This window comes from Carya illinoinensis, chromosome 4 (genome assembly GCF_018687715.1).
Source record: "Carya illinoinensis cultivar Pawnee chromosome 4, C.illinoinensisPawnee_v1, whole genome shotgun sequence".
NCBI lineage: Eukaryota > Viridiplantae > Streptophyta > Magnoliopsida > Fagales > Juglandaceae > Carya > Carya illinoinensis.
In genome coordinates, this window is record NC_056755.1 from 12475156 (window position 1) to 12547244 (window position 72089).

A 72089-nucleotide genomic window follows, 5' to 3' on the forward strand; every position below is an offset into this window, starting at 1 on the left:
TGTACATGAGTCTGAAGTACCTCCTGTTAGTTGCATAATATCGGATGGGGTTATGGGTTTTGCAAGTAAAGCTGCTGAACAATTAGGCATCCCGGAGGTACAATTCTGGACTGCCTCGGCTTGTGGCTTCCAGGGATGTCTGTCCTTCACTGAACTCACCAAAAGAGGCTTTGTTCCTTTCAAAGGTACTTGGATTATTTTTGTTTTCAAAGCTTCTTGCATGGTGCTAGAGGCTGTCATAAGATTATTAATATTAAAAATAAGTCATATTTATTAGCACCTTTGGCTAGAATCATAACTGAAGGAAAGAGAAGCCTCCATTAAGAAGTGACTGAATTGTAATCAATTAATTAGTTTTAACGACTTATTTTATATCGAGATCTCTTTCACGTATTGCAGACAAAAGCTTCATGCATGATGGAAAGCTTGACACACCAATCGACTGGATCCCAGGCATGAAAGACATCAGGCTCAAGGACCTCCCTAGCTTTATGAGAGTTACCGACGCAAAGGATATCATGTTCGACTTTGTGGGGTCAGAAGCGCAAAATTGCTTGAATTCTTCAGCGATTATCTTCAACACATTTGATGAGTTTGAATATGAAGTACTCGAGGAAATTTCGGCCAGATTCCCTCGCAATATATACAACATAGGCCCGCTTTCCCTGCTAAGTCGGCATATCCCTGATAGCCAACTAAAGTCACTGAGTACAAGCTTATGGAAAGAAGACTTGAAATGCCTCCAATGGCTGGACAAAAGAGAGCCCAATTCAGTTGTTTACGTGAATTATGGCAGTGTGACTGTTATGACCGAACAACATCTGAAGGAGTTTGCATGGGGGCTTGCAAATAGTAAGCACTCATTTTTGTGGATTGTTAGGCCTGATGTAGTGATGGGAGACTCGGTAATTTTGCCTGAAGAATTCTTTGAGGACATAAAGGACAGGGGATTGATAGCAAACTGGTGCCCCCAAGGCCAAGTTCTGGCACACCCATCTGTGGGCGTTTTCCTAACACACTGCGGGTGGAATTCCATTTTGGAAAGTGTCTGTGGTGGTGTGCCTATTATTTGCTGGCCATTTTTTGCAGAGCAGCAAACCAATTGTCGATACGCTTGCACTAGTTGGGGGATTGGCATGGAAGTCAACAATGATGTTAAACGTGATGAGATCGAAGCACTCGTTAAGGAAATGATGGCTGGGGATAAGGGAAAGGCGATGAGGCAAAAGGCAGTAGAATGGAAGAAGAAAGCGGAGGAAGCTACTGATATCGGAGGCTTATCTTACGAGAATTTTGAAAGGTTGATTAAGGAGGCTCTCCATTAGTCAATGATAAGTGTAGGGTAAAACAATAAAAGTAGAGCTATTGTCATAGAGATCCATCTGGTCGAGTGGGAGGGATGGGCTCGCGAACTGGTTTCTACATTATTTGTTGCTGTTATTGTGTTGTTTATGGATATCGTTAGATAATAAATAAATATTGTAGAACTTACTCCGTAAGTCAACTATTTTTCTCCTACTTGATATAGGTGTGGAAGTTTATCACTCTGGACCGAAAAACCTGATCGGATCGAATTGGATTGATAAGTATATCGGTCTAGTCTAATTTATATAACCTTAGAATTTCGATTTTCGGAACCGTCTCCATGTGTGGTTATTTTGTTATTGACTTAACCGAGCAAAGGATATATATTGTTTTTTTTTTCAATTATATATATATATATTACTTTATATAAGTTAATTACGTAATTTTCATCTAACCTATTAGTATCGATCATATGTATTTGAATTTTAGATGATATTATATTTTTCAATTTTATTTTGTCTAATATTCGTTTTTAACTTTATTATAATGATTACTGATTCTCGTGGATAGATATGAATAATTTTGTTATTTTTTCTAACTTTTTTAGACTATTTTTAAGTATAAAATATGCAAATAATGATAAATAGTTGATATTTAAAAATGTAAATATTTTAGGCTAAATGGATCAAAAATACACATTAGAAATGATTTTAGATTTTTTAGATGTTTGATCCATTTTATACTAGCCTGATCGAATTGGACTGAAAATGCTTTTTATAGGTGGTGGTGTGTGGTATAGATATGATGATAGATGACGAGTAGAAGGGTTCAAAACTTAATACAAAATTTTCAAACTATAAAATAAAAATAAAAATAAAATTTTTAATTTTATAATATTTTTATTCGTTTTTTTAAAATCTTATAAGATATTTTATTTTAAATTATTTTATTCTAAAAGAGATAAAATAAAATCAAGTTTTGAATTCCGTTAATGATCTATTGCTAACGTAATCATGTTGGCCTTTAAATTCCCTTATTTATCCGACCTTTATAGACGATGACAGGAATATCTTCTCAATCAATTTTCTTGGTGAAAAATGCTGTAAACCCAACATAAATGAAGCTCCCGAATTTAGAACCCAAAAATTGTACCGAAACCCCCTTTTTTTTTCTTTTTTACTTAGTACTGCTTAAGTAAATTTTTTTTTTTAATAATGTTATGAATTCTTATGCTTATTATGTATATGACACATTTGATAAGGAAAATAATAAAAACAAAAAATCATGTACATGTGTGGTGTAATAGTGCATAAGAGTCCGTGCAAGTGTAGAAGAATATGAAAGTATCAAAGTGTCTCACTAATTGTCAGTGATCATGTTGTTATCAAAGATCTAATCTTTATCAAGTCCTATAGTTCTTATCATGACTCGTCTTATAGCCCTATACTTATCTTCTTCTTCTTCTTCTTCTTCTTCTTCTTCTTTTTTCTTTTCTTTTTATTTATTTTTTATTTTTAGGATTATCCTCCTTTAGTTTTAGTACTTATCTGTATCTCAGATTGTATATGTATCCTGTAAATATATTCATGATTATATATATATATATATATATATATATATATATATATATATATATATATATATATATATATGTATAATCATATTCACTCCAATTCATTTTTCTTTCTCAAGCATCATATTTTGTTGTTTCTAAACCGATATACAATGGGATTTCATAGGGATCCAAAATGGGGTTATAGAATAATTATACTAATTAATCATCATCTTCACACATCACACATATTTATTTTATTTTATTTTTATTATAACAAGTTTATGGTATATGGATGATAAGTAAATAACTCAATTAGCTTAACAAGAATAAACTAAAATAATAAATAATAAAAATAATAAATAATTTTAAAATATGTAAAATGTATGACATGAGATGATGAGTAGTATCTCTCTTAGTTATAAGATGGATGAAGTTTAAATACTTCCTGAAATTCTATAATACCTTATGAGTTTTCTAGGAGACTTGGATCCTAATACTGCATGCATGCTATGTTCATAAGCTAATTAATTATTCTTAGCTGATAGTTGTAGAAAATAAAATATAATAGAAAAACAGATTGAGAAAAGATAAATGAGAGAAATACTACATTTTTAGTATTTATCAATTGTTATTGAATTACATAATATATATCTCTATTTATAAACTGATTGAGCTGAAATATTGCATATTTTTTATACATTTAGAACCAATATATTTTAATTCTTTCATTACATTATTATTGGTTTTAGATAGAAAAATGATTAAGATGCATAAATCTAAGTTGTGATTTAAATTGATTAATAGCATGAATTTATGCTTAATTTTATAACTTGTGATTTAAATTGGACAATATTTCTTTACATGCATAACATATTTTTGATATTCTATTCTTTATTTTTATTTTATTTTATTTTATTTTTAATTTTTATTTTTAATTTTTTTATATAGGCTAATAAATGAAAATGAGGCTTTAACTTGGTCTTCATGGAGTTGGAAAGAGATTCATTGAGTGCCACATGTCAATTAGTAGTGGTTTTGATGAACTTTTTCTATGGGACTTCAATTCTTACACGGCAACTTTTGAATTGAAACTTTGAAGACATATTTCCACTTTGAAAAGTCAAGTTGCATGGGTAAAAGAGCAAAATACATTATTTTGACCTCAACCTGGGAAGCCGTATACAATTTAATTCCTTGGGCATTTGATTCATGCACGGCAACAACTTTATGTAATGGGGGTACAAGCGCACCGCATGAAATAGGAATTGAATGCTGGATGGACTTTTGACCTGCATATATATTTCTTTTCATTGAGCGCCGTGAGAGAGATTTTTTTTTTTTTTTTTTGGTTTAGTAAAATAGAACGCCGCACACTTATTTTTTTTGCTCTAGAGAGATAGCAGACCTCACACTTAATTTCTTTCAAGGAGCATATTTCAAGCCACACAAGGATCTTTCCTCTCTAGTATTCATTCACGCCGCAACTTGAAGAGCTTCTTGAGAGTCTAACTATCGCTACAGTTCAGCTCCTTTCAGTGCTTTCAATCTCCATCTTCATTTGATTGGCTTGATCTTTTTCACTCCCTACTTTTTATTTAATTTCAGTTTTAAGTTTATGGAATATTTTTGATATTTTTGATTTAGAAGTTTGAGCAATTTATTTGCTGTTTATTTACTTCATGTTATTTATTTTTCTCACTTCTTTAAGTTTCATTTAATAGTGATTATAATTGCTATGGATTAATTTTGAGAATTTGTGATTTGAATACAATGATAAACTTTAGAATCTTGATTTTGGGACTTCTCAATTTTCAGTTCGTATTTTATCAATTATTTTTTAATCTATTTTAATTCTTAACTTAATTTTATTAATCTCCTAGTTTCATTGCATATTAGATTGACTAAAGTTTAATTAGGACTTAAATAATTTCAGTTTTATTGTTTAATTTTCATATTAATTAAGATTGTTCAGTTTAGTTGATTATTTGATTGTTAATTTCATTTTATTAATCTTTTAGATTTCATTTCGATACTCAAAAATCTAAAAATATAAATCTAGTCCATGACTAGTGCCTTTTTTTTTTTTCATTCTTGTTATACTCTTCCATCCATTGTACATACCATCATTTTTATTTTCTCTTTGTGAATATGTTCACCATTTTCAATGAGTTTGATTTTAAGTAACTTTCCATGAGGAGACAATTTAGAAATTTATTCTTAATTATTATGCGACATCCTCCTGCACTTGGGATAGCCTTTGTGCTACTCATTTTTGAGTGAGTCAAGTTCTTGGCACCGTTGCCGGAGAAAGTTGTCTAACTTAAAGTTAAACTTGTTATTTTTTTTTATTTTTTTTTATTTTTTCGTTATGTTATCTCTGGTTACACATTTCATTTGCATCTACCACTCAGTTGCTTGAACCTTATATATGCTATTTAGACTGATGTTTCATATCATGGGTGAAAGACAGTCCAAATAGGTTGCTTAAAGTCACATCGAGTGTTGAGAATAGTATACATAGCTCAGAGATAGATAGTTCTTCTTTCTCTTCTATGAGCGAGGATATTGAATTGAATAAACTATGGCTGCACCTGCACCACGCACTCTTAAGGATTATTTACAACCCACTTGCACCACTACACCTTCATGTATTATTTTACCTGATGATGCACCTAATTTTTCTATTAAGTATGGCATGATGTCAGTGATACCTCAGTTTCACAGGATGGATTTTGATAGTCCTTACCAACACTTGACAGATTTTGAGTTGACTTGTACTACTTTTATTACTAGGGCCATCACTGATGAATTTATTCGACTTCGTTTATTTCCTTTCTCTTTAAAGGATAAAGCGAAGATTTGGTTTAATTTTTTGAAGCCTAACTTTATTTCTAGTTGGTCTGATATGCATCGTGAATTCTTACAAATTATTTTTCCTTTTCAGAGAACTCAATTTTTGCAAGAGCAAATTAGCCAATTTAATCAGAAACCTAATGAGACTTTTCAGGCTAGTTGGAAAAAATTTAAAGATTTAGTAAATATGTGTCCACATCATGGTTTCGAATCTTGGAGGTTGGTGAGCTATTTTTACACTGGTTTCACTTCAAAATACAAGCAGTTTGTTCAGACGATGTGCAATGGGGAATTCTTTAGTAAGGAACTTGATGAATCACTATCATTTTTTGACTATCTTACTGAGAGCGCACAACAGTGGAACACTTGTACTGATCAAGTACTGTTAACAACATAGCTACTAAGGGATATTTCTGGAGGGGGCAGATATGAGCTTAAGGAGGACACTGATGTTCAAGCCTGAATAGCTGCATTAACTAGAAGACTGAATGTCATGGAAATGGAAAAAGTGAAGGCTGTGAAAGTAGTAGAGACATGTTCTATATGTGCTGATTCAAACCATAAGACCCAAGACTGCTCGATTATACCAGTATTTCAAGAAAGTGAGTTTGAGTAGATACAATCATTTAACTGGGTTAACAGAGTACAGAATCAGCTTTTTTCCAACACATATAATAAGGGTGGAGGATTCACCCAAATTTCTTATGGAGAAATGATCAGCCTGGCCGGTCTCCACCATCTTAGCATCAATCATTTCATCAGGCTGCTCCTCAGCACCAGTATCAGCCATATCAGAGTTCTCAGAGCTATCCTTGTGTAGCTCTTCCTGGATTTCAGCCTCATGTAGCTGCACAAAATTCTCAGCTTCCATTATTTGCAAAGAAATCTCTAGATGACAGTATGGCATAGATGGCTAATACATTTCAGCAATTCATGCAGATTCAGGCCACCACAAACAATCAGAACACTCAGGCCATAAATGAGTTGCATAAGACCATTAATAAGATGAGCACAACATTGAACACCCTAGAGAATGGGAAATTTCCAGTACAGTCTCAACCTAATCCTCAAATATATAGGCAATAACAACAACAAGTGCATAATGTCTCAGGAGACGTTATTGAGACAGCGAAGGCCGTTCTTACTTTGAGAAGTGGGAAAGAAGTTCCTCTACCTGAGATGACCATGGATAGACAGGTAGTTAGTTCGTCATCTCAGGTAGTTAGTTCTAAACTTAAAGATGTAACAGAGACTGATGAAGCTGAAAAAGAATTAGAGGTAGTGAGACCATAGATGAAGAAGCCTGTAAGTGTAGATGCTGAAACTAGTAGGGGGTACCAACCTACGGTTCCCTATCCTCCGAAATTGGCCGCTGGCCAAAAGAACAAATATCACACTGAGATTTAAGAGATTTTCAAGCAAGTAAAGATTAATATTTCACTCTTGGATGCCATACAACAAGTGCCTTCATATGCAAAATTTTTGAAAGACTTGTGCATAGTGAAGAGGAAGCTGAATGTAAAGAAGAAAAGCTTTCCTAACAGAGCAAGTCAGTGCATTGATATTGAGCAAGACTCCTCAGAAGTTTGGAGATCTCGGCTCTCCCAACATTTCTATTATGATCGGTGAGTCACGCATTGGGAGAGTTTTACTTGATTTGGAGAGTAGTGTGAACTTGTTATCATTCTTAGCGTATGAGCAGTTGGGATTGGGTGAGCTGAAAAATACCTCCATCATGCTAGAGTTGGCTGACAGATCACTTAAGGAGCCGAGAGGTATTGTAGAGGATATGCTAATTCAGGTGGACAAATTTTACTACCTAGTGTATTTTGTAGTTCTTGATATGCAGCAGCCAGCCAGCCTCCACTAGGTCATCCTTAGAAGTTTTACCAAGCTCCTGTCATCCTTAGAAGTCCATTTCTAGGTACATCAAATGCTTTAATTAATTGCAGAAGTGGAGTTCTGAAACTTACTTTTGGGAACATGGCACTTGAGTTGAACGTTTTCAATGCTTGCAAAATACCAGAACATTTTGATGATACAAGTGATTTGAATGCTGTGGAGAGTTTGACACCAACATAATTTATTTGCTCAACTTTTCATTTCTCTGATAATGATTCTATTTTTCAGACACCTGAATTTTTATTTGATGAAAAAACTGACCATGTTGAATTTTTGGACTGCTTTGCAGATTCTTTTTTACCATTTGAAGTACAATTTACAGGCGCAAGATGGAAACCCCAGTTTGAAACTCTACCACCACCAGGCATACTTAAATCTTCAGAGGAAGAAGTTCCCCAGTTGGAACTGAAACCACTTCCTCAAAATTTAAAGTATGTGTTTCTTAGTCTTGAAGAAGACATTTTTCTTCTGGTGATTTCCTCAAAGTTAAATCAGAAGGATGAAGCCCAGTTGATTGAAATCTTAAAAAAGCATTGAGATGCAATTGGTTGGACAATAGCAGACATCAAATGTATTGATGCTGCTGTTTGTACCCACAGAATCCATCTTGAAGATGATGCTAGACCGGTTCGTGATGCTCAACGTAGTTTCAATCCTACCATGAAGGAAGTTGTTAAAGAGGAAGTGCTTAAGCTACTTGCTGTGGGTATCATTTACCCATCTCAAACAGTAAGTGCGTAAGTCCAACTCAAGTGGTACCAAAAAAATCTAGTTTAACTGTTGTCCAAAATGATAAAAATGAGTTGATTCCAACTAGAATGTTTACTGGTTGGAAAATGTGCATTGATTATAGAAAACTTAATTCAGCCAGTAGGAATGATCATTTTTCTTTACCATTCTTGGATCAAATTTTAGAAAGAGTGGCTGGTAATGCTTTTTATTGCTTCTTGGATGGATACTCTGGTTATTATCAAATTGCTGTAGCGCCTGATGACCAGGAGAAAACCACTTTCACCTGTTTTTTTGGCACATTTGCTTTTACCAGAAGGCCTTTTGGTTTGTATAATGCTCCAGCTACTTTTTAGAGATGCATGATGAGTATTTTTTCTGACATGATTGATGATATTTGTGAAATATTCATGGATAACTTCTCTGTTTTTGAGAAATTTTTTGATAGTTGTTTGCATAATTTGGCACGTATTCTCCAGAGATGTGAGGAAAAAAATCTTTTAATTAATTGGGAGAAATGCCAATTTATGGTTACTCAGGGCATTGTCTCGGGACATTGTTTCTTCTGAAGGTTTAAAGGTCGACAAGGCAAAAATTGAATTAATATCTAAACTTTCTATCCCTAGGATGGTTAAAGATATTCGTTTTTTTCTTGGTCACACTAGCTTTTATAGGCAGTTATTCAAGGGTTCAGTTCTATTGCAAAATTTTTGTGCATTTTTTTATAAAATGATATTGAATTTATTTGAATTGATGAGTGCCAAAAAGCTTTTGATACCCTTAAAAAATCGCTTACCACTGCCCCTATTATGCAACCCCCGTAGTAGACCTTCTATTTGAAGTCATGACAAATGCAAGTGATTATGCCATAGGAGCTGTTTTGGGGCAGTGTGTGGATAATAGACATTTTGTGATTTATTATGCTAGTAGAACCTTGAATGATGCTCAGAAAAATTATACCACTACTGAAAAAGAATTGCGTGCAGTGGTTTTTGCACTTGATAAATTTCAGACTTACATTCTTGGTTCTCCTGTTACTATTTTCACTGACCACTCTACTCTTAAATATTTGTTGGCTAAGAAAGATGCAAAACCACACTTGATTTGTTGGATTCTACTACTTCAAGAGTTCAACATCAACATTAAGGACAAGAAAGGAGTTGAAAACGTGGTAGCTGACTACCTTTCTAGATTGCCATCCTCCTCCTCTTCAAATGTCAGCCTTCCTCTTGATGATAGTTTCTCGGATGAACAGTTGTTTGTGATTAATAGAGCTCCCTGGTATGTTGACATAGTCAATTATCTGGTGACTTAGCGAATGCCTTTTGAATGGTCCACCCAAGATAAGCGTCGATTTCTCTCTGAGCAACGACACTTTTATTTTGATGATCCATACCTTTTCAAATATTGTTCGGACCAATTGATTCGAAGATGTATTCCTGATGATGAGTTTTCTTCGATGTTGAGATTTTGTCATATGGGTGCATGTGGTGGTTATTTTTTAGCAAAAAAAAAAAACAGTCGTTAAAATTTTACAAAGTGATTTTTACTGGCCTTTCATGTTTAAATATGCTTATAATTTTTGTAAGACTTGTGAGTCTTGTCAAAAATTGAGATCCATTAGCAAAAGAGACATGATGCCTCTTTCCCCTATTCTTACCTTAGAAAGTTTTGATTGTTGGGGAATAGACTTCATGTGACCTTTTCCAGTTTTCTTTAGAAACACATATATTTTATTAGCTGTAGATTATGTTTCAAAATAGGTGGAGTCTGTCGCTTGCAAAATAAATGATTATCGTGTTGTTCTAAAATTTTTGCAATCTCTATTTACTCGTTTTGGCATGCCCAAAGTTATTATAAGTGATGTGGGTTCTCATTTTTGCAACAAACCATTTTCTACACTCATGAAGAAATATGGTATCACATACCGAGTTTCTACCCCTTATCATTCTCAAACAAATGGGCAAGCAGAATTGAAAAACAGAGAGATAAAAATCATTTTAGAGAAAATCAACAATCCTAATAAGAAAGATTGGTCAGTTAAGCTTCTTGATGTTTTGTGGGCTTATAGGACAGCTTTTAAAACAAATCTAGGGATGTTTCCTTATCGATTAGTTTATGGTAAAGTTTGTCATTTACCTGTTGATATTCAGTATCGAGCTCTTTGGGCTATAAAACATGTTAACATGTTACTTGATGAAGTTTCAGGATTGAGAAAATTGCAGATCAATGTATTGGATGAAGCTCATCGGAATGCTTATGACAACACTCAGCTGGTGAAGAACGGATGAAAATTTTACATAATCAGAAAATTCATCCAAAGCATTTTACAATTGGCCAAAATGTTATTCTTTGCAACTCCCGCTTACATATTTTTTCTGGTAAATTGAAATCTCGATGGAGTGGGCCGTACATTGTAAAGAAGGTTCATCCTCACGGCGCGGTAGACATTGTCAATCCGAAAAATGAAAATTGCTTCATTGTCAACGAATAACGTCTAAAGTCATTTCTAAAGGTATTTGATCCACATGAAGAGATCTTGCTTGTGCAAGATTTCATGGAAGTGTTTTGATTTTTTTTCCCTCTTTACAGTTTTCTTTACTTGCATTATTTTATTATTATTATTATTTGTTATTTTGCTTTGATTTTATATTTTATGTTGATTTTTTTTTTGCTTGCTTATTTCTGTGCACTTTATTTTCTTTCATTCGATTCATTGAGGATCATGTCTCTCACTAGTTGGGGGTAGCGTGTGTGCACGAAAAAAAAAAATATATGGTGTGCATTGATATATATATGATTAAGTAGTTGAGCGGAATCATTTTGTGAATATTTATTTTCAAGTTTAAGCATAGAACATGATTTTTGATGCATCATATTTTCTTGATGTGTGACTTAAAATACCGAGATGCTATACTTATTGAGATGAGACTTGATAAGATTTTGTAGAACAAAAGACAAATTTTGAAGGACATTTTGCAAATGCTTACGATTGTAGTGTTCCTTATTTACTATTCACTGATTTAACACAGGAGAAGTAAACTGCGGGACTACCGAGCCATGCCTAAAAAAAAAAAACAAGAAAAAGAAGAAGAAGAAGAAAAAGAAAAAAAAAAAGAAAAAAAAAGAGATTTGAAAAAATTAAAAAAAAAAGAATAAAGGTGACTTAGTGAACTTTCCTAAATAAAATAGCTAGAAACAGTTACCCAAAATTTTGGGAGTTGAGTGTTCAACCTTTAAAAACAGAGCTGGTGTGAAAACTGCTAGTCCCTTGGGCTTTGAGGTAGTTAGAATCAGTAATGATTAATCTTATGGTTGAAAAATCTTATGACAAATCATGACTAGTAATGAGGAATACACAACCAGTTTAGCTCCACACACACATTTGAATTCTGAGACATTTGCCTCAATTCTATGCGAAAGATTGTTGAGATAGTCTTGGTGAGTATAGCCCTTAGGAGTTGAGTATTAACGTGTCACTTTTGTGAAAATTCAGAATTATGTTTGATTATTTCTGTTTGAATTTCGATCTTTATGTAATATTCATTTCAATTAATTTTCATTATTTTGCTCAAGAATTAGCAAAATGCTAGTTGGGGGGTATGATTGAGCTGAAATATTGCATATTTTTTTTATCCATTTAGAATTAATATATTTTAATTCTTTCATTACATTATTATTGATTTTAAATAGAAAAATGATTAAGATGCATAAATTCAAGTTGTGATTTAAATTGATTAATAGTATAAATTTATGCTTAATTTTATAATTTGTGATTTAAATTGGACCATGTTTCTTTACATGCATAACATATTTTTGATATTCTATTCTTTATTTTTATTTTATTTTATTTTATTTTATTTCTAATTTTTATTTTTAATTTTTTTATATAGGGTAATAAATAAAAATGAGGCTTTGACTTGGTCTTCATGGAGTTGGAAAGAGATTCATTGAGTGTCATATGTTAATTAGTAGTGGTTTTGATGAACTTTTTCTATGGGACTTCAATTCTTACACGGCAACTTTTGACTTGAAACTTTGAAGACATATTTCCAGTTTGAAAAGTCAAGTTGCATGGGTAAAAAGGCAAAACACATTATTTTGACCTCAACCTGGGAAGCTGTATACAATTTAATTCCTTGGGCATTTGATTCATGCACGGCAACAATTTTATGTAATGGGGGTACAAGCACACCGCACGGAATAGGAATTGAATGCTGGATGGACTCTTGACCTGCATATATATTTCTTTTCATTGAGCACCGCGGGAGAGATTTTTTTTCATTTTTTGGTTTAGTAAAATAGAACGCCACACACTTAATTTTTCTGCTCTAAAGAGATAGCAGGCGGCACAATTATTTTTTCTGCTCTAGAGAGATAGGAGGCCGCACACTTAATTTCTTCCAAGGAGCATATTTCAAGCCGCACAAGGATCTTTCCTCTCTAGAATTCATTCACGCCACAACATGTTGAAGAGTTCCTTAAGGGATCTAATTGTTGCTACAGTCTAGCCTTTTCTACTACTTTTAATCTCAATCTTCATTCGATTGGTTTGATCTTTTTCACTCCCAACTTTTTATTTGATTTCAGTTTTAAGTTTATGGAATATTTATGAGATTTTTGGCTTAGTTTGGACAGTTTATTTGCTGTTTATTTACTTCATGTTATTTATTTTTCTCACTTCTTTAAGTTTCATTTAATAGTGATTATAATTGCTATGGATTAATTTTGAGAATTTGTGATTTGAATACAATGATAAACTCTATAATCTTGATTTTGGGGCTTTTCAATTTTCAGTTTGTATTTTGTCAATTATTTTTTAATCTATTTTAATTCGTAGCTTAATTTTATTAATCTTTTAGTTTCATTGCATATTAGATTGATTAAAGTTTAATTAGGACTTAAATAATTTCAATTTTATTGTTTAATTTTCAGATTAATTAAGATTGTTCAGTTTAGTTGATTCTTTGATTATTAATTTCATTTTGTTAATCTTTTACATTTCATTTCGAACTCAAAACTCTAAAAATATGAATCTAGTCCATGACTGGTGTTTTTTTTTTTTTTTTTCATTCTTGTTGTACTCTTCCATCCATTGCACATACCATCATTTTTATTTTCTCTTTGTGAATATGTTTACCATATTCAATGAGTTTGATTTTAAGTAACTTTCTCTGAGGAGACGATCTAGGAATTTATTTCTAATTATTACGCGACATCCTCCTGCACTTGGAATAGCCTTTGTGCTACTTATTTTTGAGTGAGTCATAAATTAGACGACAGCAATCGACTCCATTAAAATTTTGAAAGAGAAAAAATCAAATAATTTCATCTTACACATTTTCTAGGATCTATTTGTAGCAATCAAGAAAATTTCTTATAGATTTCAGTACATATATATACACACTAAGTTGGAGTAACGTGTAAAGCACATTTACCTAATTAGGTAAGACAATAGTTTACACATAAAATATAATAAACTATTCAACTTTTTCAATTTTTAAAACAAAAATAATATTAAAAAATAGTATTATAATAATATTTTATTTAATTTTTAACAAAACATCTCATTTTATCCTATCTCATCTAAATTGCATAATCAAACCAGACATAAAGTTTGTAGTAATTTAAATTTTTTTAAAAGATAGTTTAATAATCTAGTTTATTACCATCACATCACATAAACCATTTAAGATGGTTTTTTATTTTTTATTTTTATAAAGCATTTGTTAAATAATACCTTAAAAAAAAGTAAATTTATATATATATATATATATATATATATATTTGAAGGAGTGGACTTTCAAACTCCAACTTCTATTTTAAAAGAGAAATGATATTTACGGTCGTTATTGTGCAAGTACCGTGTAGTCTCTTTGAAAAAATAAATTAATACGAGACCCATATGAAAAAAATTAACTTTTTAATCGTAGACCCTACTATTTTTCAAAACGAATCAAAATGATTACGTGGCGTTTGCACATTTCACGACTGTATGTAGTATTACTAATTTTAAAAACTGTAAGTTATGCCAATCAAAATAAAAATTGAGATTAACTTTTTATATAAGATTTTTTGTTTTTATTAAATAAAAACTTTTTATTAGATCACCCTATTATATTTGTACATATTTTCATTCCTTTTAATTTTTTAAGCAGTCGTAACAATTACAACATGTCTATCCATTTGGGTATTTAAAAAATAAAAATAAAACCATTGTCCGAAGGAGCCGAAAAAAGAAATAGCATATCTTCGGTTTTATTCAACATTTAATAACCTGCTAAAAATAGAGAGAAGGATACTAATGAAAGAAGTGCAAAAGAAATTTCCCCTTATCTCTCTCCCTCTGCAATTCAGTCGTATTTGACTCTCTTTCTTCAAAATTATAGGGTTAGGTTTCATGAGCCTCGTCATTTGGCTTTTTTTCAAAATAACCAGCAACACCCAAATGCACGGATGTAAGGACGGAAGGCAAGAAAAGAAGCGCACGCTGGAAGGCTTACAAGAAAGGAAAAGAATGGTGCAGGGGTGTTCTTCATTTGTCCTCTTGGGTTTTATTTTCAGGATGAAGATAAGCGTATCTTGAGCTAATCTTCTTTATTTCTCTCTCCCTGCCTAGAAACTAAAACCCCAAAATCGGAAAGTGAACTGAAAAAATGTTGAATAGCACCCTATTTTCTCCGCTTCCTCACACACATCGCCAACCACTGTCTACCAAACCAGAGATTTCCAGCGACACCCAAATTCACGAACGCGAGGATGAAAAGAAAGAAAAGAAATACATGCTGGAGGGCATATAAGAAAGGAGAAAAATGGCTCTTGGGTTTTATTTTCGGTACGAAGAGAAGAGATCAGAAGAATTAAAGAAGAGAGAAAATGAAGAGACAGAGAAGGAAATGAGTTTGGTTTTGGAGAGAGAAACGAATGAGAATATGCAGAAAAACATCGAAGACGTAAATGTGAAAGAAATTAAAGAGAATAATTGACATCGAAATTTACGATACAAACGACTTTAAGTATAATAATAAAGTAAACGAAAAAATAACAAAATCTGTTAAAACAACAAAAATTCGTTTCATAGCCACTTTTTATAGATAAAAATGAATGAGAGTAGAGAGAGAATAAAATACAATAAATCAATAATATTAATTGATATTAACTAATTTATACAAGAAATTAAATATGATAGAGAATAAATCATATTATCATTAATATTAAAATATTAGAAATATATTCTATAATAATTATGAATAGTAACTTTTGTCTCATGTTATACAAAGTAAGTCGATTCATTTGCTTTTGGTGTTGAATACTCCGAAACATGTCATTAATAAACTAAATTCCTTAATGAGCACCTTTTTTTGGGGTAACATTGATGGCAAGCCAGAGAGGAAATGTTATGCATGAAGGGAGATGTGTAAACCAATAACTGAAGGAAGCTTGGGCATCAAGAATTTATATGAAGTTCAATAGTCACTTCACATGAAATTGGCCTGGAATTTGCTTTCTCAATCATCTCTTTGGGAAAATTTTTTCCCAAAAAAATATGTAGTTGGTATACATATAGTAGAGATTGATGCGAGAAAAGGAACAAATTTTTGGAGAGTGATTGTGAGATGTATTCCTTTGGTAATTGAAAATTCAAGATGGAAGGTAAGAGATGGAAAGATCTCATTTTGGAGGGACAACTGGTCTGGTTTGGGTCATCTGTTTTCTATTCAATCTATTTCTCAATTGCCGGATTTGCAGTTAGAGGCATGTAAGGATGAAAAAGGATGGAATAAAGAATTGTTTTCCAAGTTGTTGGGTAATGAGCAAGCTGTCGAGATTATTGACGGGCTTGGTAGACTAAAACTGGGTGTTGATACCCTCATTTGGCTTCCAAACAATAATGGTAAATTTTCAACTAGTAGTGCATTGGAGTGTATTCATACTCAGGTTCCAGTGTTTGCATGGGCAAAGTGGATTTGGCATCTAGCATTACCAAAGAAAATTTCAGTGACAATGAGGAGAGCTTGGCATAACTGCTTACCAATAAATGCAAAATTGCATATTTTGGAGGTTGTTTTTGCCATCCAAGAAAGATTCCCATATTGGATTATGTATTTTTTAACCAAAATAATAATAAATTAATTTTTTTTCCTACAATTATTATTATTGATATATTTTGTAATTAAAACCCCTTACATAAGATCTAAAAATATACACCAATTGTGCTATCTTAAAATTAAACATCAACAAATATACACCAATTTCATAAACTTAAAATCATCCCTAAAAGCAGAAAATTGAAACCCTAAATTCATCTCTAAAATCATCTCGGACATCAAAACCCTAATCTAGATTAAGCAAAGCTTCCAAACAATGATTACAACAAACTGAAATCTATGCAGTAAAAATCTCTAAGAAGAACAGAGAATAATTTTTTACCCTAGTTTTCGATAAAGAACATCAATCAAGCAATTTTTTTGAAAGGGGTGATGAACAACGATGTCGATGGAGGAAGTGCAGCATCCTTGGGGGAGATCGAAAACCTAAAAATCATAACAGAGGGTTAGAGTTTTGGGAGGGAGAGATAGAAAACTTCACTTGGCCAAAGAGAGAGAGAATGAAGAAATAGAGAATAGAGGGAGAAAATCATACCTGGATCATCGCGAGATCCATTGAGTTTGTGTGAAGGTTCCATCATTTGCTGTCGAGAGAGAGAGTTGCAAGCGTTTGTCTATCAAGAGAAGGGTCTGTCGAATGTGAAGAGAAAAGGAAAAATTGAGAGAAAAGAAAAATAAAATAAAAATAAAGGATGAACAATAAATAGTAGATATGAAAATATGTAAAAATACTGTTCATAATAAACAAAAAATTTGTGTCTAGCAAATTCAATATAGTAAAAAAAGTAAAATGATTAACTAAATATGTATTTATATTTACATTTAGCTACAACAAAGCCTGCGGACATGTTGGGGACCTCGGTCTAGTCCCCAAACATTAGGGGTCCACGGGTCTCGTGTCGCCTTATGGTGACCGAATGTTCCTCGTCGTCTTGCTTGGTCTCGGCTAGGATATGGCAATGAAGGGTTCCTAGGTTAATGAATGTATGATGTTTAGTGATGGATTGGATGATGATAATGAGTTCAGGTGATCTAAGTGGTGAGTTTGTGTGTTTGGTGCAATGTGGAATGACTTGATGGTTGCACTTGATGTTGGTGCCACTTGGATGATGCTTAGGGTTGGTATGGTGAAGTGTACCTAGGGTTTTGGGTGGTGGCTAAAGGGGAATACGAAATTAGGAAGTGATGTAGTAGGGTTGGAGTTTAGGATGGGTTGCTAGGGTTTGGAAGGTGTTTGAAAGAGTCTAGGGTTGTTTCTTGACTTTAGGGATTGTCTATGGTAAGATGAAGAATGTAGGATTTGAATATGGTAAGAGGATGAAGTTGGATGGTGTTTGAATAAGTCTCGGGTTGTTCCTAGAGTTTAGGGATTTGGAGATGGAATATAGTGTTTGTATGATGGGTAAGGTGGCTAGGGTTTGATCTAAAATGATAAGAGCGATGAGAGTTGTTTAGAACTTGGAGTTTGATTAAGACAATGGATGTATTTCGAATTTGGATAGATTGGAAGATGGAAGATGAGTTCCTGAAAGGTAGGAAATGATTTAGGGATTAGGGTAGTTCGGCTAAGGCAAGAGTGGAGTGAGGGATTTAAAGTTTGAGTGATTCTAGGGTAGTTCCTAGAATGAAGGGATTTGATATGGCAAGCAGATGAGGGTCTTTGGTAGGATTTGAAAAGATGGAGATGATTGAGTGAGTTTAGGGATTAGATTTCCTAAAATGTTGGGATTGAAATTTGAGTTTGAATTTAGGAAAGTGGTTAGCCGAAGATGGAGATGAAGGGATATGATGGGATTTGAAAAATGAGATGATGATTCCTAAAATGTAGGAATTACCTTGTGGGAATCTAGGTGGTTTCAGCTAGGGTTTGTGAGAATGGAAGGATGGCACTTTGGAAAGTGTTGGCCGAATATGGACAATGGAAACAAGGTAGTAGGCATGTGGTGTTTGGAAAATGGATTAAAGCTAGAGAAATGATGAACACGATGGAAGGATACGAAAAACACGCATGAACAATATGAACACAAAGGATAAAAACTCAACAAGGGAAGATGAAGACTCTCTTTTTGGTATATATGAATATTTTGAGAAATCAAAGAATAAGAATAATAATGTTTAGGATATGTTTGATGTGCAAGGAAACATAAGAACAAATAGGAAAATATATGAACAAAGATATATGGAAGAACAAAGATGGATAGATAAATATTCAACACTTATTCACAAATTGCAAGGTGATGAAACAAAGATAGATAAATGGATAACACCTATTCACGAATTGCACCCAAAAGAGCCCAACTGCAAAAGTACTGAAAGTGTTCAAAAGAATACACCAAACCGTTCCATAAAGGAAAATATGACAAATGATCAAAGATGCAAAATGAAATGCCTAAGGGTCTTATTTATAGAGCTTACAAGTTGAAAACTCCCAAAAGGCCCCTAGCACAATAAATTAAAGAAATAAATAAACTAAAAGTAATAATATAGTGATGGACGGGCCATGGTGGCCTATGGCATGTCATGGCCCATGGATGGGCCATGGTGGCTCATGATGTGCACGGCATGGTGCCGTGTATGGCTTGATGGGTGGCACAGCTTGGGGCCATGCATGGCTTGTTGCTAGGCTGCTGTGTGGCATGGCTGCATGGCATGGCATGGCATGGCATGGCATGGGCCATGCGTTGGTCTATTGGTGGGCACGGCATGACGTTGTGCATGGCCTGCTGATGTGAAGCCTAGTCCAATAGCTTGGGCGGAGATCCTACATGGCCCAAGCTGACGGTTTGGGCGCTGGGGTTGCAAGGCATAGGCTGGAGCCGTGCATTGGATGGCATGCCTGGTGAGCATGCCACTAGTTTTGCCTGCAAGGCATGGGCTTAAGTCATGCGCTGGATGGCGTGCCTGTGAGGGCACGCCACTATCCTTGCTAAGTGGTGCTAGGGCGTGCATGCATGCGTGCAGGTGTACACTCAAGGGAATGCGTAGGCCTACATGCACGGTCTGCACGCTGCCAGTAGCCTTCATGGGCACCTACTGCGTGTCAAGGCATGAGTTAAGGCATGCAAGCAAGCTAGCCATGTGACCGTCTTGGGCGTGCCATGGCATGCTAGCTGGGATGTCCTGGGTGTGCCATGGTAGGAGCCATGGCATGCCCACGGCATGTCTGTGCGGCTGATAAGAGTGTGCCATGACATACTAGCGATGCTGTCAAGTGCGTGCCATGGCGGGGGCCATGGCCTGTCTATGGGGGTGTCATGGGCATGCTAAGGCTGGGGCCATGGCATGCCTGTGGGCATGCTGATGGGTTGCTGGACATGCTGATGGTGCTGGGCATGCTGGTGGCCCATGGGGTTGTCAAGGCAGGTCAGTGATAGTGTCAAGGCAAGGCCTGTGGGGCTATCAGGGCATGCCAACAGGAGTGTCAATGGGCTATCAGAGCTAAGTCATGGCTTAGTCAAATGGAAAGATGTGAGCCATCTTCCAATTGACCCGTGTCATTCTTGCAATCTCCTTAGGGTTTGCACTAGACCCCTAGAAAAGTCCTCCAAATCTAGGCTCGACCTTATATGTGACCCAATCTCGGATGTCCATGCATGTCTAGGACCTTGTCCTAGAACGATTTTTGTTAGGGTCTCGATAGGACGAGACTCATGCCAGTTAGTGCTTACTATTTAATCATGCTAGAACTTTTCTTAATTAAAGATCTTCGAACAAAGAGTGATGGGTTAGTCGTAATAATTCATGTATTTCCATTACAAAGTTGAGCGATTCGTATTTAATGGTCTTTGACAGTCATTAAATCCATTAAAAGCGGAAGCAGTGCTTGAGGCCACACAGCCGGGCTTGCGTGATAACTCTCTACTGTCCCCCTCTCTCCCGTCCTCTTCTGCTGCCGCAAACTATCTTCTTCCTAACTCTCTCCTCTACGCCACCACTCTTCGCCTTTGTTACATGCCGGCATCACTGAGAAGAGAACACAGGGAGAGAAGTGTTATATGGACTCGACACTTTAGGTATCTTCCAGAAGACATTTTGCTGAGTTAAGGGAGCCATGCGTGGGCTGGACTAGAAGATGTGGGCTGTGGCAACATCAGAAGGAAGGATAGCGTGTGGGCCTTTAAAGGGCCAGCGAGGGGCATGATCCATTGATTTTCTGCTTTATTTTCTTTTAAGTCTGAACCAACAACCTAAGGGCAATCTTGTCTTTTTCCATTACTAGTATATCTAGCAAATCAACAGCGTGAGGAATCATCGAGAACCTGATAAAGCAATTTGTATTCTATTTTCTCATCCATGGAGGAGCTCCTCTCGAAGAGAGTCTTATCATTTCCTTATCTTTTTACTCAATACATATGAATTTCACAACTGATTGTTCATTTCCTTTCAATTCCTAGTTTGATCTATTACAAGTGGTATTCAGAGCCTCCAGAGGCCGATGAGGACCGAGTCAAGTTGATTGATACTCTTCAGGTACTATCTGTCTTTTTCACTTGCTTTTTTCTTTTAAATAATTCTACTTGTTTGGCTGCAGGGAAAATGTGAGGATCCTATATGCATGAGATTTTAAATTGTGAGTGAGAGAAGTATTAAATGATTTTGCAATCCGCCATAAAGGAGAAAGAAATCCGAGTTCTTGATTTGAAATTTCCATTTTGTAGGTGCTGATAACGAAATAAGAACTTGAATCAATGAACCTTAGCGCTGTTGTTGGCCTTTAGTTGAATGGAGTACTAGTGTCTTGTAAACAGATCCTTTTAGAAATTTTTTTTTTGCATTTAACCTAGTGCTTTCTTATGAAGAAAGATAGAGAGAAAATTTGAGAATTATTTATTCCCTGCTTACTCCTATTTTCCACGCGACTTAAGTGGATAATATCATAATAAGCATTGTAGTTCAACTAGACCTAGAAATTCGTGAATGCCGTATGGCCCGTAATTGGTATTTACCGAAATGGACCTCTAGAAATGCATTTCAGAGTGAATTCAAAATCCCTATTCATGAGGTGGCAATTGAATCCAAAGCTTTTATGCATTGCCAATGGAATGCGGTCTTCTTTCTTTTGAGATGGTACATGCCATAGAAGCTCAAGAGTCTGAAATTATCCATTGGTTTTCAATGGCATTTATACAGAGATACGTGCATACACAAAAAGTTGTCAACAATTATTATTCTTTAATGATGAGTTTTATACCTGGAATAGAAGTTTATATTAATTTTAGGCAGGTACTACGTTGATCTTTTTATGGTACTGTAGGATTGGAAGACTGAAAGGTACAAAGAAATAATCAAATCTGGAACTGTAAGGAGATGTTTACGTTTCTTATTCACTAATTATATTGTTGATTTTATTTATTTTTATCATCAGTTGTGCTGATGGGAAACTAGAATACAGACTGATACTGTTTTCACCAGGTGGAACCTAGACCTGGGGTTTTGAGATTGATGGATGAGGCCAAGGCTGCTGTAAGTTAAGCTTACGAGAAAAATGCAATCATGTTGTCATGTTGAATGCAGTAACATTTTCTTGATCATCTCCTTGTTTCATATTTTTTGCACAGGTCTAGTAACCTGGTCCGTGTCTCTAGATCGACACTGGCAGATTCTGTGCCTGAGTGGATATATGCGTTAATTGATAGTGATGATTTCTTTTTCTTTCTGGCTATTTTAGGGTAAAAAATTAGCTGTTTGCTCTGCAGCAACAAAAAGTTCGGTCATACTCTGTCTCGAAAACCTTATAGGAATTGTAAATTGTTTCTTCTGAATTTTGTTTATTATAATCTGTGCTTTTCTGTTTTTACAACATATATTGATCCATGGTCGTGTTTCCCTCATCTTAGGAGCGCTTTCAAAGTCTTGATTGCTTTCTCGCTGGTATGTCCTGAAATGGAGTCCTTGTCTTTTGGGCATATCATATCTGAGAGACTTCTTGACTATTTGTATACTTTATTCTTATATCCATCTGCCATATGTGCACAAGAACATTGATGTAAAGAATTTGGAATCCATACATAATTTTGTTCTCTTTGTTTGATTTTGTGCCCATTTTGATTTGGACACAATTCTAGTCCACTAAGATTTGGTAATATTGAAGTTTTGTTCTGTTAGCATGCGTTCTGATTAATTTTTCAATTTGTTTCCAAAGTATATAATACTCATATGTGCATGTTGATGCATAAACTAAATTTTGTAACTCTGACATTCATGTGTTATTGTTCTTTCTTTTCGGGTTGCAGGTGATGATTTATCTGACAGCTTCCAAGATAATTTTTCAATTGTGCTTTCTATTGCTTGGAAATTGGATATCAGCTCTGTAGAATGATCTACCTTCCAGAGGCTAGGCGTGTCCCCACAAGATTGTTTGGTAGTGGAGGATAGCATTATTGGACTACAGGTAGATCTTGTGATCTGTAGAAATCATTTGCTTTAGATGCTTAAATGAGGAAGGCGGTGTTTGGGGGGGTCTGTGGCGAACTAGAAGTACATATATATATATATATATACATACACACCACCTCTCATGTCCAGGTTCAACTAAAACCCAAACCGATTCAAACGGACTCGAACCAAAACAAATACAAAAAGGCCAGCACTTGGAGTCCAAGAATATACTGGACTATCTGATGGTGTTAAAATATGAAATAAAAATGCTTAAACTAATACCTGCGGAGTCTCAACAAGTGCATAACACTATTGACCTTAAAAGTACGGTTAAAAGTTAAAACCTTGGAGAACAGTGAACCCTATTGTATAATTATCTCTTACAGTTCCAGTTGTGATAACCATTACTCATTCTACTAGTTCCACTAATTATTTTGAGTTATTGTCATTCCAAATTTTGTCTGATTTGGCCATTACAGATTGAACCATGATAAATCCTGAATTATACTAACTTTGTAGGCAGCAACAGGAGCTGAGATGTCATGTGTGATTACCTACACCTCGTCAACAGCTAACCAGTCATACCTTTCCATCTGTAGCTCTTAAACAAAGAAAATTATGGATACAATATCTGAGATATGCTGGCAATTCATAACCAGATAGTTACTTCATGAGATCCTTGACTTAATTTTTTATCCATTTATTTAATGTAGGATTTTAATGTTAGGTATGGTTATAGCCATTTCATTTACATATGGTTGGAATTGTTTATTATTTCACCTGACAGCTTACATAGGTTTCCAAACATCCATGTAGATGGAAGACTTGGAGTTATTACTTCAAAATGTTGTTGCTGCCAGTTAGATTTGTCCAAACTGCGCGTGGCTGGCTTTTTTAGTTTTTTAATTATCTAAATTTGGCTGCGATTGAAGTTACCCCCTTTCACTCATCTTTAGCTGAAAAAGTACCCTTATCATCTCACAAAAGTCATGAGCAATTGTTTTGAATTACCACAGATAATGTGATTGTAAGCTCATAACAATTTTGCAAAGCTCGTTCTCACTCTTTCTCCTGATACTTCTGATCAATACTACTGAATAAGATCTTCTTCTTCTTCCGTGAAAAACATTACAAAATTCACCTAATTAAACTAGAATAATGATACTTTTTATCTTAAATTTTATCATCTCACATAGACTGATTTGACAAATTTTAAATAAAAATATACTTACCATAAATGTTACATAACTACAGCCCAAAAAAAGATTACTAGGTTCAGCCCAAGGGGAGGTCTCCCGCTAAAAGACAAAAGAAGGAAGAGGGGTATGAGATAAGGAGGGGTAAGCAAAAGGAGAGGGTCAGAATAATATGTAAATGAATAGAAGAAAACGGAAAGGAGAGAATAAAGAATGTCTAGGAAAAGAAGAAATCGAAAATGAGAGAAGAAAGAATGTGTAAGGGAAGGTTGTAAATTCTCACCACTTCCTGAAGGCATGTAAAAAGAGGGGACTGATAAAAGGAAATGGTCAGACGATTTGGAGGGAGACTTTTTTGACTTCAACCACTTCACTAGATTCTTCAATTTTATAGTATTAGTAGTGAACTTAATAAAGTTTAGCCAAAATTTGATTAGGAAATTTATCTTTATAAATTTAGCCAGTCACTTTTTAACAACACCAAATAATAAATTTTTCAAATTTAGCTTTTTTTTTTTTTTTTTGATAACAAGTCAAAACATTCATTCATATCAAAGAGTCCTTACAAATAGAGTTTTTATCAAGCCAAATGGCTTGACTTACAAAAGAAGGACATGAATCCCACCACATAACAATGTCTTCAACTTCCCTTGCATATCTTGCCAATTGATGGGCAGCACCATTACCCAAATGATGGACATGCTCAAGTCTTGTTTCTTCAAAACCATTCATAAGTCTTCGAATATCTTGTAAAAGGAAATCAAATTCCGTTAGACACTCAAAATCTTCATTCAAACAGTTTACAAGAATCAAAGAATCAGATTCTAATATGATTTTTGGTACCCCCCATTGAGCACACAGTTGTAGCCCTCTCAACAAAGCAATGGCTTCAATAAATTCAGATGAAGAAACCTCCCTTTCCACCTTACTAGCAGCTACCACAACATCCCCATTATGATCCCTCAAAATAATCCCAACTCCAGCAGAAAAAGAGTCACTAAAAGTAGCACCATCAACATTCAATTTCAAACAACCTATTGGAGGGGGATGCCAATACACAACATGATTGATCCTTCTATCAAACCCATGAAAAACCTGCACCTTAGTATACTCTTGTTTTAATGACAAAGCATTATTAACAGCAGAATTTATATTCAGAGATGCACCCTCATAAATAAACTTGTTTCTCTTATTCCAAAATCCCCAAGCAACTACCAAAAAAGTAGCTAACACATCATGAGAGCCTCTATCACGAGCTAAATTCGCCAAATCTCAAAAAGAGAGATCAGAAACAATCTCCCCTAATTCAGGACAATAATCCATCCACACATGTCTCACATCATTGCAATAAAATAAAGCATGAGCAGCATCTTCAACACAACTTGAACAGATAGCACAAACATCATTCTCAAGCACATATTTAAGTTTTAAATTCTGGAAAGTTGGTAGTTTTTCATGACACGCCCTCCATGCAAAGATCTTAATTTTTTTAGGAATTTTCAGGTGCCACAAACATTTCCAAAAAGCTGAAGCCATGCTCTCCCTTGAATTTTGCCCCATATCATTTGAGATACCCTGCTGTAACATCCGGTAAGCACTTCTAACTGAATAAATTCCATTTTTCTCATGTACCCAAAACAAAGAATCTTCAGAATGAATAGAAATATTAAGCTGCAAAATTTTCTGAACCACATTTGGATTGAATAGAGCTCTTAAAGCTTGTAAATTCCACCATCCCGTACTGATATCAATCAAAGAATGGACTTTTAATTCTTCATCAAGCTCAGAATTATTGAGGGGCACATTATAATCAGGAATCCATGGGTCTTTAAAGACATTGACAGATTTACCATTTCCCACTCTCCACCTACATCCTCTCTTCAAATCGGTTAGAGCTAAAAAAATACCCCTCCACACATATGATGAATTATATCGGAGCTTGGCTTCAAACAAACTTGTATTGAGAAAATATTTGGCTTTAAAAACACGATGCACGAGGGAGCTCTCATTCCTTAGAAGCCGCCAACCTTGTTTAGCTAAAAGAGCTAGATTAAAAAGATGTAGATCTTTAAAACCCATCCCTCCTCTAAATTTAGAGTTACTTAGCTTCTCCCAACTTACCCAATGAATTTTATTTCCTTGCCCCTGATTTCCCCACCAAAACTTTGCCATCATCATCTCTAGTTCTTTACAAAGAGACTTTGGGAATAAAAAACAACTCATAGCATACGTAGGGATAGACATTGCTACTGCCTTAATGAGTACCTCCCTGCCCTCTTGTGATAACAACTTACTTTTCCACAACTGTAATTTCTGCCAAACTCTACTTTTGATACTAGAGAAAGCTTGTTTTTTTGATCTCCCAACTAAAGGTGGAAGTCCCAAATATTTTTCATATTGCTGTGTATGACTTCCTTCCCAAAGTTGCATAATATCAGCCTTTAATTCATCACTAACATTCTTACTAAAAACCATCGAAGTCTTTTCTTTATTAATACACTGCCCCGAAGCTCTCTCATATTTGTTTAATAAGATCTGAATCTTTTCATTAGTGGCAACATCAGCTTTGCAAAAAATAAGACTATCATCCGCAAATAGCAAGTGATTCACTCTAGGTGCACCTCTACAAATCTGAACCCCCTTAACACTTTCTCCACCAACAGAATTTTTCAGCAAAGAGATTAGGCCTTCAGTACATAAAAGGAACAGATAAGGAGATAACGGGTCTCCTTGTCTAATCCCCCTACTTGGAATTATAGGGCCTTTTAGGCTGCCATTAACTAATACTGAAAAGGAAACTGTTCTCACACACTTCATAATCAAACTTATAAAGTTATGAGCAAAACCAAGGGACTCCATAATTTTTTTCTAAAAAATTCCACTCCACCCTATCATATGCTTTACTCATATCCAGTTTAAGAGACATAAAGCCTTTATTACCATATCTCTTCATTCTCAAGAAATGCACAATCTCATAAGCAAGAAGCACATTATCAGAAATTTGTCTACCCGTAACAAAAGCACATTGAGTGTCGGAAATAACATCCGGTAAGATCTTCTTAAGTCTATTTGCAATGACTTTAGACAGAATTTTATAGAGTACATTACAAAGGCTAATAGGTCGAAAATCTGCCACTTTTGAAGGTGATGCCTTTTTAGGAATAAGAGTAAGGAAAGTATGATTCAAATCACTAGGAAAATCCCCAGAATTCAGAGCTAACAGCACAGCATCAGTAACAGATTTACCAATCACATGCCAATACTTCTGGAAAAAAATAGGAGACATACCATCGGGTCCGGGTGCTTTTGACGGATGCATTTGTTTAAGAGCATCCTCCACTTCCTTAGCCACAAAAGGTTTTAAGAGCTCTACATTCATATCCATTGTGACCTTCCTATCAATCCTCAATAAAACCTCCGTCATCTCCACTTGGTCCGCTGCTGAAAAAGATTCTGAAAATAATTAGTGATTAAAGCATCCATCTGAATCCCATTCTTCCAGTTTCCAGAGTCATCCTGTAGCTGAACAATAGTATTCTTTCTTCTTCGAGCCGAGGCCTTAGAATGAAAATACTTAGAGTTACAATCCCCCTCCCTAAGCCACTGAACACGGGACCTCTGTTTCCACATTAATTCATCCCTTTCCAGCCACATCTGAACTTCTTCACGTGCCTTATTAATCTCAGCCAGGAATAAACAATTAGGATCAGTAGTTTGTAAATTCTGAAGCTTCATCTTGGCCTTGGCTAATGCTTGTTGAACATGCCCAAACGATGACTTATTCCAAACACCCAAATCCTCTGCGCAAGAAGAAATACAGCTCATAATACGGTTCAAAGAAACAGAACCCTCAACACGCCTCCACACATTTTCAATAATAGTGGAGCATGCTGTCTCTCCCACCCACATGGCTTCAAAACGAAACAATTTCTTCCCTCTTCTCCGCATTAAAGCACCCTCAGTATCTAACCATAAAGGAGAATGATCAGAATGTGCCGCTACCCCATGATAAACTCTAAGATTTGGGTATAAATCACACCATAAGGTATTAGCAAGAAATCTATCTAATCTCTCCATGATTAAATCAGCCCCTTCTCTCCGATTGCTCCAAGTAAAGCAAGCCCCAACAAACCCCAAATCTCTTAATTCACATACTTCCAACACTTCCCTAAACTCACTTAATTGGTTATTACTCCGTAACCTTCCTCCATATTTCTCAGAATGGTCAAGGATTTCATTGAAATCCCCAAACACTAGCCAAGGAATATTAACCCCACGACTCAAAATTTTTAAAACCCTCCACACTTCCATTCTCATAGTCCTATCCGGATGGCCATAAACCCCTGTAATCAACCACTTTTTTCCATTACAATCAGTGACAATTGCATGAATATGATGATGAGAATAATTGATTATAGTTAAATTCAACTCATCCCTCCAAAACAGAGCCAACCCACCACTCCGCCCCACACAATCCACACCAAAACAATTACTAAAACCCAACTTGAATTTACACAATTCCACTTGTCTTGCATGCATTTTCGTTTCTTGCAAAAAAACAAAATCAGGGTAGAGGTTTTCTTTCCCTCGTCTTCTGTACGAGATCTACACAGAATGGCAGATAATTTAGATGAATTGTATGCGAGTTTGTCTTTAACGGAGAAGGAGAATGAGGAGGTGTCGGTGGAGCCGAGTAGGTTGGAGGAAGTGTTGGAACGTGGAGAGAATTGTTTGATTATGAAGCTTCTGATTCGGAAACACTATAATCATGAAGCTTTTAAACAGACTATGCGAAAAGTTTGGCGGCTGGTGAAGAGCGTGAAATTTCGTGATTTGAATGCCGAATTTACTCTGGTTGAATTTGAAGATAGTAGAGACAGAGCCAAGGTTGTACGTGAAGGGCCTTGGAGTTTTGATAAACATTTGGTGTTATTGAAGGAATTTGATGGTCTGATTCAGATTAGCAAACTTGAATTGATTAAAGCTCCTTTTTGGGTCCGTATCCATGATCTGTCGTTGATAGCTCGAAATGAGTATATTGGAAAATTGGTTGGCAGTGCATTGGGGGAGGTTCTGGAGGTTGATCTGGATAAAGGGGAAATGGAATGGGGGGAGTACATGCGCGTTCGGGTAATGTTGGATATTTCCAAACCTTTCTTGCGACGGAAACGATTGAATGTGGGGAAGGGAGCTTCCTGTTGGGTGAATTTTTCCTATGAAAGACTTCCCGATATTTGTTATTTCTGTGGTGTACTGGGACACACTTTGAAGGAATGTGAAGTTACTGACGCTGGAAGATTGGATCAGACGAAGTTGCCGTATGGACAATGGCTGAGAGCCGGTTTTCTGAGTACTCGAAGGGGGGTAGGGCGGCGTGAGGGCAATTCTTCAGGGGAACCAACTACGGCAACACCATTGTCGACGGCGGGAGGGGCCCCAGAGGGGACGACGACGCCTCAATCTGTTTTTTCAAAAGTTCCGTCTGTTATGGAACCAGATCCGTCGGTTACAGCTTTAGATAACGGTGCAGTTAAGAACATTATTTGTGGGAATAAAGCTGCTGATGTGGAGGATTTAACTACGGAGGCAAACATTCCGTTTCCGGGTGTTCAGGCGGCTGGGTCTGCACTAATGGTGAGGGAGGAATCTCAGAATGATGTGGTTGCTGAAATCACGGAAACACAGCTGAGTCTACAAGCAGAGGAAAGTGGGTGTACGGGGCTTACCGAACGAAATGGGGTTGAAAAGGTGCATGGGCTGACTGACGTCCCAGTCCTACAGGCTTCGGATTTGGGCTTGGGTTTGGGCTCAGGCCCATACGACTATAAGTCCAGGTCTTCTATTCTTCAATCCAGTTTTCAATCAGACTTTTCCCAATCTAAACTAAACCCGATTACTTCTTCAGCAGCAGCTAGGGCTGCGAATCACAAGCGGCAGAAGGGGAAAGGCAGGTCGGCAGTTTCTGGGTGTGTTGATGGCGTTCGAACGGAAGCTTCTCTTGGCAGGAAACGGAAAGGCCCTTTGCTGTTGGAAGTTGGTACAAAGAAAGGTAAACTTTCTGATGAATCTCATGTTGTGGATCCGAAAATTATTCTATCGGTGGTGGCTGATGATCAGCCCTGCCGATCACAATGATAGGTTTATCTTGGAACCTCCGTGGGCTTGGGAACCCATGGAGTGTTCGTAAATCTATCACTATTCTATTAAAATATTGATTTTGATATTTTCATTTATTTTAATTTGAATTGTAAATTGAATATTTATTTATTATTAAAAAATTACACTTTAATTTTCTAACATTCATGTTATTTCAACGGATAAAATTTTCTAACGGTTTTTTTTTTTTTTTTCTAGCAATGGTCATATTTTTTTAATTGATATTTTTTTCAAAGTTGCTTGGATGAGGCATTTAATGAAGGATAAAATTGGTGCACTTCCTCATTCCTTTAAAGAAAAAATATAGCATGGATGGTTGTCCTCAAGAGAATACTAACAACTGGATGGTGTAGACAGGATATGACTGAATAGCACGTAGGAAAGAGGAATTTTTTATGCCAAAATAATATTTGGCTAGCAACAAGTTGCTAGTGAAAATGATCAAAGTTAAAAATATTATAGATTTGTTGATTTCATTACAATGAGTTTTTATGAAGTCTAGTTAAATTTTAGCTAAAATATAGCTTTGTTGATTTCACTACTAGTGCTCTCATGACTGGAGCTCCACTGTATAGATTTTCCTGAATATATTTTTTAGATCTTCACTGTACAGATAGAAAAGAGAAGTTATGAGAAACTATAAATAAACATAGTATAGTGGATTCTCTCATCCACTAAAAGCCCTCGTGGATGTTGGCAATATGTTGAACTACATAAATTTGTGTGTCTATCTCTTTTTTACATTCTTAGTATTTATTTTTCATTAATCATCATGGACGTATGCACAGTCACACTGGACCATGCCGCAGGCTCAAACTGCACCAATCGGGGTCAAGATCGTTATAGCGGGCTGGGAATGTTTCTCCCCTTTCAGACTGTTGTGCCATTTTTGGTATTAACAAAATACAATAACATTATGAGTAGTACTTCATGTACTTATAATTTTACTTATATTTTTATTTACAAGATTCATTTTGTTATGTTTCATTTGAAATTTAAATTTGAAATTTGAAATTTTATTATTTTCAGCATATTAATAATTGATAAATGGAGAATTAAGTCTTTTTTAAATTTAAATTTTTCTTAAACACATTTAATATTTTCCTAACATTATATTTTAAACTAATTAGGAGAATACATGTCACAGTGCAGCGAGGATATTTGACACACACTAGCTTGCATGCAGAAGAATAATAAGTAAAAAATATATAGCAATTATAGCTGCTGTTGTCGGTATGTCAACCATGTGGCATGGCTCTGAAGTTTGAAGGCGTGACGACGCACAATTAAATTGATCTCCACCTACACGTGATGAAAAGTAACTAGCGTATGCGTATCTCCTAGTCCATTACAGGCAGCTTTGTAGGGTTGAAATCGAGCGAGCCGGTCTTCGGCTTGCCAAACTCAGCTCGACTGAAAAAATGACTTGAGTTTGGCTCAATTTAAAAAGCTCAAATTCAAGAATTTTATTTAATTTTTGATTGAACTCGACTTAATAAGTTGAATTTTCAACTCGACCTGATTTCGATCAAAAAAAGAGCTCGAGTGCTCAGCACAAGTTGTTAATTTTGTTTTGAATAAAATTTCATAATTAATAAATTAGATAAATAAAAATAAAAATGATATAGAATTTATACAACTAACAAGTAGAATTTTTATTGAATTATTAGATTTTAAAAATTTAGAAATAATTAATATGTAACTAGTTGATATTTATCTATAATAACTATATTATATGCCTACATAAATTATTAATACATACGCATAAATTATAATATGATATCATATATTCAATATATAAGCATAAGTAATTAGGTTACATATCATATATTTTATTATAAACGTGTTATACTTATATTATTAGCTAATACATATATTTATGTATATAGACATAGGTGTATATATATATTTATCAAAATATGGATGAGTTTTAATCGAGTTAAGCTAATGAGTTGATTTGGATATAAACGAGTTGACCTTAACAAGTCTTAGTCGTGTCAAGCCGAGTTTAGTCAAATATGTATTATTTACTAATTGAGTTGATATCTGCTTTTACAAACAATTATTTGTATTTTTATTTTTATGAATTGAGTTTGATTCGAATTTAACCCGACGAGTATCGAGCGAACTATCGAACAGATTGATTGATTTACTGCCATAATCGCTTGGAATATTCTATAGATTGGAAGTTTTTAATATTTAGATATGGATCAGTTGACAACTTTTTTTTACCCTCGCTTGCACATTTAATATTATCCGCAAATGTGGCCCATCTCATTTTTCGATATCCCTTTCCTCTCTCTCTCTCTCTCTCTTTTTCTATTTTTTAGTCTTGGCACACTTTTGATTATTCTAGGATTATGATTATTGATCAATTGTAGCTTTTCTCAACGTTATAGAAAAGGAAATGAATTTTGCTATTTATTATTTTATATACTATATAATACATTTATTTTTATAATTTTATTTCTATTAAATTAATTGAATTCTTCTACTCATCATCCTTATATCATATTTGTTAAGAGAAATTTTTTTTTTTTTTTTTTTTTGTTTGATGTATGGTATAGGAATGATAAGACAACTTTTTCTGAAGAAAGTTGTCATGTATCTTTGTGATAACTGCAAGCAACAAAGACAAGCTACATTTCACTCTAGAACAGAAGTAGTTAATACATATTAAAAAAAAAAAAGGAAAATTCAAAATATAGTACCAAATCTCAGAGGAAGGTTAGAGTGATTGAGAGATATAGCGAGAGAGCAAGGGATGAATTGGTCGTAGATCTGACAGTAATTCAGCCGTGACAAATGGAGAGAGAGATTAGAGAGAGAGAGAGATCAAGTTCAATATACTAAAGGGAATTACTTCTCCAACATAAAGTGGCCACCTTCTCTGGCATAAAGTAGCCACAGATGGTGGCCACTGACTGTAGGATTTTATTTTTTTAATTTTTACTAAATTTATGAATTTTATTTTATTTTTAAATATATTTAATGAATTAAAAAGATTATGCAACAAAAAAAAACAACAAAAAAGAGAAAAATTTTGCCTCTTTGATGGGCTCTCTCTAGGAGTAGCACCGTCCTATACTAAATATGGTATTTAGTATGGGTGACAAATCGTGTTTTGAGATTATGTTCGTGTCAAGTACTTATGAATATCTGACTATGCAGGTCAATCAAAATCTAACCCTTTAAGTTAAATATGTCAAACTTTCAAATCCTAACTCAATCCATTTAGATAATGGATCATGTCGTGTTACCTGTTTAACAATTAATTATAAATAAGTCAATACAACATGACTCATTTAAGCTTGTTTCATATAAATTGGTTGAACTAACACTCATAATCCGTTTGACCTTATTAACATAATTTTACTTAAAAGTTAAAATCTATATTTATTAATAGTCACAATATTTTAAAAAAAAAAAGACTACATACTTACAAAAACTATTAACAGTTTTCAAATTTTAATATATAATAAAATCAATATTACAAATCCTACGATAATAAATATGATCATAGGTATAAAATTACAATCCCAATAATAAATATATAAGAATACTGAGAAGTACCAATATTACAACTTAATAATAATAAAATTTACTTTTGAAATAAAATATAAATGGGTCAAAATGGGTTGATTTTGGATTATCTGGGTTGACACGTTTGTAAATCTTATTTTAACGAGTCAACTCGTTTTGACCTGAACTCATTAATATCAAATCCAAATTCGCTAATTTCGTATTATATTCGTATTAAATTCATGAATCATATTGCATATTGTCACCCCTACATGGTAACACCAAGTAGAATACTTCAAAGATTTTAAGGTGCTCATCCTTGGTAGTAAACCCTGAAGAAAAAAAATATGTTTGCATTTTATAAATAATTTAGGATTATTGCTCAATCCATATAGGTCTAGTTTCCACCACATATAACTTGGTTTTAGGATCTTTTATAATCAACACTTAAGGTCTAGTTTGGATTCAGACTTCAATTCATCTTATTTTATTTCATCTAATCGTTTCAAATTTTTCAAAATTTTAAGCAAAATATAATAAATAATTTAACTTTTCAAATCTCAAAACAAAAATAATATTAAAAAATAATATTCTAACAATATTTTATTCAACTTTCATCTTAATTCACTATCCAAACCCTCACTTATAATTGGGTTTCAAGGCCTTGACACATGAATATCTTTTCTATCAGTTCCTTGTTGGAAATGGTACATACATACATACATACATACATATATATATATATATATATATATATATATATATTTATATATAACTTACAAACACAAATAGCAACAAGATTGACTCGTTTGGTTACACAGATTAGATAAGATAAGATAAGAAATCTGTAAATAGTAATGAGATAATTTGTATATAGAAGTGAAATAATTTAAGTCAGAATTTTTATGAAATTTTGGGAAAGAAAAGAAAAAAAGTTGAATAAAGAAATTATAAAGTTATAAGAGGGTTAGAATATAATTTTTTTTAAAGTTTGGAAAAGTTGTAATGATTAGATAAAAAAATTGAAATTTTAAAATTGAAAAATATTTTATGTTTGAGTGGCGTTTAGATATTGAGACGAGATGATTTGATAGATTTGTGAAACTAAGGTCAGAGAGTTTGAAATCATATGATTCAATGGTTTTTGTACAAACAAAAGTTTACCATGAAAATCTTATCTCGACTTTTAAAGCGGGATTTATGGAAGGTAAAATTGAATCTTTTGCTCATCCAAGAGGGGTTCCGCTTATCTCACACCTTTTATACGTGGATAATATAATTATTTTTACAAGTGGTAATCTCAAGTCCCTTCGAAACATATTGAGAATTTTTGCAACATATGAGTAGTCATGGTCGGGATAGGTTGTAAGTGTGGAGAAATCTTCTCTCATTTTCTCAAAACATATTACATCTGCTCGTCGACATGTTCTTCTTCAGTCTACAGGTTTTAAAGAGAATTTTTTTTTTCCCTTTCGATACTTGGGAGTTCCAATTATCTCAAGAAAACTGAAAGCTGTACATTTGGAGTACCTAGTGGTTTGAGTATGAAAAATAGTTGATGGCTGGAAATCTTAGTTGCTTTTACAAGGCGCCCAATTGATCATGATCAAGCAAGTTTATCGAGTATGCCTGTTCATTTGTTATCTACTCTTCAGGTACCGGAGGTAGTGTTCAAACCATTAAATACCTGCTTTAGGAATTTTTTTTTAGGGCTCCTCGGAAGGGAAGAATAAACGTAGTTGGAGAGCATGAGATAAAATGTGTCTACCAAATGAGGAGGAAGGTGGTTTGGGAATTAAGAGGTTGGATGAGATTCAATAGTCTCTACATGTAAAATTTGCTTGGAAATTGCTTCATGAGAATTTCTTAAGGGCAAATTCTTTTTTTAGAGCAAAATATGTGAAGAATAACCATATCTCGTTTGTAGATGTGAATAAGTGATCTAGGAATTGGCGAATAATTGCCAAGTGCTTACCTTTGATTCTTAACCTTCCTCTTTGATTTTTAATCTTTCTCGTTGGAGGGTTAGAGGGGGTAAAATATTTTTTTGGTATGAGAAATGGTCGGATGAGAGCCATTTAATTAACTATCATTCCAATCTTCCATTTCCGAAAACTACCATTAGAGAATGCAAACTGGAGGATGGTTGAGATATCAATATTATCTCTCGACTGGTGGGTTTGGAAAATGCAATGGTTGTGGTGGACAGTTTAGGAAGATATAAGCATGTGTTTGATATTCTCATATGGACTGATAATGTGGATGACAATTTCTCAACTAAAAGTGTTTGGAGTCATATAAAATTTTGAGTCCCAAAGGTGGTCTGGTTTAATTGGGTATGGCACCTGTCCTTACCAAAAAGAATTTCAATTATGGTCTGGAAAGCTTTTATCAATGCTTGAGTGTTGATAATCAAGTTCGTAAGCTTGGTATACTGCTTGTTTCCAGATGTAATTGTTGTGATACTGGGGGGTGCGAAGACTTGAACCATGTTTTGGCTGAAGGGGATTTTTTCGAGATGTGGGAGCGGGCCTCTTTTTTGGTTGGTACAACATCCATGCGAGGTAGTGGATGGCGGATTTGAGTAGAGAGTTGGTTTCTTAAGGCTAAGAAAAATTCACAAGTAGGGTCTCTTTTTGGTATTATTCTTTGTATCTTGATTTGGTGCTTATGGAACAGGAGATGCAAAGCAATAATGGAAGATAAGGAAGAGTCAGTGTTGTCGACATGGGCTAATTTTCTTACTATGTTAGGGGCGGAGGGGTGCACGGCTAATGTTTTCGAGCTACCAAGGCCTCTCAAAGGGTCTTTGAAAATGGAGAAATTGGGTCTACCAAATATTCAGCTTTAGTTGGTTGGTTAGGTTTTTTATTTTTATTTTTTTATTTTTTATTTTTTTAATATCTTTATGGATTTTATTTGTCGGTGTTTTTTACTGTTTTGATGTTTTTACTGTATTTCTCTGCTAAAAGTGATGGTTTCTAATAAAGATATGAAGGTGTTGTCCTCTTAAAAAAAAAAAAAAGGTTTACCGCTTATAAGAGTCGGATGCAAAACATAACAATTTTAATAAAACTCATTATAGTCTAAACAAAATTAAAATATCAATATTTTTTATGGTCACTGAAATGTTTCCATATCAATATTAATCCATTTGAAATGTCAATAAACAGGCAAATAAATAAGAGGGATTGCTAGAGCCACACAAGAATCCTACAAAGGATATCCACAAACTGGTTATCATTATTTTTAGAGGGCTGCTAGAGTCACCCAAGAATCCTACAAAGAATTTTCACAAACTGATTGTAGAATGCCATATCATCTAAGTTATTATTATTTTTATTCTTTTTTCTCTTTTCCATTTTTATCCATGCATTCCACCTAGCCTCGAGTCCCCCTCCCTCTCTCTATCCCGACTCCCAACCCCTAGACTCAAACTCACTCAGCTTTGTCTCTAGTTCCTCTCGACGGCGTCGACATCAATGTCGTTGCTAACCCACTTCCACACTACCAGTTATTTTATTGATACATACCTACCTCTTTTTCTCTTTCATCCCTTCGTCGCCTCTCTCTCTCCCCTTATTCCACCACTCCTAATTCTCAGACCCATTTTATATATTTGCCTTTGAGCTCATCACCATATTCTAAGAAGTCAGTCTTTTTCTTTCTTAGATTTTTATTTTTTGATATGCTTTGTTTTTATCGAAAAGAAAGTGATTCTTCGAGGTGGGTGAATTTGCTTTGGATCCAAGATTCGTGGATTGCCTGAAATTCCTAGCTTCAAACTAGCTTTGAGAATGGTGGCTCCACAATCGGTAATATTGAATCAGAAAGAAAGGTATGGTTGCAGAGAAAGAGTAGGAAAATTGTAACTTTTCCAAACCTTCGATATTATTGGTTGGGGACCTAAGAAAGAAAAAAAAAAAATATTACTGCTAGGCAAAATCCTTGTAAAGTCTTTTAGCTTATTTGTCCTACTTATCCACACTTTTTTGGATAGCCAAGTGGATGAATCCAGAAAGTATCAACCTTTAGACCTTTCTAAATTATAAATATGAAACCTGGCAGCGGTGGTGGTGCGAGATGGTATAGTGTCGATGGGGTTGGGGGTTTGGAAATGCAAGGAGACTTGGGGGCGCAGGGCTATTGGGAGCAGATGAGAGACATGGGGCTGGGGGAGAAATTGAAAAAATAAAAAATAAATTATGTGGCACTGCTAGGTTAGTTTGTATAAATCTATTTGCAATATATCTTTAATGATGGCATCTAAGCGGGGAAATGATAGATGGCCCAAGTGTTGGTGCCAAAAAGTAGCAAGGTGAGTTGAGGTTGAAGTTGAATGTGCTTGTTGGGATGAAGGTGGCAGAGACCATCACGACGTTGACCCAAACCAATTGTCCTCCATGTTAGTGGGTCCTGCATAAAATGAAAAATGAGAGAGAAATGAGAAAACAATGTAATTGGCTTGTGAGTTTACTTGCAAAAATTAAGTTATATGTAAATGAGGAAACACATAGGACATCAACGAGGATTAGAGAGGAGGAAATATGAACAATGCCTATATGAGTGATTGGTACAGATGAACCATTGGGTAAATGAATGAAAGTAGATGCAAGAGGAGTGATGGAGGTAAGAGAGGTGACTGGACTGACAATATGGTCAGTGGCCCCTGTATCGATGATCCAAGAAGGAGTAGAGGTGCAAGTGAGAAGACAAAAGGAGGTACTTAACAAAGATGTAGAAGGTTGTGAGGAAAGTGTGAAACTACTTGCAATAGCATGGATGGCCATTGTCTGAGAAGGTGATGGCTTTAGAAGACCCAAAAGTTGTTCACATTGTTCCTTAGTGGAAGGAAGACCTAGAATATCAAGCATGGAGTCAATAATGGGGACTTGATAAGCGGAAGAAGCTGGTGGTTTGTGAAGCCGATGTCCGGAACGGTAGCTATGAAGTTTGTAGCAACAATCCATAGTGTGGCCATGAATTTTACAATGTGTGCAAAATGGTCTCTCACGTTTAGAACCAGAAGGTGACCTGGGATTAGAAGATGGAGCATGGTGACTAAGTAAAACATTAGGTTCTGCAGTGGAAGAGGTAAGTGATGCCACTTCACGTTGAAGTTCCTCTTGCGTGACAAGCAAGAACACTTTGTTAATGGAAGGGAGATGATCCATTAATAGAATTCGTTCACAAACATTGGAGAATGATTAGTTGAGCCCCATTAAAATATACATGATCTGTTCCATTGTTGATATTCAAGGAGGGTTTTAGAGGCGCCACAACTGCAATGAGGGAGGGGAATTGAGAAGTGTTAATCTAGATGATGCTGGTAGAGATGTCTTTAGAAACAAAATTGAGTAACCAAGAGAGAACCATGTTATTGCGGCGAGACCATGGTTCAAACAAAGGATCAGAGACGGTGGATGGTCGAGGAAGGGAACCATCAATGAATGCAGTTTTGTTCTTAGCACTGAGAGCCATGAACATAGAGATGCTCCAAGTGGAATAATTATCTCCAGTGAGAGGAAGCGAGACTAACAGAGCACCAGGTTTGTCACCATTGTGTAGAAAATAAGGACTAGAGGGATTGTCAGCCATAACGTGTGGGGCCATTACCAGAGATATCAAATCTTTGATACCATGTCAAAAGTTTAAGACGAATAAACTATTTCATTGATCTAATGTGTATAGGTGTTGATGTAACACCTAGACCCGTAACCAAACCCACGTTCTAGAAATTTATTTTTAGGTTAATATGTGTGGGAAGCTCACTTGAGTTTTAACGAGAAATTTGAATAGGCTACGAGTCCAAAAATTTATGTTGGCAGAATATGAGTTTTTATATTGGTCCTAAATTAGGTTTAACGAACGATATTGAATAAAAGTCCAAGTAAGAATTTATGGACCAAGTGGGCCTAAATAATTGGAATTTGGCCCAAGAAATTCTCTGAAAGGCCCAAAGATATTATTGGACGATAGATTTTTATTGGGCTTGATAGTTAGTTTAAAACCATTTAATATTTTATGGACTAAGTAGAATACTAGAATCTATTAATTTGATAATTGAAAAAGTTACATGATGAGTTGGGTTATTTTAGAATTTGAGAAGAGGCCATTGGAAATTTTGGAAACTCAGCCCATAAAAATATGGGCAAGATCGGGAGATTCTTAGATCAGTTAAAATGACACAACTCACTTTGAAACCTAGAAGCCCATGTAAAGGCCCAGTCCAACTACTTAATATCCAGACTTGTATGTAAGTCACTTCCTCCTCTTTCTTCCTCTATTGTTTAATTTGTTTCCAACTGCATATATATATATATATATATATATATATATATATTATATTCTTCTCATGCATGTAGAAATCCCTAGGTTGCGGTACATCCCAAAATCTTGTCAGTTTTTTTCCCTCTAATATCTCTCCCATGTACAAGTTCACGTTCTGAAAACTACCATTAACTTATTAAGTAGTGACAAACCTCCCACAGCCAACCATCACCCACGTAGGAAGCAAGTTTCAGCCCAGTGATTCACCACTGCCTTAGAACCCTGGTTTAGACTCTCTGTCCCTTTCACGCCACAATCAGTTAGGGCATACCCAACCGTGAAGATCATTGCACCACCCCTATTGAAAGACTGCGTGGTGAAACAATCTTGTTTGTCCTCCAACATGAACATAGCTGCACCAAGAGCCCCTCAGCACGAAGCCCAACCATGTTCAACCAAAAGCAACCATTGCAAACTCCAGTCCACAACCCCATTGCACTCCTCACATAAACAATTGAATGGTAGCTCCTAACAATCACCACACATGCATCACCGTAAGCCCCATGCGTGATATCGAAGACCAACCCCTCACCCCACGTTCACTACCCCAATAGCATGAGGAACTCTCCCTCCTTCACTGCATGCCCCTCCAAGCCAACCCAACATTGAAGCCATGCACCACCCAACAAGCCACCATACCTCCTCCACTGATGAGCAAACAATGGCACAACCTTGCCCCCCTCCACTTTCAGCAACCACAAGCAGCACAAAACCAACCCAAGAACCACTGTAGCCCAACTGTCAGAGTTAGCAAAAATGGTGCTGGCCAATTCTGAGCACAGTGAAAATGGAAAGAAAACTGAGCAAAGAGATTGTAAAAGATAGAGGCAAAAGAGGAATGAATTTTGCAAAATTACTTACTTCTCTATGCTGTACAGTAATGAATTTATAGAAAAAATCAACTAAGCTATATAATGAAAAAGTATTGAAATATCTCTAAACAAATATACAAATAACAAATTATTTGCTGGAAGTTTGTTGGAAATTCTGTTGCAGGTTCCCTGAGGCGTTTGGCAATATAGCAGCTAGTATATCATTCCGTAATATCCCCTGCAAAATGGAGAATAGATATTTTCTATTTCCATATTGGATAACAGAAATAGAAATTGTGAGGATGGAAGAGCCTTTGTGAATACATCCGCAAGCTGAGAAGAAGAACAGACGGAGCAAGTACGTAGGAAACTAGCTTGTATTTTGTCACGGATAAGGTGACAATCCATTTTGAATTGTTTGGTGTGCTTGTGAAAATTTGGATTATGGGCAATGTGAAGCATGACTTGATTGTCACAGTACAAATCTATTGGAAGAGAAATGGAGAGGTGAAAATCTTGAAGTATATAAGATAACCACTGAACTTCAGATGAAGTCATTGCCATAGCATTATACTCGGCCTCGGCGGAGGAGCGAGAGACAACTTCCTATTTCTTTGATCGCCATGAGATGAGTGATCTTGTCTAAGAAAAATGCAAAACCCTGTAACTGAGCAACTTGAGTCTGGATAAGAGGCCCATTCCGAGTTTGAGTATGCACGAAGAGTAAGTGAAGAATGGGAAGAAAAAAGAAGGCCTTGTCCAGGAGCATTTTTATGTACCGTAGGACTTGATGAGTAGCATGAAGGTGTGTTATTGTAGGTGCTGTTATAAATTGGCTCAAGTGCTGGACTGAGTAGCAGAGATTGGGCTGAGTGATGGCGAGGTAGAGAAGTCTACCAACTAGGCACCAATAGGGAAGTGGATATGAGAGAGGATCTCCATCATCTTTGCGAAGTTTGAGATTTTGATCCATTAGTAATTTGGAGGGTTGAGAACCAAGTGAGCCAGCATCGGCTAAAATATTAAGTGCATATTTATGCTGGTAGATGGAAATTCCTTTGGGAGAGCATGAGACCTCAATGCTAAGGAAGTAACGGAGATTGCCAAGAGACTTAATTCAAAAGTGATCATTGAGAAATCCTTGAAGAACTTCAATAGACTCCATGTGAGAGCTGGCAATGATAATATCGTTAACATAAATAAGGAGGGCAATGAATGATCTATGTTTGAGTTGAGTAAAAAGGTTGTAGTCAGCTTTGGATTGCTAAAAACCAAAAACAAGTAAAGCATTAGAAAATTTCTGGTACCATTGTCTCGAGGCTTGTTTCAAGTTGTAGAGACTTTTGTTGAGGCGACAAACTTGGGATGAAGACCCCTTTGAAAAACTAGGGGGTTTGTGCATGAAGATTTCTTCGTCTAAATCGTCGTGAAGAAAGGCATTTTGAAAGTTGAATTGCTTGAGGAACAAGCCTTGAATGGATGCAGCAGCTAACAAAGTTCGGACAGTGGCTAATTTGGCCATGGATGAGAAGGGTTTGGTGTAGTCGAGCCCTTCCTGTTGGGTAAAACCTTTGGCGACTGAGCGCACCTTGTAGCGCTTGATGTTGCCATTAGAATGGTATTTAATCTCAACTATCCACGTGCAGCCAATATCATGCTTGCTAGGGGGCAAGTCAACAAGAGACCAAGTATTATTGAGTTCAAGGTTGCTATTTCAGATTGCATAGCCTCACATCAGTTAGGATATTTAATAACTTCACCATATGAAGAAGGTTCAATGGAGGATGAAATGGCAGATGCAAAAGAAAAATAAGAAGGAGATAATTTATGAAAAGAAAGTGTGGCAGAGAGAGGAAAAGCTTTACTAGGTGGACAGGGTGCTTCCGTGGACAATGATGAAGAAGGATCATTAGGAGCATGGGCCATCTGTAAGTGAGAAGAATCCATTGTTTGTAAAGGAGGTGGGTTGAGTAGGGAAGGGCAAATGTAGCTGTTGAGGTGAATAGGAGTGTTGCGTGTTCATGTAGAACATCGAAGTGGTGGTGGGGGAGGTGGTGAAGGTGCTGTTGGGAAAATCTGAGGTGCTGAGGGTGATGAGTGTGGTTTGGCAAGGAGATCTGCTTGAGGGGTGGGAATGGCGTAGGTGGAATCAGGGTCAAGTAGGGAGAAATCAGGGGATAGTATTGGGGTTGAGAGTATGTTTGGTTTGGGAGTAAGGGAGGGAGTATGAAATGGGAAGAGTGTTTCGTGAAAAGCATCTCGAGATAGAAAAATTTGATGGGTGTTGAGGTCAAGTAACTTGTAGCCTTTGACGTCAAAAAGGTAGCAGAGAAATGCAGAACATTGCCTACGAGGGTCAAACTTGTGACGATGTTGGGAAATAGTTGATGCAAATGCATGGCAGCCAAAAACACGTAAATGTGAGTAAGAAGGTGGTTTATGAAAAAGTAATTTGTAGGGAGTTTTATTCTGGAGAAAGGTAGTGGGAATTCAATCGATCAAGTAAGTGGTGGTAAGAACACAATTAGACTAAAAACGTAGAGGGATGTGAGATTGAAATCAAAGAGCATGAGCAACCTAAAGAAGGTGTCGATGCTTGCGCTTGACCAAACCATTTTGTTGGGGTGTTTCTACACAAGATTTTTGATGAATAATGCCTTGTTCAAAGTAGAAATTAGCCATGAAAAACTTGGGTACATTCTTGCTATGCAAAATTTTTACTCAAGTGTTGAATTGATTTGCGACTAAGTGTCAAAATGACTTGAGACATGATCGAGCATCAAATTTCTTTTTCAATAAATAGACCCAAGTGTAGCGTGAGTAGTCATCAACAATGGTGAGAAAAAATCTACTACCATCGTGGGCGATAATGGAATGGGGTCCCCACAAATCATAATGTATAATTTCAAAGCAAGAAGTAGTAGTATGAGTGTTAGAATTAAAAGGTGAGTGAGTCTGTTTGGCAAGAGGACACACTAAACATGGTAAAATATGCTTTGTATTAATCTATTTGAGTACATGAGGATCAGAAATTAATTGTATATGGTTATGTGAGGGATGACCTAATCGATAGTGCCATAAGTCACGGACACTATTGGTAGGTTGTACAGAAGCTGAAATGTAGGTTTGTGAATGAAAATTTTGTGACAAAGTGTTGGTTAAATCTTGAGGAGAAACTGGATCTCGGAGGAGGTGATAAAGCCCATGTTCCATGCTATCCTTCCCAATCACTGTCCAGGGAGAAAGGCCCTATATGAAACACAAAGTAGAAAAGAATATGAGACAACAATTTAATTCACGTACAAGCTTACAGGCGGACAACAAATTAAAATTAAAAGATGGTACACATAGAACGTCATGGAGGAGAATGGTGGTTGTCACTTGCACGGTACCAACGTGAATGACGTCAGCAATTTCTCCATCGGAAAGTTTGACAGATTGTGAAATAGTGGTAGTGATTGAAAAGGGAGGTGATACAGATTATATGATTCGTGGCACCCATGTCAATGATCCAAGGAGCAGACAAAAGAGAAGATGAGGAGAAAAAAAAGGAAATACCAGTAATAGAATTGGAGTGAGGGTTGGGAGGTATAACCGTCTGAATTTGATTGGCGGGTGTTGAAGAATCCTTGCTGTGCAACAAGGCTATGAGGTCTTGATATTGCACTTTTGTCAACATTAGACTTGGTTCAGAGTTAACTTCAGCAAAGGAGCCAAGAAAGGCTGCATTTGCTCTCGATTTATGAAGCTTGTGGTTGGGAGGGTACCCATGAAGCTTTTAGCATGGTTCAACAGTATGACCAGTCATCTCATAGTGGGTGCAGAGAAGAGCTGCATCATTGCCTGATTTAAAATAATTTGCGAATGTATAACCCGTGATTTTGCAATGTGTACAATATGGTTTATGCCTGGATTTGGGGAAGGTGTGGAAAGTATTTTTCGACCAGTTAGGGCAATGGAATCAGTGGGTGGGGCTGAAGAAGTAAACAAGTGGTGGCGTTCTTGTTGTTGGATGTAAGAAAAAACTTTGTTGACTGGTGGGAGGGGATCAATTAGCATGATCTGGTTGCGGACATTGTTGAAGGAGTCACGAAGACCCATGAGGAATTGGATTACGCATTCTCAATGGTATCGGTCCAAAAGAAGCTTGGTTGAGCCACAAGAACAAATGGGTAAGTGATCATAAATAGATAATTCATCCCAAAGAGATTTAAGTTTACCATAGTAAGTGTTTAGTGAATTGTCATCTTGGGTAAGAGTGGCCAATGTCTTCTTGAGTTCATAGATGCGTGGGCCATTTTGTGGGGAAAGACGTTCTTGTAACTCAGTCCATATGTCATGGACATCATCAACATATGCAATAGAAGATCGAAGAGGGAGGCTAATAGAGTTCTGCAGCCAAGACAGAACCATGTCGTTGCATCTTTCCTAGAGTTTAAAAAGAGGGTCATAAGGTTTTGATGGTTTGGTGAGGGTTCCATTTAGGAATCTAAGTTTGTTCTTGGCTCGAAGGGCACGATGGATTGATCGAGACCACGTAGAAATATTTTCAACAGTAAGGAATTCTGTGACGATCATAGTGCTGGGATTATTTAAGGTTTCAAGTCTATAAGGGTTGGTTGGGTCTGTAAGGTTGGTATATTTGGTGGTGGTGAGAGGATTGACGGAGGCCGTTTCACCACTTTGATACCATGTTAGAGTTAGCAAAAATGGTGTTGGCCAATTCTGAGCATAGCGAAAATGGAAGAAAAACATAGCAAAGAGATTGTAAATGACAGAGGCAAAAGAGGAATGAATTCTGCAAAATTACTTCTCTTTGTTGTACAGTAATGAATTTATAGAAAGAACCGACTAAGCTATACACTAAAAAAGTACTGAAATATCTCTAAACAAATATACAAATAACAAATTATTTGCTGGAAGTTTGTTGGAAATTCTGTTGCATGTTCCTTGAGGCGTTTGGCAATGTAGCAGCTGGTATATCATTCTGTAATGCCAACCCTATAGTCACCATGTACGAGAGCCACCAAGTCACCTATAATCATATGGCAAGCCTCTGTTTTTCACTCCCAAAAATAGAGTAACCTGCGTCCAGTTGCTCCTCCATGTCGTTAGCCTCAACCACAGATAACACCGACCAACATGCTGTCTCGTTAAGCACCACCACCTCACGCCTCCCACACCCACAGTCTTCCAGCACACGCACTACCACCATGCAAGCCCCTTCCAGGTTTTCTTCAGTTCCAGTTACGCCGGGAACTCCACACTACCCCCACCTTGCACCATGATTCCCAAGCCACCATCGAACGTCTAAGAGGCCTTGGCTTTCCCTTGCCAAAAACAGAATAGTTTCCCCATCGAGGTGCTTAAACCACCGTGCTCTCTCTCTATCTACGCCACTCTCTCTCTCTCTCTCTCTCTCTCTCTCTCTCTACATGTATATATCATTCACTCTCTCTCATGTTCATGTTCTGCCACTTGGAATAGCCACCATTGCTCCCCCATGCCAGGGGTTCACGGTCGAGCCATGACTCACATTGCATGCATATTGGATGTTGAGTTGAGTTGAGATGAAAGTTGAATAAAATATTATTAGAATATTATTTTTTAATATTATTATTATTTTGAGATTTGAAAAAGTTGAATTGTTTATTATATTTTGTGTTGGAAGTTGAAAAAATTGTAATGATTAGATGAGATGAGTTAAGAAACCAAATGCAGCCTTAAGCAACTTAATGAATAAGTTACATGTATACCCTTAGAAAGTGATCCAGTGTTTATTAATTATGATGATATTATTGTAATAAAACTAAGAGAAACTAGATGGTTGGGGGTGGAGGATATTTTTAGAGTTTAATCGATTAATAGGTGAAATTAGGTGAAAATCATAGTATTTGGGGAGTGATTATAGGTAAATGAAGTCTTAGGTTATTTAAGTATTTTGGGTTTAATTAGAAAACGTGTGCTTAATTAAATAGTTACGTACTATTGGAAATTTACAAAAATTACATGATTATTTTATAGGAGACGATTGGATTTCGTTTAGCACGGTTGTGGAAAAACTTAAAAAAGTTAAAAAAGTTGAGATAAACGGGGTTCCTATACTAGACTTTACATAAAAAGAAAATGAAATGAAGTGATTTTTGAAAATATGCATGCTTGCTTTGAAAAGAAACCTATAAAAAAACTCAAATATGTGTTAGGCATATTCATGAAATCTGTATAAAGAAAAAGTATTTTTGTCATGATTTGTGTAGATATGAGCTTATTTTAGCATTGTTTCTGAATTTTGTAAAAAGAGCGAATATGAGATCTAAAAAGTTTTGCTTTGATTAAATGAAGATGTTTTGATTCTGTTATTTTGAATATGTGAAATGATCTAAAACTTTTCAGTACTCTATTTTGATACGATGTGTCATCTGAAAACTTTGGCATGAATTCCAGATTTTATATTTAATATAATCTAGTTCTGATGTTATCCATGTTGTTTCTATTCGGGTTCTGATATTGTTTTTATGTTGAAGTAATTGGTTTGAAACCATAATTTTTATATAGCATTGAGAATTTGGAGTTGATAAATATTTTGTTGGAATGTGAGTATTAGTGACAACAAGTAACTCTTCAACCCGTTCGGGACCGTAGCGTTACTGCTGAAGTTTATATAGAGCAATGGTTAGTGAAAGGTTTAATAAAAAATAAATTAAAAAATAACATGGAATTATCAAATTTAAAAAATTCACCGAACACTTATTCTTTTCTTAGAGCAAGTCATTTTAATCCAGTTAATTATTTAGAACTGAAATAATTTCTTTTCCCTTGTTTTCTTCTCTCTCATCTTCACTTTTCTTTTGGTTTTTCTTATTGCTTTCATATAAGAATATACAAAAAGTAATTGAATGTTAATTGAAATCAATCCAAGAATTAAACAATACAATCGAATCGGAAAAATAATGTCCATAATTAATTACTGATGGGTAGTAGTGTTCGATATATCAAGTTGGATATATATATCTTCTATATATAAAAAGTGTGTATGAAACGGAAAATCTTGTTTTAACGGTTTTTCTTGTTTTTCCGTTAAAGTTAACACCGTTTGTTTTAACGGTTTAGCACATAAAATGAAGACATAAATGTTGAGAGATATAGCATTCAATGTTGTTATATGATTTATTAATCTCAATAATTATAATACTTAATAGTTTATATAATAAGTAATTAAAGATTAGTTATTATATTTTTCTATTTCTCCTTAACATATACACGTGTATTAGGTGCATAAGACGTGAATCCCTAAGTATAATATACGTATATTATACGTTTCATTAACTCAGATTATTGAGTATTTCAAATTTAAAAATCTCATATAATATATAATACAAGTGTATTTAATCAAAGTGTTTTTTTTTCCCATGGTAGTAGGACGTAGCTTACACTAAGTCATATTCCATACGTGGGCTTGCTATGATAGGCACGTGACAAAAGCCGTTATCCTTGAGCTAATCAAGAAAGAGTAAATTCGGCTAACAATTTCAAAATATATTTTATGATTTATATATATGCTATATATAGAAAATATTATACCACAAATTTTATAAAAAGATTATGTTTTAACTTTATGTTATCCCTGATCGACTCAACCAACAGCAAAATAAGAATTTCAATATTGTCTCTATTGATTCTCTACAGGATGACATAAATTGATGAATTATAATACAAACATCAAACGACACATATTTTGAACTACCGTTTGTGTTAGACTTTTATTAAATTTTTCGTATACATCTTTACTAAAATTATAGATGTTATAAACATGTATTGGATTATATGATATTTTGAACTAATTTTTTTATTTTCTCCAATATGCCTTAAATTATTAAGTGACATCAATAATTTTTATAAAATATATATTATTTTTTACAAATAATCATTTCATAAAATTAGACAAACGTGCTTTGCACGTTACTCCTACCTAGTATATATATATATATGTCAAGTGATTTGTACAATATTTATTAAGTATATATAATGATAAAAAAAAAAAAAAAAAATCAACATGGACAACAATAAATGCTCTATGCGGAAATTTTTTTCGACTAATAGCCAAACTTAGATTGTTTTACGTTTACCCTTCAAAATTGACTAATGGAGAGACTCCTTAATCAACTTTTCAAGGTTCTTATAAGATGAACCTCCGATATCAGCAGCTTCCTCTGCTTTCTTCTTCCATTCTACTGCCTTTCGCCTCATCGCTTTTCCCTTCTCCCCCCCCCATCATTTCCTTAACTATTGTTTCAACCTCAACTCGTTTTACATCATTATTGACCTCCATGCCAATCCCCCAACTGGTGCAAGCGTATCGGCAATTCGTTTGCTGCTCCGCAAAAAATGGCCAGCAAATAACAGGTACACCACTACAAACACTTTCCAACATAGAATTCCACCCACAATGTGATAGGAAAGTGCCAACTGCTGGGTGTGCTAGAACTTGGTCTTGGGGGCACCAGTTTGCTATCAATCCCCTGTCCTTTGTCTCCTCAAAGAATTCTTCAGGCAAAATCGCCGAGTCTCCCATCACTAAATCAGGCCTAACAATCCACAAAAATGAGTGCTTGCTATTTGCAAGCCCCCATGCAAATTCCTTCAGATGTTGTTCAGTCATCACTGTCATGCTGCCATAATTGACGTAAACAACTGAGTTGGGTTCTCTTTGGTCGAGCCATTGGAGGCATTTTGAGTCTTCTTTCCATAAGCTTAAACTTAGAGATTTGAGTTTGCTGTCAGGAATATGTCGGTTGAGTAAGGGAAGCGGACCTAGGGTGTAAATCTTGCCAGGGAATTTGGCTGAAATTGCTTCGAGTACTTCATATTCAAATTCATCAAATGTGTGGAAAATGATCGCTGTAGAATTCAAGCAATTTTGTGCTTCTGATCCCAGAAAGTCGAAAAAGATATCCTTAGTGTCGGTGACTCTGATGAAGCTAGGGAGATCCTTAAGCCTGATGTTTTTCATGCCTGGGATCCAGTTGATTGGTGTGTCGAGCGTGCCATCATCTTGGAAGCTTTCGTCTGGATGCATGACATGAAAGACAGATTTCTAAGGTCCCGTTTAGGCAGTTTTTCTCGTCTGATCTCAATATATAAATAAAATTCAAACACAAATATTTTTTCAATTTCTCTCTCATAGTTTTTCATCTAATAGTTACTATTTATTACAACTTTCTCAGACTTTCATATAAAATATAAAAACTCATTCAACTTTTTCAAATCTCAAAACAAAAATGATATTGTAACAATATTTTAATTTTATATTTATTTAAGTTTTTTTCTCTCATTTGTTAAAATCCAATAAAAATTTTAACTTAAACTATTTTACTACAATTTACAAATCATCTCACCATTATTAACAGATTTTTCATCTCATCTAGATGAAATAAGATGAAATAAAAAATATGTTAACTATCCAAACGAGCTAGGAGCGGAATTCCATGTCCCATTTTTTCATTGCAAAAATTACTTTTTCATTGAAAAAATTGCATTCACTACGGCCCAACGAAGGTTGTAATTGCATGTTAAAAATATACTTTTATATGCTCCTTGAAAAAAAAAAAATATTGTATGCAGGTCGGGATTGTTTTGTTGGGGGCGAATTGATATAAATATTTATATAGAAGTATGTAAGTAGTTCTTGTAGTCTCTCTATATGAGTACACGTGCATTACTAAAGATCTATTTCAAGATACTTGAAGTAAAAAATAAATATTGTAATTGCTCAAAATAGATTAAATAATAAAAAAGCCAATGTTGTTTGACAAATTCATCGTAAAAGCACAAATAAATGATAAAAACTAAGAAAAAATAAAATAAAACTCATTGTTCAATCTAAGACTGAATGTTGTAAGGCCTCTATTGTATAGATAAGAATAGCTATGGAATATATGTTGCCTTCACTCCTAATTATTAACTCGATGGCAGCATAGATGTTAACAAAATCCAATCAAAATAAACTGGCTAGCAGAAGATTTGAATGGAAAAGTTCCAACAATTAGGAAAAATGAGGTTTTACAACTAGCTCATAAGAAAAGACCGAAAAATTTTCTTGCCTATATATTATGAGATGTGAGAAAAATAAAATAAAACAATCAATGTGAAACTGTGAGAATTTATTAATGACCAAGAAATATGTATATGTAAGAAAAAATTATTGAGAAATTTAAAGAAACTTGGAAAACTAAGTACTAAGTAATTAGATTTTTGAAAATTTTTGAGGGGTCAAATTGCCTTTATATTGAGGACATCTTAAAAAAAGTATGTATTAAAGAAAGGGTTTTGAAAAATTTTGAGCCCCTGATCGTACGTCTCAATCTCTCAAATTCAAGATTCAAACACGCGTGCTATGCTTTATTATATATAATATCGTAAGGATTAAGAAGACATTTTTTTTTTCCTTTTTATTATATTCTAATAATCTTATTTTTAAATTGTTTGGAAGCCGCCCATTTTCTTCAAACCCTAGTGAGAGAAGCTCCTCCTTCTCTCTAGAAACAAGGCAGCTCTCTTCCGTCCGAGGGAGGTGGGAGCTTAGGCTTCCCCTCCCTCCATCTCTGTTATCTTTTCCGTTTAGCTTAGTTTCTTTTTCTGTTATCTTTTCTTCTGTTTTCTACCGTATAGCTTAGTTTTCTGTTTTAAATCAAGCGTCGTTTTGGGCGGTGGTTTCGGTGGTCGACAGCTCCACCTCCCGGTCAAGGAGCCCGAAGTCATTCTCCAACATATCTCACGGTTGGCGTAGTGGTGGTTGCACGGTGGAGGAGGAGGGTATCGTCTGCATCTTTGGCCGTGGCTTGGTGTGGTCTGAAGTGTGTTTTTCTGAGTCTTTGACCACCTATTTATACTACGTAGCTGGGCGTGGTGGAAAACAGAGTATCCAGTGTGGACGGAGTCCGGGTGCTTATCGCCAGAGGTGTTTTGGTTTCTTGCAGGCTTGGATGTAATCCTGTGGGGTTAAGGTACTCTGTTTTATCCATGGAAAACAGAGCGGTTTTCGGGATTCAGGTTGAGGTGCATGGGAGGAAAAGGTGAGCCTCTGGGGTGGAGTCCGAACGTAACCCAGCATGGAGACTCTGTGGGTGGCGGCCGGAGCGGGGGAGACGCAGTTGTTTGAGGTTTTTGCTTTCAGTTTTTGGTTTGTTTCTGGAATAAATTCTGTGCTGGTCTCCGTTTTTGTTTCTGATTCTGTTTTCACCTAGCCGAGGTGGTGTACGGGCTGGTGGGCTGGTTATGGTTACGGGGATGAAGCCGGCGACGGTGAGAAGCCCTTGTGACCTTGATCGGTATATCTTGAGGGGCTGGCGATGGTGACGGGATGCAGAAAGTGGTTGTTTTGGCTATTTTGTTGTGAGAATCTCTTGTGCAGGACATGCATGGTGCAGACTACCCAGGCGTGGTGCAGGCTACACGTGCGTAGTGCAGGCTGAGAGATGCGCAGAAAGTGGTACAGGCAAAAGGCAGTGAGCGTACGGCGCTGAGAGAGTGTTATTAGTTTGTTTTGTTAGTAATCTGTTATGGGAGTTTTAATTTGGTTTTAATAAAATTTTGAAATAGGCAAGTACCTCTCCTCTTTGAGGATGAGGGTTGTGAGTCTTCTCCTCTTATTGAGGGTGAAGGTTGGGTAGTGTCTCTCCTCCTTTGGAGGGTGAGGATGTTTAGTGTTGTTTTCTCGTAGACGAGTCGAGATGAACACTTCTGTTTTTAACAGAGTCTCTCATCTCAGTATGGCGTCGTCATTGGAGAGCTTAGAAGTTTTAGACACAGTTCGGCGCAATGAAAATTGTGTACGGGGGAGCGTACAACTGATGGGTAGTTGGCTTATAATTGGAACTTGGTATCCGTCATTATTGGTCACAGCTGTATTTTTCTTCATTCAGTAATGAATTGAGGTCTATTTCAATAAAAAAAAAAAAAAAATCTTATTTTGAAAAAGCTAATAAAGACGAAAGAGATCTCCGTCTAATATAAATTGTTTAATCTAATTAGTTGATTACAATTTCAAGAACCTGATCCTAATTTATCTTCAGATATGATTCTTGACAAAGCTCGTGATAAAAATCTTGTTTGTTTTATTATTATTAATCTTATCATGCATGCCGGCCTCCATGCCAACTTCACCATGAAAGCTTTGAAAACAAAAATAGTCAAAGTACCTTTGAAAGGAAGGATGCCTCTGTTGATGAGTTCAGTGAAGTACAGATATCCCATAAAGCCACAAGCCGAGGCAGTCCAGAATTGTACCTCTGGAATGCCCAATTCTTCTGCAGCCTTACTTCCAAAACCCATCATCCCATCCGATACTATGCAACTAACAGGAGGCCAAGCTTCATCAGTCTGTACAGAGTTGAGCCTAATTACCAGCTCTTTAAAGGGGACCAAGCAGTTCTTTCTCGTGGACTCACACAGTGCACGGGTATCTTGAGTTGCATCAAGGTCGGATGGTGGCATCCCGTCCGGGATTGTTTCAAACTGGAAATCTGGCAGGCCCTTCACATGGTCGGGTCCTTTGGACCGGATTAAACGCGAGTGGTTGAACTCAGTGTTGACAAAGGTTATGTGGAAACCCTTGGAGTGTAGGAGCTTGGCTAAGTGCATCATGGGGATCACATGCCCCTGTGTGGGGAATGGGATACATACTGCATGGGGCTTCTTTGCTCTCACTGAATCCATCTTTAGCTTCCCAATTGAGCGTCTAAGAGGTCGGATCAGAGTTCAAGAGTGATGATATATAGTTTACTAAGCTTTGTACCTTTTATAGAAAAAAATGCTTCGCTATTAGCCTTTCAATGGCGTATGGATATGGTAGTTGTAGACTTGATTGTCTAGAGAAGACTTATCCTAAGTCATCCAAAAATCTAATATTGAAGATTTCATAGGGACCACTCAGGCATGCGATAAAAGTACAATAAAAAATTCCTAATGACTAATTCCAAGAGGTTTGATCCACTTGTGTATGCAATATTGAGTCATAGTATCACCATCTACCGCAGAATTGTTACTTGAGTGTGTACGGACGGGAACAACTAATAGCAAAAGTAGACCACAGCTTGCATGAGAATTTAATAATACAGAAAATATATACAGCAGCCTCACACTTTTTCATATTATTGAAAAATATAAATTTACTATTTTACCCTCTTTTATTTTATACTTCAAAAATATGGTGTGTTGGGTGTGAGGCTACTGTGTAGTATGCCTCTTAATAATATTGTCAGGACCAAGTTCATGTATAGCTTGTATGAAAACTCGGCGTTTTTGATGTTTCAATTATTTATTTTGTCTAATGATAACGCCTCGTTTGTTTTCACAACTATTATCATTTTATCTCATCATTATAATTTTTTAAAATTCTCACAAAAAAATAAAATAAATAATTCAACTTTTTCAAATCCTAAAATAAAAATAATATTAAAAAAATATTTTAACAATATTTTATTCAATTTTTAACTTTTATCTCAACTCATCTCATCTTATTTCCGAAAACAAAAGAGGTAGGCTTGATGACAATTATGATTTGATACTCAGTTGCAACCGAAACTTGCATGGCCAGTACATATATATCTGGCATGCTTCATATTTTTTATTTTGGTCACTATCTAATTTTATGAAGAATTTATTTATAACCCTGTTTAATTTATTAATATATTTAAAATGACGTTATTAACTTGAAAATTAAATGCATTAATCAGTATAAAAAGGCTTAGATTTCTGTAACAACCCGCTTCCCACGGTTAATAATAAAGTCACTTTTAAAAATTTTCGGAAGTTGGGGTGCTACTAAATTGAACTTAACTTAAATATATATATATATATATATATACATATATATTTATTCGAAAGGAAGCGCCAAGCATAAATATTCCTTATATAAAGTCTTTTTGTATTAAAATACTGAAATCATAAATGAGAGTGTGTGGAAGTATTTATTAAAATTTTTCAAAGTCCGTGCCATAAAGGTATTAACTTAAAATCTCTATACATGATCTAGGCCACTATCATGCTTAATTGGACTAAGTCCTATCATGCACCTTTACATTCATAAATATTCTGACCTGAGGTGGTTTAAAAACATAAAACAACTAAAACGAGTCGATAACTTTGTAAAAACTCATCATAACGTAAACATACTTAATATAAGGTTTTTCATAAAATATTTTATGTCGAGAACTTAAAATCATAACTGTTCATACGTATGCTATAACATGCATGACTTATTTGAATTAATTGGTTTGTCTGGCTTATCTGAATTATCTGATTGTTCTGACTTAACTAACTTACCTAATTGGCTACACACTTAACCTTGTGTGCTAGGTTGTGAACCAGTCTTACATCTTGTGGCCACAAGGGGAACCGCTAATCTGATATAAGAAAAAACTTTAGTTGAACACGCTTGAGTCTGTGGCTTGCACATCCACCATAAATGCATTGGTACTATGCATTTGAATGATCATCAGATTAATCTGATCTTTATCTTACATTTGATCTTATAAAAACCTACGCGTCTTATGAACATGAGATGCATGAGATGCGTAATACATATATAACTATAATAAGGGGAATGAAACATGATCATGAATTATTGTCTCTCCTATTAAAATGCATCCCGAGTGCAGAAAGTGTGAGGTTGTTTCTAGGGTGAGTCCCAAGGTCGAATTCATAGGGATTAAAGCTTTAAAGAACTGAACTGAGATGTTTTTGCAGTTTAAAGTGAGAATGTACCTATTGCTCAAAAACTTAGAAAGATTGACAGGGAAAAAGATTCAAAGAATGAGAAAAAGCCCTCGGCTATTGAGTTTGATTTAGTATGCACATGAATGAAAATGATGTTTTTCTTAATGCTATTTTATTTCAATTGGAGTAATGTATCTACTCTATTGAATCTCCTAGGGTACTTTCAAAGATATATTAACTTGGTGATTTTAAAAAAAGAACCTTAAAACAATTTCTAATGTCTAAGAAAACTTTTGTCAAACACTTAGGCTGCGGGTTTCCTTTCATAGATTGATTTCAAAAGGGGTTAGGACTCCTCAATTTCCTTCAAACACTCTTTCGATTAAGAACAAATGCTCGGATGATGTAAATGATTCATGCATGCACAATATAATTTCTGAAATAAACTCCATCAAATTAATACCAAACTATCGTTAAGTTGCTAACAGAAACCAGGATCTTACCTAACCCAAGAATCCACCGTGCCCTTTTAGTCCACGATGAACCAAGGGTTAGTAAGCAAATCCTGAAAACGGCATCATAAAACATATGGTAGAAACCTCTATGGACCACTTTGCTAAACACGATGACAAATCTTAAACCCTAGGAAACACAACCTATTCAAAGGACCCCCGAGCCTAGGTTTAGGAATTTACTCACACATAGTATATTTGCAAGTGATAAAAAAATCCCAAACAAAGCATAACATACTACAGTTTTAGAAAGGGATGAAAATCGACTATGAAAACAAAAACTTCTCTCCCCGTCCTTTTTGAATCCTCTCATTCTTATCCTTGTCCTCGTGCCTCCCATCCACTTCCTTTCCCAAATCTTCCCTGAGTGGTTAGTTATCCTCTCTTGTTCCATGCGGTTCATAACTGGAGGCTAGGGTTGGAAATGAAAACAGAAAAGGAGAGAGTGAGGGATATGAGTGAAACACTTAGATTATTTATGAAATGTGGTGCCATGTCCTTAAGTGTGACTTGAACATATAGAAAAACATTCTTTTTATTTTAGTCATACTTCAACCCTCCTTACTTCTATTTTAATGTATTAAATAAGCACATAACATGTTTTCAATTTGAAACTTCCTCAACTTTATGCTTATTTAATACATTATTATTGCTCTATCAATTAGGATGAATGATATGCTTGCAAATATCATGACATGCATAATACATAAACACTGGCTTCCAAAGAACTGACTTTAATAATAATAATAATAATCTAACTACGCCTTAATCCTAATTTATGATTAAGCTACTTATCTTGTAAAGATAATCCAATATTTTTAGGGTGCGCCTAATTTCCTTTCATGGCCTCAGCGCTGGCTGGAGAGAGTAATAGATTAACAGAGAGCTTAAGAGAAAAAAAACGCGACAGAGAATGAGAGCAAAAATGTGAGGGATGTTGTGAGAGGAATGAGGAAGTTGGTTATTAGTGTGGTGAACATGGGACACGCACAATGTTGTACTGGGTATCTTGGGTTATGTTGCTGAACTTACAAAGGGTTATGGTTTTTGCAAATAATACACGGAAGGGCATATATTTATAGAGAGATTTGGAAAAGTGTGTTGAGGAGATTGAGTTCGAGTTTGAATTCGAGTTGGACTCGGTTGGGATTATTCAAGAAGGGAGTTTGAATTTAAAAAACATGATCTATTAGTTAATTCAATGTAGGATTGGTAGGATTGGTAGTGACTGAGACTGTGGAGGAGACTTCAATCAGTGATACTTTTAAATTGAAATGAATTTATAATGACCAATCTTTAAATTCAAAAAGGAGTCTAACTCGTTCAATAAATAACAAATGAGATTTAACCTAATTATTGAGCCTGATTAAAGTTTCTAATCAATCTTAATAATTTATTACTCGTGGGTTTATCCAATATGGCCCATTAAATATAATTTAGACCCAATAAAAATGATCAATGATCAATATCCCGATACACAAACTTGAAGCTCACTTTTACATGGAAATTTGTCTATCGAAAAATTGATAATCATGGGCTTATCCAATATGGCCCATTAAATATAATTTAGACCCAACAAAAATGATCAATATTCCGATACACAAATTCGAAGCTCACTTTTACATGGAAATTTATCTATCGGAATATTGATAATTTTTTATTGAGCCTAAATAATATTTAATAGGCCATATTGGATAAGCGTACGAGTGATAAATTATTGAGATTAATTAAGAGTTTTAATTAAACTCAATAACTAAGTAAAATCTCATTTATTATTTATTGAACGGGTTAGACTCATTTTAGAGTTTAAAAATTAGTCATTAAAAATTTTCTTCAATTTAAAATCATTACTGATTGAAATCCCATACACAGTCTTAGTCACTGCCAATCCTATATTGAATGAACTACTAGATCATGTTTTTAGATTCTAACTTTTTTTGTGACGTCGCCGACTCCCACGTACGAAAACGTGAGAATTGTGACGTCGGGATGATGACAACACGGGTTACGTAACCAACGATAAGTGCTCAAAGTGTGTGACATGAAAAAATGTATGAATAAAATCCCAGTGGATAAATAAAGAAGTCAACTAAGTTCCATAATTTTAAATACAAGACTACCAAAATAAAAGTATTACAGAAAATTATACAGTTATCCAGTGAAAGTAAAGTAAAAATCAATATTTACATAACCAAAAAGTGATACATAACCCATGATCCAAAGTGACCACATGTCACTCCTCCAGTGGAGCCGATCACTCAAGCTCAACATCTTCCTCTACATCAAAATCTACGACTGAATACAATAAAACAGTAGGGTATCGAATACCCGTGAGATTATGAGTCTTAGTAATTAACCAACCAAACAATCCAAGAGATAAAAATATATTCATGCAACTAACATGTATGCATGCACTAGATGAAACAAACATCTGACCAAAACCATCATTTTCACTGAAAATGATTATTTTTCAATGCACACCAAAAATCTCATTTAACCCAAAATATGCCATTGAATACCATTCCCCATTTTCCCAGAAAATGGTCCTCATATCCATTTAATCATAAGCGGCCATTTTTTTTTCCTAGAAAATGGCTCAACATATCCATTTATCAAATCACTGTAGGCGAAAATCCTAGGCGGGACTCTACTACCATCCTTACCGCTCCCACTGTAGGCAGGAATCACAAGCGGGACTACCACCATCCCTACTTACCACCATCTTTACTGCTCCCACTGTAGGCGGGACTACCACCATCTCTGCTTACCATCATCTCTACTGAGTGCATCGTAGGTAGGAATCACGGGCGGGACTCTACCATCATTCTTGTTTACCACCATCCCTAAGTTCTTTTTTCCTTTATTTCAATCTATCAGAGCATTGTAGACGGGAATCACTGGCAGGACTCTACCACCGTCCCTATTTACCACTATCCCTACAATCCATTTTTCCTATCTTTCAATCTTTTCAAATTCATTCGTTTCAAACATACCCAAAACCTAGTTTTCATTTACAACCCATGAATATGCATGTCATAATGGAATGAATTTCATGACACGAAAAACAACATAAAAACACCCAAGCATAATTCAATTCAGTAAGCAATCCCATCCTCTAATCCAACCAGACCCCCATACTTCTCAGACTCAAAGTTTGGCACAACCAACCAGGCTGCAGAAAATTTGTTAGTGCAAAAATATATTTAAATCTCAAGAAATTCTTTGGAAAATTACTTACAATGGTGAAATATAGTTTTTAGAGGATCAAGGTGGTGCTAGAGGTGGGGGCGTAGCGGCGAATCTGTTCTTTCAAGGGATGGCCATGGGTCACAAAGTGGGAAAAATTGAAGGGGGGCTATGGGAAGCTTGGGTTGGCCATGGAGGGGCTTATGGAGGTTGTTGGGAATTTGGACCTCCCAAATTCACCCCCCTAGGATCTACCCTTTGCAGGAATAACAAGAAAAATAGAGAAATAATAACAACACAAGATTTTACGTGGAAACTCCAAAACAGGAGAAAAACCACCAGACCCAGAGAAGAAAATACACTATGTGAAAAATTATTACAATCACATAATTTCTCTCCTCACCCCAAACACACCCACAAAGCTTTCCCCACTAGCAAAACTTTAACTCACACCTCTTCCTATTTTACAAAATGGACAACAGAGGAATTTAACTAGAGTCAAAAGTTACTAGCTAAGTATTTGACTGGTGCACTTAAACTAAGAGGCTAAGCCTCTTATTTATAATACATGGCTTATGCCATTTTCATTAATCCCACCGATGTGGGACTAACAAATAAGCAAAAAAGTCAACAATCTCCACCTTGCGACTTTGACTAGTCCCATAGCCAAGCTCCACCTCAATGAAGATCTTCATAGCTTCCGCTATCATGCTTCACCATAAAAGCATACCCACTTAGAATAAACTAATTCCAAGCATTTCACTTTGGCCCATGTCGAAAAACAACTTTGCTGAAAATTATGGTGCAACTTTCACGTTTGGCTTTCCTGGAAGTTCATCAGCCATCGATATGAATTTCCACCACACACCCTGCATCAATGCCAAACCAATGCCTGTGTGCAAACTTGCGGACCCGCTAACATTAACACATCCTCTATCATGGCAATTTTGGGAATTAGCGGCATGCCATGAGGATGTACATGTCTCTTTTTAAAGAGCAAAATCTTCCATGGAGAGAGACACAATATTAGCATCATTTCCAGTATCTCCATTTACTGACTTGGAGCCACTTGCCGAACTTGCTCCAGCTCTTGGACAATTTTTCTTGACGTGCCCAGATTGTCCACACTCCCAGCAGACTACTTTCTTCTTCATGTAGTTCTTCATCTTCCCATTTCTAGCTGCTACCATCGCTAAGTTCTCAAGTGGAACATTACTTCCACTACTTAGTCTTCTCTCTTCAGAAAAGATTTTACTGGTAACCTCTGAAAAAATTATTTTCTCCTTCCCATGTATCAAAATAGGTTTCATGTGCTCATAGGAAGGTGGAAGAGACCAGATGAATCTCAAGGCTTGATCCTCATCATCAATTTTAACTCCAATAGCTTCTAGCTCAGCGACAATGCCATTGAGAACACTTAAATGATCTGAAATAGTTGTACCTTCATTCATCCGCAGTGTATGAAACTGCTCCTTCAGGTACACACGATTTGAGACGCCCTTCGTCTGATACAACTCTTCAAGTTTTTCCCAGAGTTCCTTTGCCGTAGATATTCCATGCACATTTGCAAGAACATTTTTGATCAGGCACAGACGTATCGCACTTGCTGTTCTCAAATCCAGATCCTCCCAATCTTCATCGCTCATTTTAAATCTGCTCATTTCACCAGTCACACTAGTACTAGTGCTGACTTCATGTGTTGGTCTGCCCTTCAATGCCTTGTGTAATCCTGATTGAATCAAGACATCCTTGACTTGTACTTGCCACAAGCCAAAATTGATTCTCCCATCAAATTTCTCCACCTCAAATTTGACAAGATTTGAAAGCCTACTTCCTGACATTGCTTTGATGAATTTACTGTAGAAATGAATAGTAACTCACTAAGTCAGTTCCCAGGAAAGATTGGAGGGTCACACTGGACACACTTAAAATTTCCAATCTCCTAGACAGAACCTCCTTAGACTGTACGTATCCACACTACCACACCAAAGCTCCACCCCACAAAAAGAACCTAGTGGCTCTGATACCAATTGTTGGGAATTTGGACCTCCCAAATTCACCCCCTAGGATCTACCCTTTGCAGGAATAACAAGAAAAATAGAGAAATAATAACAACACAAGATTTTACGTGGAAACTCCAAAACAAGAGAAAAACCACCAGACCCAGAGAAGAAAATACACTATGTGAAAAATTATTACAATCACATAATTTCTCTCCTCACCCCAAACACACCCACAAAGCTTTCCCCACTAGCAAAACTTTAACTCACACCTCTTCCCATTTTACAAAATGGACAACAGAGGAATTTAACTAGAGTCAAAAGTTACTAACTAAGCATTTGACTGGTGCACTTAAACTAAAAGGCTAAGCCTCTTATTTATAATACATGGCTTATGCCATTTTCATTAATCCCACCGATGTGGGACTAACAAATAAGCAAAAAATTCAACAGAGGTCGGTGGAGTTAATGGTGGTGGTTGTGGGTGGCAGTGCACAGAGGAGATTGGCCAACTTTGAGGAAAAGAGGGCATGGTAGAGCGAGGGAAGGTGGAGGCACCACTGGGGGTGGCGAGGCCAGGGGAGACTCACTGGGGAGAGGGGAAGCTAATAGTGGTGGTGCGGTGGCCAGGCGATGGCGGACGGCTGCGGAAGGGAAGAAAAACCATGGGTCTTGGTGGGCTTCGTGGGGGCATACAACAGAGAGTTAGGGGCTGAGTTTGGTGGAGGATGATGGCTGGTAAGAGGGGAAGCTGCTGTGGTGGTGGTGGCGCCAAAGGGCAGAGCAAAAAATGCACAACCCGAATGGGTTTCACACGGGGAGAGAGAGAGAGAGAGAGAGAGAGAGAGAGAGAGAGAGAGAGAGAGAGAGAGAGAGAGAGAGAGAGAGAGAGAGAGAGAGAGAGAGAGAGAGAGTGGGGAAGGGAGGCTAGGGTGGTGGAACTAGTGGGCTGGGCGGTGAGGTTTGGTGGTGGCACACAGTGGCACTGAGTGGAGGAGAAAGAAATGCACGGTGATGGAAAGAGAGAGATGTGGTACCGCACAGGAGAGAAAGTAAGGGAGAAGAAAAAGAAAGAAGAAAAAGAGAAAAGGGAAAAAGAAAAAGGAAGAGAAGGAAATGAGGTTCAGTCTTTTCAACCTGGGTCTCAAAACTGATCTAACGAAAAGAATTTCAATACGGCAAGTTAAATAAAACAATTTAAACGAAATGAATAAATAAAATAAAATAATAAAATCCAACAATAAAAAAATAAAATAATTTAGAATAAGGAGCAATTTAAATAATAAACAATGTTTAATAACAAGAAAGCTCTTTAAATTAAATTTCATAGTTAAAAGTCTTAAAATAATGTCACGTAAATCATCTAAAATTTAAAACAAGAAAGCCTGTAATTTTAATAAAGTAAATAATTATTTAATTAAAATATACGTAAATACAGGGTATCACATTTTTCTTAGATGATCACAACTAAGTGTTCAACAGATTAGTGTAACTACATGTATTAATTGAGTCTAACTCAAACTCATCAGCACCCTCTCCCAAATCCCTCTATAAATATCTTCATTCCTTATGTAATTTGGAAAAAACCATAAACCTCTATAAGTACAACTATCGAACCCAAGATACCCAATCCAGCACCGCAATCGATTTTGTGTCAGAAATTTTAGTGAGCAACACTATAAGGTAAGTAACTTGATCATAAAATTAGGATTAGCACATGTTAGTTATATATATTATTATTATTATTATTATTATTATTATTATTATTATTATTATTATTATTATTATTAAAGCCAATTTTTTGGAAACTAGTGTTTACATACCACGAATGTCATGATATATTTGCAAGCACGTCATTCATCAGGTTTCATTCCGCATATTATAGTTATGTATGTATTATGCATCTCATTCATTTCATGTTGCATAAGAAACGTAAATTTTCATAATATCAAGTGTAAGATAAGTTAAGAACAGGTAATCAGATGACCATTGAGATGCATGGTACCAATGCAATTTATGGGTAGATGTGCAAGCCATGGAGCTAAATGTGGTCCACCATAGTATGCTAGAATATTATGAGTAGCTCCCCTTGCGACCATGAGATGTGGGGCCAGTGCAAAACCTTGCATACAGGGTTAAGTGTGTGGGCTAATATGATAAGTAAGATAAGTTAGATAAATCAAGATAAGTCATGAATGCCATAGCATACATATGAACAGTCATGATTTTAATTTTTAGCATGAAATATTTTATGGAAACTTTATGTTAAGTATGCTTATGTTATGATGGGTTTCTTACTAAGTGATCAACTAATTTTAGTTTGTTTTTATATTTTTAAACCGCCCTAGGTTAGAATATTTATGAGGTAGAGCTCCAGGATGAGACTTAATCTAGTGAGGCGTGATAGTGGCCTAAATCCTGTATAGAAATTTTAAGTTATGATTTTTATTGCACGGATTTTGAGAAATTTTAATGAATGCTTCCATGCACTCTCATTTATGATTTCAGTATTTTAAAAGAAATCTTCTCTATTTATTATAAGGAATCTTTGTAGTTAGTGCAAGTATAAGAAAATATTTTTTTTAGTCAAGTTTAGTAGTAGCACTCAGGCTCTTCCAACTCTCAAGAACTTTTAAAAGTGACTTTATAATTTAACCTTGGGGAGAGGGGTGTTACAACCATCTTATGTTTAAGGTGATTTCATCTTGCCTTGGGAAATGACAAATCATTGAAAAACAGTATGGAAACCGCTTCGTAAGCATTTCAATGCTTTCCACCATGACTTGCACAAGAAGCATTTAGAGTATGCAAGTCATGAAGAAGCATTGGCCAGTGGGTCTATCTTGGTCGAACAATTGGTTTGGGTTAAGTTATGTCGGCGATGGGGAAGCAAGGCCCTCAAGGTATTGGATGTCCAATCCATGTAATTTTCACATCATTTACCATGGGTTATTGACCAAGCCTTATGGAAATGACTAGATAACTTTATCTTATCAAGGCATGCAGAAATTGTCAAAGCAAAATAAAAAGGACAGAAAAATGCTAAAAACTAATCACATGGCTAGAAGGAAGTCATTCATGAGGATACTAGAGGAGAAGGTTTGTCTCTTGGATCGTTGTTGTCAACTATAGAGAAATTGGTCAAAAAAATAAAAATAAACAACAATTTCTTTTAACAAGGGTCTGCTTAATTGTACTTAAAGTGCTATGTAGTAAGTGCATAATTAATTTTGTAATAGGGGCTAATGATTTTGGTTCACATGCAGCGTTCCACCATAGAAAACTTGGTGGAGTTCTACAAGGAAGTCAATTAGTCTAATAATTTGTGACAGAATCCACAAAAGAACTTCATGTGAGACTTTGTAGGATTCTATGGATGAGAGCTTTCTATTTCTACAACGTTTGAACTCAATTGTCAGCATATTGGGTATTGAAGTTACATATTTAATATTTGTGCAAACGCAAATGGTTGGTAAGTTGTTTGATATAGAACCCGAGCAGCGTACCACATATGCAAAAGCTTTTGTCTTTAGGGAGGTATTACGTCAACAAGAAGGGTATGCTAGAGGACTAGGAGTATAATTTGAGGCACTTAGGAGTATAATTTGGCAAAACAAATTACACCATTAGATTCCTATAAATATTTAGGAATTTATGGTGCAATTAAAAGTTTGGAGTTTTCCAAGTGGAAATTAGGTCAATTAGAGAACGCCACATGACATCTAGACCAAATAGTCGTCACATCATCATGTAGGATGTCCAAATCAGCCTAGGGTCACTAAAAATTTTCTTGGACACATGGCACCATCACAACCCTCCACTTGGAGCCCACTTTACACTTGTTAAGATGAGTACAAATGTGTAAGGTGGATGGAGTGAAAGCCAAGCAAGTTAACATGCCTTCTTACACATTGCACCATTTCAACAACTCAAGTACAATCTGAACAACCAACAAAGAGGGTTTCAACCACTCCAAAAATTGTGAGGAGGCCACAACCCCAAATCTTGAGGGTAATCGAAATCCTAAAATTCCCAAACCCTGAAAGTGCTCGATTTTGACTTGTGTTTTCCTCTTGGTTTAAACCACTTCTACAAGCAGCCATCCACTCATGCACTATCCCTTACACCCTTACCGACTCTCATACACCATGGTACAGTCATTTGACCAAATCAATTGCAAGTGGACTTGAAACCCTAAGTGAAACCCTATCTATACCCTGAATGGTGCCAACCAGATTGTTGTTTTTGTTCCAGTTGAAATGTTTCCCTCTTTCCTTAAATTTTTACACAATATTTCCCCAATTGAATGACCACTCCATGGCCTGACTTTGTATCTTTTTTTAAGCCCAGATAGTATACTTTATGGTAAGTCAGACACTCAAGCTTCTCACTGTAATTTCACCTCTCGGCCAGCACACTTCCAGCCTTCCATCCATTCAATTTCTTCCTCTCTTGCACAAGCCAACTTCCCATCATGTGTCATACACTTCACCCATTACAAGTGAGCCCCCTATAGCCCACGCCACCCCCTCATTTCTCACTCATTTTGCATTTTTCATCTCCTTCCTAGAGAGCAAATTGAGGGGGTTGTGGAGAGAAAAGTTTGGGTGCTTTGTTTCTTTAGATTTCCAGCTTTGTAAGTCTCTTTCCCTAACTCAAATATCATTTTTTTTTAATAATTTGAGTCTTGGCATTATTGGAAGAGATTTGAATATTATTATTTGAAGTTTGAAGGTTGGATGATAGGATATTGGAGATTAGGTGCTTGGTTTGGAGTATGTTGACAAGTATTGAGAGTTTGTGTTGTTTTGTTAAAAAGTATTTAATTGGTTATATTTATAGTATATGAGGTTTTAATAAAATATATTTGCATGATCCTCCAAGTGTTAGAACTGAAACCCTTCAAGCATGAGATTCTTTGGTTTATTTTGTCATTCTAGCTATGGAAACTTAAATCCATGGTTTTGATGTTATAAAATCTTGTTTTTAAAAATTTGGTTTATGGTTTAATTTGGATTTTAAAATCTATATTACTAATGTTTTTGTTGAATTTTAATAAACATGCTAAGAGGTATGTTTTATTGCATAGTTTGGAGGATCTTGGTTTAATGGATTCTTTGATGTTGTGACTTTCTATAATATGATGAATACTACACTTAGATCAAGTTAGAACATGTATATAAAATGTAAAAATGTGTTATTTCAAGATATATGCATGCAAATCAAGGATTTAGTCATTTTTTTCCAAAGCCAAAGCATGCTATGTTTCGGGTTCTATGTTATATGTGCAAGGCGATTTTCATTTAGTGGATAAGTTGAGTTTTGTTGATTAGTCATGCTTACTATCCGCTAAGTTTGAATATTTAACATGTTAGAGATTAGGATTTGTGAACTTTTAGAGTTCTTGGTGTCAAAATGCAAGTGTTCGGCCAAAGACACCAATACTAGGTTTTGTTTGACCTAATACAGATGTTTTATGCGATTATTTGAAACAAAAAGTCTATGGTTTTGAAAATGGCATGATTAGTGCCTTGGCATGATAATAGAACTAGGAATTTGATATTAATGAGTTGTTAAATTCGGGTCTAGGCACGATGGTGTGAAAAATGGCCAAAAGCAAGCCAAGTGTGTTCTTAACCTAGTTAAGTTTGGCCAAGTGAGTTGTATGTCCTAGATGTGAGTCTTTGGAAATTCTAAGTCCATAAACTTTGGTAAATTTTAGGGCCCGTTTGTAATTTTTGAAAGTTTAGGAGCTAATTTGCAATTTCCTAAGAGTTAAGGGGTGGTTTTACAAATTAAGCTCTAAGTTAGTAAATTATGTTTTTATGAGGTTAAGTGAGAATTTCTAACATCACTTGGTGTTTGGGGTGTGTGACCCATGCTGTCATCATTCTGGTGTCACGATTCCCTTCTTTTCGCACGTGGGAGTCGGGGGCGCCATAGACAAGTTTATTGTTTTGAAAATGGCATGATTAGTGCATTGGGATGGTATTGGAACTAGGAATTTGATATTAATGAGTTGTTAAATTTGGGTCTAGGCATGATGGTGTGAAAAATGGCCAAAAGCAAGCCAAGTGTGTTCTTAAGCTAGTTAAGTTTGACCAAGTGAGTTGTATGTACTGGATGTGAGTCTTTGTAAATTCTATGTGGAATTTACATTCAGTAGAAATTTTATTGGCCAGGTTTCAGATTAGACATAAAGAAGTTAAGAAGGGGGTGTTAAGTCTATCAATAAGTTAAAATAGTACAATCCAGATCAAGTGGTCTCTTGCAGCCTCTCCTTATCCCTTCCCAACCTTGGACACATATTACTATGGATTTTGTAAAAAAATTAAGCTTGTGGGTGGTAATTGATAAAATCAAGTACTCCCATTTCATCCCTTTGACCCACCCCTTCTAAGCTAAAACCCTAGTCCAATTGTTTATTAAGCACATTGGCAAAATTCATGGTATGCTCCAGTCCATCATTTCAGATAGAGGAAGTACTCTTACTAGCTCTTTCTAGAAGGAGCTATTTAGACCACAGGGGATATAGTTGGCCTTCAGTACCTCAAACCATCTCCAGGTTGGTGACCAAACACAAGCAGTGAATAAGTATTTATCTCATAAGTACTTTTGTAGGTGATAAACCTAGAGGATGGGCTCAGTGGGTACCATTGGCAGAGTGGTGGTACAGTATCACTCAACATGCTTTTACTCGCCTGACACCATGCAAGGCACTCTACGACTACCCACCCCCAAAGTTACTACCTTATGTTCCTCAAACAACTAAGGTATAGGTAGTGGAAGAAAACTAGAGATCTAGGGATGATTATCCAATTATTAAAGCATGATCTGAAAGGTCTCAAGTGAGGACCACGTACGTACGCGTTCTTGTATTGTTTGTATAAAATAATGAAAACTCGATATTGCTTTTGATGTTTCAATTGATTAGTTTTGTCTAATAATGAAATGACATTTGTGATTAATTTGATACTTAGTATAAGTTGCAACCGAAACTTGCCCAGTACATATATATATATATATATATATATATATCTGGCAGTCAAAGAAAGGTAGACTAAAAGCGAACCCCGTAATGATCGATCCCAGTGTTTACAAGCATCTTTCAAAATGTAACTAAGCTATCATGTTTAAGCTTAAGTCCCTGTGAAATTCTGTCACTGTGAGAACAACCGCAGAATGGTAGATTGAGAACTCCTTAATATTAGTTAAGGTCACTAGCTTGTCATGTTCCATAAATGCATTTATTTTTGTTACGTCTCTAACACTTTCTATGGTCACTGAAATGTTTCCATATCAATATTAATCTATTTGAAATGTCAATAAACAGGCAAATAAGTAATGGTCACCAATGGACATGAAGTGGTTAAAACTTTTACTGCTTATAAGTTGACAACCAAGTGATCACTAATGCTATAAATTTTCCTTCAACATCTCCGGATTGGTCTTTTCAACATCCTCAGACATCGAAGTTGGACAGCTCCACTAAAGTCATTTGAAAGTTGGACTGCTCAGAAAATTCATCGGCACAAGAACCGATGGACACATCATTTGGCACAATGCGAACTAACAAACAACCTGTACATTGTCACATGTATTGGATGTTCGTAGTGAAAAAGACCCCCTACCGGCCGATGAAATATTATTGGGAGCAGCCCCTGTTTGGGATCAGCCCATGCACACCATACGTGGCAGTGGCTTAATGACGAAAATCTCCTTAGCTTTTATATTCCCTCCCTTTGGATTTTCACATTTGACTTTTAGATACAGAATTAGGGCTCGAGCTCGTCGCCTCCTCTCTATTGATCGTATCCCCCCTCTCTCCCGATCGTCGTTCTGTTCACTCTCCCCCTCGTCCTCGTCGTGCTTATCATCTCCAAACCATGAGGAGAGAGAGAGGTCGAAGAGAGAGACAAATCTTGAGGAGAGAGAGAGGTCGCATAGAGAGAGAAAGTTTGATGAGAGAGAGAGCTGATGAGAGAGATCTTCAGGAGAGAGAGGTCGAAGAGAGAGAGCTTGAGGAGAGAGAGAGGTCGAAGAGAGAGAAAAAACTTGATGAGAGAGAGAGCTTGAGGAGAGAGAGAGGGGTCGAAGAGAGAGAAAAAGCTTAAGGAGAGAGAGACGTAGATGAGAGAGAGGAGTCTAACAATTAAAAGAAATAAAAAATACAAAGTGTGTGCGGTGTGCATCCGCACAGTTGCGGATGCGTAGCAAGTCTCCCGGCCGATATGCATGTGGGACAACTACAGCTTGCAACTCAGTATCAAATCCCAAATGTCACTTACAAAATTACTTTAAAAATCAAGAGCATCGAGTATTTATACTAACAAATAACAATACAAGGGTCAGATACGCAATTAATACTTTGGTCCTGGCAATCTGCTCAACCAACTATTATGTGGCATATGCTCTTTCCCTTTGGTACACTCCACCGGAATACTTTTGAATATATATGCATTAATCACATTAATATATGACAAGGAAATGACATCATGAGGTACTGTTCGTTAATGTTGACAAGCATCTTTCAAAATGTAACTAAGCTATCATGTTTAAGCTTAAGTTCCTGTGAAATTCTGTCACTGCATGATGGTAGATTTAGAACTCCTTAATATTAGTTGTCACTCGTCATGTTCCATAAATGCATTTACTTTTGTTACGTCTCTAACAATTTATGACGTATTTTTATTCCATCTAAGGGCTAATGCCAAAGCATTTTTTTCTGTATTAAAGGAGCAAACTAAGGTAAGCTACATATCATCATCCTTGAACTCTGATTCCGCCAATATATAAGCTCAATTGGCTGCAGGCTGCGATAAAGATGGGTTCAGTAAGAGTAAAGAAACCCCAGGCAGTATGCGTTCCATACCCAGCACAAGGCCATATGAACCCCATGATGCAATTAGCCAGGCTCGTACACTTCAAGGGTTTTCACATAACCTTTGTCAACACTGAGTTACCACAAGCGCTTAATCTGGTCCAAAGGAGCAGATCACCTCAAGGGCGTGCCAGATTTCTGCTTCGAAACCATACCGGACGGGTTGCCACCTTCCAACCGTGATGCAACCCAAGATGTCCCTGCCCTTAGTGATTCCACAAGAAAGAACTGCTTGGCAACCTTTAAAGAGCTAGTGCTTAAGCTCAATTCTGTACATGAGTCTGAAGTGCCTCCTGTTAGTTGCATAATATCGGATGGGACTATGGGCTTTGCAAGTAAAGCTGCTGAAGAATTAGGCATCCCGGAGATACAATTCTGGACTGCATCGGCTTGTGGCTTCTCTCGCCGAGTCGCCGCACGACCTCATGCTGACCCAGTAACCACCCTTGCAGGCCGCGGTCGACACGGTAAGCCTCTCTCTCTCTCTCTCTCTCTCTCTCTTCTCCCTTCGTCATATCTCTTTGTTTAAAATATGAATTAAAATGTGAATCTGTATAATTTTGCAATGATATCATGTATAAAATTTGTTTGATTTTGTGATGATATGGTTGTGTAAAATCTGTGTAATGTTGTGATGATATGATTGTGTAAAATCTGTGTAATATTAAGATGATATGGTTGTGTAAAATCTATGTAATGTTGTGATGATATGGTTGTATAAAATCTGTGTAATATTGTGATGATATAGTTGTGTAAAATCTGTGTAATTTTGTGTTGATGAGTTTGTGTAAACTCGGCGTAATTTTGTGATGATGAGTTTGTATAAAATATGTGTAATTAAAATAGGATGGATGTTGCAAACTTGCAGTTGATGAGTTTGAGTTAATATTGGGGTTCTATTTGGTGGTTCCACATTTAATTAGCTTAAAGTACGATGAGATATTTTGAAGCCCATGAGCTACTTTCTGATTGATCTGGAATTTGTGTCAATTTTTTGTCAATCCCTTTTAGTTATAAGGCATTTACTTAAGTTCATCAAGCTCCATTAAATTATAACAAATTAATTTTGATTCTCGTCCTCCATTACGGCTTTGATCATACAAATTGTTTGCCCCATTTTAGATTGTAAAATACAAATTGACTAGTCAAAATAATTTAAAATAAAATATTTTATAAGATTTTGAAAAATAAAAAAGAAAAAATTGAATAAAAATATTATAAAGTTGAAAATTTTAATATTATTTTTATTTAAAAATTTGAAAATTTTGTATTAAGTTTTGAGTCATTCTACTCGTCATCTGTCATCTGATCTATACCACATACCACTAGTACACTACCACCTATAAAAGGTATTTTCAGTCCAATGCCAATTTAAAATGGGTCAAACATACAAAAAGTTCAAAATCACTTCTAATGTGTATTTTTGGTCCATCTAACCTACCATGTTTACAATTTTGAATATCAATTATTTATCATTATTTGCACATTTTGTACTTGAAAATAGTCTTAAAAAGTTAGAAAAATTATCAAGATTATTCATATCTATCCATGAGAATTAGTAATCATCATAATAAAGTTAAAAACGAAAACTAGAGAAAATAAAATTGAAAAATACAAAATCATCTAAAATCCAAATACATATGGTCAATACTAATAGATTAGATGAAAATTACATAATTAACTTATTTAAAGTAATGTCTATATATATATATATATATATATATAATTAAAAAAAACAATATATATCCTTTGGTCGGTCAAGTCCGTACCAAAAGAGCCATACACGGGGACTAGTCCGAAAATCGAAATTCTAAGGTTATATCAATTGGACCAGACCAATATACTTATCGATCCAATCCGATCCGATCAGGTTTTTTGGTCTAGACTGATAAACTTACACACCTATATCAAGTAGGAGAAAAATAGTCGATATACGGAATAAGTTCGAC

At 35.8% G+C, this 72089-nt stretch overlaps 3 protein-coding genes, 1 long non-coding RNA gene and 1 pseudogene across 22 annotated transcripts in view; 3 read left to right on the forward strand and 2 right to left on the reverse strand.

The window, feature by feature from the left end:
* The window catches only part of LOC122306834 (linamarin synthase 2-like), a 1923-nt gene extending 405 nt beyond the window's left edge, over positions 1 to 1518 (forward strand). Inside the window, exons 1-2 of the mRNA XM_043119354.1 lie at positions 1 to 185; positions 400 to 1518. The exon at positions 1 to 185 is cut by the window's left edge and continues 405 nt beyond it. Of these exons, the coding sequence (XP_042975288.1) occupies positions 1 to 185; positions 400 to 1325 (1111 nt within the window). The 3' untranslated portion in view covers positions 1326 to 1518. The remainder of the gene's footprint in view (positions 186 to 399) is intronic.
* Positions 1519 to 20687: 19169 nt separating this feature from the next.
* LOC122307252 (haloacid dehalogenase-like hydrolase domain-containing protein At4g39970) lies at positions 20688 to 31169 on the forward strand. Of its 19 annotated transcripts, none has more exons than XM_043120007.1 (7): positions 20688 to 21751; positions 21865 to 21915; positions 22011 to 22023; positions 22121 to 22195; positions 22290 to 22323; positions 22686 to 22843; positions 23647 to 23905. In XM_043120007.1, exons 2-6 carry the CDS (start codon positions 21899 to 21901, stop codon positions 22769 to 22771), a joined length of 225 nt encoding a protein of 74 aa, XP_042975941.1. In that variant the 5' UTR covers positions 20688 to 21751; positions 21865 to 21898; the 3' UTR covers positions 22772 to 22843; positions 23647 to 23905. The 19 variants fall into 19 exon arrangements, 2 of the variants coding, with proteins under 2 accessions (XP_042975941.1, XP_042975940.1); XM_043120006.1 differs by lacking the exon at positions 23647 to 23905 and adding an exon at positions 23350 to 23583; XR_006241702.1 differs by lacking the exon at positions 23647 to 23905 and adding an exon at positions 23350 to 23583 and having other exon boundaries at positions 20690 to 20922; positions 21707 to 21751; positions 22121 to 22323.
* Positions 31170 to 48914: 17745 nt separating this feature from the next.
* LOC122308080 lies at positions 48915 to 53681 on the reverse strand (annotated as a pseudogene).
* Positions 53682 to 69964: 16283 nt separating this feature from the next.
* Positions 69965 to 72089, forward strand: part of LOC122306595 — a 4295-nt gene continuing 2170 nt past the window's right edge. Inside the window, exon 1 of the long non-coding RNA XR_006241477.1 lies at positions 69965 to 70607. This is a non-coding gene — a long non-coding RNA (uncharacterized LOC122306595). The remainder of the gene's footprint in view (positions 70608 to 72089) is intronic.
* The window catches only part of LOC122306592 (linamarin synthase 2-like), a 1867-nt gene continuing 1857 nt past the window's right edge, over positions 72080 to 72089 (reverse strand). Inside the window, exon 2 of the mRNA XM_043119021.1 lies at positions 72080 to 72089. This exon is cut by the window's right edge and continues 1082 nt beyond it. The gene's annotated coding sequence lies outside the window, so the exon portion shown is untranslated.

Coding starts and splice junctions, on each gene's coding strand:
- LOC122307252 (XM_043120007.1), top strand. Junction 22,196..22,289: donor TCGAAAACCTTATAGGAATT/GTAAATTGTTTC, acceptor CCCTCATCTTAG/GAGCGCTTTCAAAGTCTTGA. Junction 22,324..22,685: donor TCTTGATTGCTTTCTCGCTG/GTATGTCCTGAA, acceptor TTCGGGTTGCAG/GTGATGATTTATCTGACAGC.